This window comes from Strix uralensis, chromosome 7 (assembly GCF_047716275.1).
Source record: "Strix uralensis isolate ZFMK-TIS-50842 chromosome 7, bStrUra1, whole genome shotgun sequence".
Taxonomy (NCBI): domain Eukaryota; kingdom Metazoa; phylum Chordata; class Aves; order Strigiformes; family Strigidae; genus Strix; species Strix uralensis.
This window is the reverse complement of record NC_133978.1, coordinates 23,157,807-23,218,754: the sequence shown is the minus strand read 5'-3', so window position 1 is coordinate 23,218,754 and position 60,948 is coordinate 23,157,807. Positions and strand designations below refer to the sequence as shown.

Below are 60,948 nucleotides of genomic sequence, written 5' to 3'. Positions count from 1 at the left end.
TGCAGTGTGTGCTCAAATATATTCATGTTTTCAGCTTTCATTCCTACACACCTCAAACTTCTCAGGAAGACAGCAGTCACAGTAACACCATGGAAAACCTCAAACTATGAGGAAAGCAAGATACAAACAAGTACAAATAAATACATATACTGGTATCCATTATGTGTGTCTGTGTGTTTACCTCTTCCCCAGGTATCACCCTTATTGCCAAATAGAAATTTCAGAGGTTTTTGCTGAGTGAAACAAACACTCTGCATATGGTTTCAAAAGTATTTTATCATTAGTTCAATGATTTTCCTATACATTTTCTCAGTTGCATCAAGGCCCCAGATGAAATCAAGATGTCCCCAAGCAGGAAAATGCTCATGGTAAATGAGATTAGGAATCCGAGGAAGTAGCTCTGCCATGTCTTTTGGATCTGCAAATTTGTCCTGTCCGCCGCTCCAAACAGCAATTGGTGTGCCTATCTTCTCTACCTTGTACGCAGGAGGAGTAGACTGTAAGAAAGGGAGGAGACCTGAGTGAATGCTGTTGCATCAGAAGTTGTGTTTAGAGAAAGGATTCTGTGCAAGCATCTCTCTCTCCTTTCTGCACTCACTACAGTACCACAGTAAGGATGAAGGCCACCCTCTCACTGTCTATTTCTATTTATGGTAAATAGATTCCCAACACCAAGGTATACATTTTCACTTCTCTCTGCCCCCTGCCCCCACCCCCCCCCCCCCCCCCCCCAGTGTTTAACTGAAAGGCAGAGCTTGAGGATTTTTGGGAAGTGAAGAGCTGCATACTCATCCAGTCCTAGGAATAGGGTGTGGCTCTTAGCCTTTTGGGAATGGCAGGTAAATTGACATGTTGTTGGACACATCCCTGCATCAGTAGGGGAGGCAAAACAGACTTCTGTTAGCTGTCTGCAAGGATCTGTCTATGCCTTGTCTGTGAATAGACTTACACGTATGAGTATTAGATTCAGGTGAAACATTACCTCAGACCACTCTCCCCCTCTTTATCACTCAAGGTGCTAAAATCTGATTTTTTCTGTTCTTAGTTTTGCCAGGACCCAAGGATGAGTTCTCAGGAAACCGCATTGCCTTACCTGGTTGTATTTCTTCATGTTTTCCTTAGAGCCGTAGTCATAAGCTTGGAATCGGCCTGCACGTCTTATCTGTTAAAAGAACAGGTAAAACGTAAGTGTTGAGAGACCAAGAAACAGAGTGTGGGAGGTGTTTTCTTGCCTGTGATTGAAGCCAAGGCTCAGGCAGTGGGCTGTGAGTTACTCCCACCCCTTCCTCTGGTTGTGGGCTTCCAGGGGTACTTAGAATGGATTGTAGGGTGAGTGGTTTCATTGCCTTTCTTCTTGCTGACTTTCTCTCCTGATCCTCAGCTGCCATCCTTGGTATGTTTTGTTATTAAAAATGTGCTTGACTACCTTAGTTAGCTAAACGTGGGGTCTCTGTTCATGATGCAGAGCTGGGGTTCAGTTGTTACAATGACAGATGTGTAGAACATCTAGAATGTGTCAGGGCTATTACTAGTCCAGTGTAATGTAAGATCCCTCCTTAGACATCTTTTGTGTGTCAGTTTTGTCTGGTCTGCTCACAGTAGTGGTGACATTTCCAGAGGCTGTACTTACAAGAGTTTGGCTATACATGAGTTGTGCTCTGACAGCGGTTTTGAGGTGAAACATTAGACACAAGACATTAACATTCCTGAGCCTGTGTTGTCTAAAAGATGTGATATATGCCTTGCAGAACTGATAAGTGAAGATATAAGTACATATCTGTTTGGCATTTTTTGTTTGTTTAGGGTTTTTGTAATTTTATTTTTATTTTTTGCACAAACCTCACAAGTAATTTCATTTGTGAATGGTTCTATGTAGTACAGGGTGAGAGAAAGTCAGTGTCTGTCAGTTTAGAAAACCTTGACTTCAAGGCTTCAGCTGGCAATGTGGTAGAAATCTCCTTGCTGTATTGCCTTTGCTATTTTCTTCTATCCTGCTGTATCTGTGTTTGCTTTGTAGCCACTTGACTTTGTTAGAGGCTGGAAAAATAGGCTGTAAAGACACTGGCCATCAATGGTTTGTCCCCATTTCCTGGTTCTGGGTAGGTGTATCCTGTGAGGATTTTTGTCAGGGGTGTCCTCAGGAGCAGACCTATATTCTAGACCATATTAAGTGTTTGCAGAAATGGGAGGGTCTGCCTATAGGATGTATGCAGGTATGTCCTGGCTCAGCAGGTGCACCTAGACACATGCAGTGATGTGTTTCTTGGCTGGAGCTGTCTTGCCCTGGTCTGATTCAGACCATGAGCAGAACAAGTAGAAATCCACCTTTAGAGAACTGGAATCCAGGATCTGGACAGTTACAAAAGTGACTAAAAGGATTTTGAAAAAAACTGCCTGTTGGAAACATCCCTGTAGAGCAGTGTTTCTTGTCAGGTACTGTAGTAGTATAAGGCAGCTCCCCATTTGCTCCTTGTGCCAGCAGAAGCGTTTGTGTGGTTAACTGGCTTTGGGAAGTGATCCAAGCTGCAATTAACTCTCTGGGTGAAAAGCTTTAACCTACATTACTTCTTTGTCTGGCTCATCCCTGGGCTGCTCAAGTTTCCACTATCCTCCTACTGCCTGCCAAGTGCCTGGACCAGGCTTGGTTCACTTCTGCAGCTTTCAAGGCAAATGTCTTCATTAATAAAGATGAAGGCTGGAAGCCGTTAGAGCCCAACATGCAGAGAGGTCTGATGTGCCCTGGGGAAATCTCAGTGCCTGATACCAAAGGGGCAATTCAGGTAATGGCCTGGTGAGCCATGGGAAACAGTGCTCCCTCTGCGGCAGGTGCTCATGGCAGCACGTGAGAAGGTGTGATGGGCACTTTCCCAGATCCACTGCATGTAGACTTCCCTGTAGGCTGTTGGTTGCGTAAAAGCAGTAGTAAGAGTCTGTTTATATGTCAGTATGCAGTTATACCTGATGCCAATGAATAATGTCCTGTACTGATGTTCCAGCAGGGGAATGTCCTACGTACGTATCTATTCGACTCTGGAGAGAAAGCAGAAGTGTTATAAAGGCAGCGATCCAGTGCTGTGACAGAATAAAGCTGTGAAGGACCTGAGCAACATACTGCTGCTGTGTTAAAACCTCATTTTAATAGGATATTCTGCAAATATCAGACAGAAAACTGAGAAGCAGATTTAGGAATAGCTGGTTAATAGTATGCATCTGCATGCTTTCTCCATGAAAGCTAGTCTGTTCCATGAAGATAGTGCTACTGTGGCATCCTGTGGTTCAGCAACAGTAGAGAAAAACCTTCCAGTCCTTTCAAAGTAGATTCCTCACCTCACACCAACATGCACGTGTAAGTCTTTCGAAGATTTGTTTTTCTATTCACTTTATTCCTAGTGCTAAAGAACTCAGCTTACAAAACAGATTGCTTTCTCTTCTTTTTGCATTTTTATGGTTCTGTTAAGGAGATGTTCCAATTCCATCTCCCCAGATTCCTCCCCAGACTTGTTATCTTGTCCTGAGAACCACATTAGTGACTTAATCCAAGTCAGGAAACATCCTTAATGGTTTAGTTCTGCAATTCAAAAGGGCTGCAATGCCTTTAATTGCTTTTGGATTGAGCCTTTGATTCTCACTGCTTTCCTGTATGTGCTTTTACAAGTTGTTATAGATGGAGAAAAAAGGACCCCAGTTACACATGTTGAAGTAACAAACATTACACGGGCCAGTTTCTACACACTTTGGCCACTGTAAAGGGGATTTAAGACCACTACAGCGTCCATATGTTGGCAAGCATAGGGACAACTCTTCTGTCTCTCCTGTCCCCTCTGACTGATGCACTACTCTGTAAATCCCACTGTAGGTAATTGCACTCCTCAGACACAGTGAAAAGACTTTCTGTAGATCTACATGTTGTGGATTGAGCTGTTGACCAGTCCTAAGGACAACAAAAATGGGAAAATTCCCCTTACAGTAGTTCTTAGGGACCAAGATCTGGTGCAAGTAGTCTGAAAAATGGGAAGAGAAAAGGAACTTTTTCCTCTCTTCCAGTATTTAGAGGACGCTGGTGTCCACATACTAAGAAAGGAAACTGGGAACTGTGTTGCCAAGAAGTCTTACTCCATTATCCATTGGTTCTTTTTAAAGAGCATTTGTGTATGACCAAAATCTGGTTGGCTTAGCTCCAAAAGGGGGCATATCTATTGGCATGTGCAGTATAACTCCAGACTGAATTCAGTTCTTTGTTTTGGGGATTGGAATATTCCCAGTTGTTGGTCCCATCCATCATTAGCTTTAGTCCTGTTTGGCACTGTTCACAGCCAACAATGTCCTGGCATTCCCTTGGTCTGCTGAGAACTACATTATGGTTTACATATGTTTACATGAGTAACAGTTGCTAGATAAGGATAGAGTACACAACACAAATGTAACTTCCAAAATCACTTTAGTTTTACTCTGAGTAGGTGTTCTTGCATACACTTACCGTGTTCAGATTTTTTATGTTGCCTCCAGCTATGTAGCAGAGTACATGGCCACAAAACTTATCCAGGCTTGCACATAACTGTGTGACAGGTCCTTTCAGAAATCCGATCTGGTGCAGAGCTCCTTTGCAGCCAAATACTAACTGAGGGAAGGGAAAAGTGCAATTTTTTTTTCCTTGTTACAGGACCATTTTATGCAGGAAACTGTTGCTAATAGCCTAGCAGTCTAACTCAGTATTCAAAGATTGCTGAAACAGCTTGCCCTCCCAGTACCCCTTAAAACACCTTCTTCCCCACAGTGCATTACATATCCTTCCTTCTTCATATTACTGGCATCAGTCCTGGAGGAAGTCATCCTTCTATTTCCAGTGTAGTGACCTCAGTGGTCACTCATTTCTGAAATCCCAGAGACTGTCATGGCTGTTATTGCAGCTCTGGTTTCGTTCCTCCTTCATGAGGTCAGCAAAATACTAGTTAACAGCAAGAGTCCTATGATGAGACGGAGTTTCACAAGTCTGCTTCATTGGGACCTGCTGCTACAAGCCCTGTATCTCCAGTATTTTCCCCACAGAGTTTGGGAACAGATTTTTCAAGAGCACTTGATTCATCCCAAGTTCAGTATCAGTGTATCACCTGTTTGGGAACACTTTGTCTCAGGTTGAGTGAACCCTGTGAAGGTAAGTCAGGTATTGGGCCTCTTAGAAGGAAAAATAACATACCCTGAGCAGAGGTTCAGGAACACTTATTATCTTAACCAGAGGGCTTGTAGCATATGAACCTGTGATTACTGGGCTCAGAGCACCGAACATTTTTATCCGTTTAGCCAGCTCAGGGTATGTAGAAAATGCTATGAAGCCTGCAAACACAGAAGAGACAGCCTGAGTTAGTGAAGGCATCTTCCACAGACAAAAGAAATAAATAAGCAGTAGGTAGCAAACAAGAAGTGAGACTAGATTTGGAGTCCATTGTCTGTTGTCCATATTTGTCTGTGCTGCGTGTTTTACCTAAGGCAAGTGTTGAAGCTAAGTTCTGAAATGAATTTTATTTGTGAGGCAAAGTTCAGTCTGAGGTTTAGAGCATGTCTGGACATTGCCTTTATCAGAACAGTTTTGTGATAAAATCAATTCCCTCTAAACTTCAAAAAACTCAAAAAAAAAAGTTTTTCAGATTATAGTCTCTAAAGGTCTATGTATGTTTATGCTTCCATGAAACTGTAGAATGATTAGCTGCATATTGGGAGCTTTGAGTGTTTTCAACTGATTGTTTGCATCAAAGGCAGCTGAAGAAAGCCTAGATGGCTGGTTTGTTTTGCCATGAGGGTCTTTAAATACCCTTGTGGGAGAAAAATAAAGAAAAGGTCTGGAGCTGTGACAATATGTGATTTTCCCACATTTCTATCTCTGTTTTCTGGGTAATTTACACAATGATCTGGCAGTTGCTCAGTTATAGTCAGTGTCCATTCATGATCTTACACATAAACCATAAACATCATGAACTTTCAGCTGATGCTAAAAGAAAGTTAATTGCATTCAGAGGCCATGAAGTGAGTTAATGCTAAAAGCTGACACTAAGAGAAAATAAGTTATTAATGTTTTTCTTTCCTGATTTTCAGTCTCTGGCAATATGTTTTTAAACAGTAATGTGGCCAGTTATTTAAATTGTAAGATTGCCATTAAATCATATGACTTAGTAATGTTGAAGGTTTTTTTCCTTGTCTTCTGTTATTTGAAATTATGTATTATATGTGCTGTTTTATCTTTTTAGTTTTTCCTTCCTGTTCACAAGGAAAACAATTGTATGTCTTAATACAAAAGTTGAACTTAATGAAAATTCCTGTTGCTGAGAATTTAATACCCAGTGCAGTACCTGAGGTACTCAGTAAATAATCACTTTTATGTTTCTAATTATTTAAATTTGAACTATATTTGGGTATGCTATTAGGTTTCTTTGCTTATTAAGGGTAACCAAAGCTGGTTTTAGAAAAGTTTTGCATATTTTCCAAATCTTAACTCAGAAGGCATTTGAGTTTCTATTCTACATTTACTAGCTCTCTACACACAAGAAAAACAACTGCATCGATGGGGAGACCCACCTACTGATTGGGTAGGAACATGAATCGTTGTGAACCATGAGTGTCCTGACATTACCTGTTGTTGTGCCTTCAGAGTGACCAACATAGTATACATCCTTCTGTCCAGTCTTATTCATGATGAAGTACAGCTCTGCTGGAATATCGTATTTGCCCATTTCATCGAAGCTACATGGGAGAAACACAAAAAGCTAGCAGTCATTTTGGCTATCACAGTGTGAGTTACTGAATGGCAGTTTTGTTTATCGCAACAAGCTGGACCCATTGAAAGATGAAGTTGCACACTTTGTCTGCATTCTTGCTTGAGTTTGGGAAGGGGGTAGAGGGATGCAGCTGTACTGCCAGGCTGCCAGGTGCCTTGGGCTCTTTGCAAAGGAGGTGACAGTTTCGCTTGTCAGCTGCAGCCCTTGGGGAACTGAATTTTATCAGTGCTTTCACTAGCATGGGTTACAAAACACATTTCTCTCTTGGTTGAATTCAGCTGTGAGAGATGAGATTTCTGGACAAAGCTGCTCAGCCTGTTCCAGCTGAGGTTCTTGATCTCCCTCTCATAGTACTGTCTCCCTTTTCCTCAGCATCCCATTTCATTTCCCAGTGTCTGGTATCTCTTCCCCAGCCGATGCTCCCAACTCTGAGTAGTAGTAATCATCCTTCTTCGTCTGATTCTTTACTCTCCTTGGTTGGTGTAGACCCTGTTCTGATGCTGGTTTAGGTAAAAACCATCAGGCTGAAACTATCTAGTCCCCTTGGAGTTTCTGTCTTGAGTAATTCTCCCTCTACAGAGTACCTGAACTGCCAGAACGCTTTCTGGCTGGGATTAAGGGTCTTGTGTTTTAAAGACCAAGTGTTCCCTCGGCTGTTTCCCATCCAGACATCATAGCCAGCATCTGCGAGGAGGAAGCCCAAGCTGTTGTTGGGCAGGTTAGAAATCCAGTGGGTAGCATCTCCTAGAAAAGCATGCTGTAGGAAGACTACAGGCTTTTGCCCTGGAAAAGATGAAAGTATTCTTATATTGGAGCAGTAGTTACTGTGTATTTAAGACTGGGGTGCACAGTTTAGTCTGTGAGAGGTTTTAAATCTTTCCATCTTCAAGAAGCTCCCAGGAAAACTATGCATAGATACTGGTCTGAGAAACCTGAAGGATTTGTTCCATGCAAGCAAGAACCATTTCATGACATTTCATAACCATTTCATGACAGGTCTGGCAAATAAAGAATTTAATGAGGAGGCCTATCCCCACCTCCTATTGCACTGGAAGGCGAAACTTACAGGTCCCTATATAGAAACCATCTACCCACAGATGAAAGCTGCTGAAGGCGTAACAGTGTATGGAAGACATTAATTCATCCAAAGAAGCATATCTACCTGTAGGTCTATTCAGTAATCAACTGCGCAAGGCTGAGGGGCCCCTGATCCAACTTTGGTTAACCTTACTTTGAGAGTGAGGCTGGTCCAGATTATCTCCAAGGGAGGATCCAAATTGTAGGAGTCATCAAAAAAAAAATTATTCTTTAGAATTATCTAACAAGGAGTAATAAACAAAGCAGCAATATACAGGGTAGCTTGAATTCCAGATATAAAATTTTATTCCATTCAGAAAATGTGATGAAACACATGAAATGCATTTGCTTTTCATTGATGACCTGATTTCTTACCACTTTCCTAACAATATCACTGTCCTTCAGAAGGCTAGGAATTAATATTCATATGCCCAACCTGAGAGGCTTTGTTGCCAGGTTTCTATTTTAAATGTATATTACTTAGGGTGTTAATGCAAAACCTCACCAAATCACATCTACCTGAGAAAAAAAACTGTGACAAAATTATTAGAAAAGTCTGAAATAAGGACAGAGACATTGAATGTGTGGCCTTTAGATGGATTCAGAATTCAGGCCACATTCCTCACTAGGTGCTCTTGCTGAGATGGAAAGGTGTGGAACATGCCATTGCATGTACAAAGGGGAAAGATGGGGGACCCATGTAAGTGTTGGCTCTCAGACTTTCCTTATGTCCTGTAACTGTGTCACACCTGTATTTTGGCTGTTCCTCCCAGCAGGAATTCTGAAAACACCAAGAACGTATCCATCTTCTGTGGTAACTTGATATTCCTCACTGGGGTATCCATGATATCTGATGATTTCACTCTGTGGGAAGCCAAAGGAGAGTTTGTTAACATGCAAGTTGTTCTGTTTCAGAGGGTAATCAAGTTGAGCAGTGTGCATGTGGCTGCTCTGTGATGGCAGTGTGAGACCCCTGGCCACAGGGACCCTGGATGAGAATAAATATTACAGGTCTTGTAAAAAGATACATCAAAGTCTTTTTCAGACCTGCTTAGGTCATAGTTGTCTGGTGCTGGACCCCATATTATGGGTCAAGGCAGAACTGTATTGAGCCACTAACCCTTTGGGTGATAGTCTGTCATGTTTTGCAAGGCTGATACACGTCATACCTTTCTACAGATTAAATATGTAACAGTATCTGTAGAGGCAGTGCCAAAAGCTGTGTGTTTTGGTCCATAATGAATCCTTTCTTGCCCAAGTGTGATTAGGCAAGCCATGAAGACACGGCAAACAAGGGTGGAGCTCTTGTTAATAGGGAACTCATGAGACCACCTACACTTGATTTTGCATGTACTGTGGGGAAATCTTTGGTTATTCAGAGCAAGGTGCCTTGGATTACTTTGTGTTGTGAGAATCTTCTGTCTGGGGAAGGGGTTCAACCTCCCTTGCCACTGTACTGAGCAAATGGATTGTTACAGAAGGGGAAGACTTTGCTTCCCTTGAGACTAGAAACCAGCCTTTGCCTCCACTGCAAAGGAATTCTCTCTGGTAGCTCGGACTGTTTGGATATCAAGGTTTCTTCTAGGCCAGTACTCCCTATCATAGTGCTGGAGGGATCTTTGTTCTCTTGCCAGATTTGCACTCTTCCTGTTTTTGTATGGTACCCCAAAATACCAACATGTGTTAAGCAAGGTGACTGCAAACAAGTGTCATGAGGCATGGCCCAGCCTCGTATTCATCATATATCTGTTGGGGTTAACCCTAAATGCAGGCTGCCTGTTGTTCAGTTTGATATGGACTGGATCAGATATGTGGTCTGGCCACAGTTCAGGGCTGATTCCTGTTGCTGGGGTCAAAATTAGTAGCCTGTATCTCCAGTACCCCTCAGGAGATTCTGGGGAGTTGCCTGGCCTTAGAGCCAAAAGTAGCAGCCGACACTCTCCATTGCAGTGCTATGTGTCTGTCCTCATGCAATGTGCAAGAGTGGCATCTGTCCCTGGCACATTCAGAGCCAGGCCTCATTGCAGCAGTGACTTTAATGCAGTGGTTTTGGAAAAGGCAGGTTGGCAAAACGGAAAATGTGGAAGGGGCCATTCTTAGCCTCCTGACAGGGACTGTAGTGATGGGGTGGTAGTGGTACTGGGAGAGATGCTTTAGAAAGAAAGCGAGAGAAGGTGACCCAACTTACAACGTTCATAAAGCATTCAGGGTTGCGAGTCTTCCTGTACTCGCTTATGTCTGAATTCAGAGTGGAGGTTGTTGTGAATCCTGTTGAAAAGGCAATTCCTTGGGAGCAGAGCAGCATGAGAAGGCACCACATCTTGGGGCTGTGTGAAAGAGCACATGCAGGGATGGTTGCGTTAGGAAGAGAGTGCTGTGGAATTCCACAGGAAGACCCAATTGGGGAGTCTCCTGAAAGTTGCCCAAGATCTGTTCCCTAAGAGGCTGCCAGAATAAGTACTTGTGTGAGGAAGGACTGTCCATAGCTCATGCTGTGTAACAGGGAGGGTTGCAAAACAGGTGAGGAAAACACTTGGGGAAACCATGTGAGAATATGCCTGAGCACTCTGCAGATGGAGAGGGAGCTGTCATTGGTAGACAGGGCAAGGTCTTGGCACGAGTCAAGCAGAAGCTTGACAAAGAAGCATGAGTGCCTGAGATGACTATCACTCAGCTTGTCTGTCTTTATCTGTTTCCACTTCTCTCCCAGCGGTGGAGATGAAAGGAGAAGAAAGCACTTTTTTTGTCCTGTCTTCTCAGGAATGAGGTGAGAGAGGTTTGGGACAGTCTCTCTTTCTACCTGCCCTCTCCTTCTTTGGGATCAAATGCCATTCTTGGTGCTGGTCAGTAGTATGTTGGGGTGAGGGATCAGTCAATGAGTCTTGTGAAGGGTTGTGCAAGGGTCAGGAGTGATTCAGGGACTCTGGGAGGAGATGTAATGAGTTTAGGGGAACATGCTTGCAGCAGATCAGTACCAGCTTGTGCTTTCACCATGGGGTGATGTACCCCAGACCAGGTTCAAGTTCTGTTTGAAATTAGTTTCGCTGAGAATATGAAGCAAACAAGGTGACCGTGTGTGGCTCCCCAGAAATCACATGAGTCAGTTCCCAGTCCACCATGCCTTTCAGATTGAAACTGAGTCACCTAGGTCTCCATTTACCATCCCCTTGGGCTTCTTCACCAGCCCCTTGCTACCCACTTCTTCGAAGAACCTGCTCTCCTATCCCCAGAAAATTGCATTTTTCCTATTGCTGCTTCTGAGCCCTAAGTTTCTGTCTCACAAAACTGATAGCTGCCACCAGTCGAGAAACCATGGAATTATTTGGTTTTAGAGCAGTAAACAATGGATCCTGAAACTGTCTTCATGTTGCCAAGGGCCTGTCTCCTTTATCTCAGAAATGGTTGTCCATATTGCAAATCTTGTTTTGGTTATGGGGAGGTGAGATCTTGCCCTTTCCTGGATTGGCTGGTGGTACCACATTAGCTTTTCTGAATAGAAATTGTAGAGTGCAGTCTATCTAGCACCAGTTTATGCTGACTCCACCTACAGTAGATACGCTTCCAAGTTTTAGTCTTTATTTTCCAGAACCCAGTCAATGAGTGCAGGAGCACTGCTCTCTGTGAGCTTCCCAGACCTTTTTTTCAACATGCAAATTTTGACTCGAACGCTCCCTAGAAAAGGGAAGAGCAGGTTCTGTGTCCCAGAAGGTTACTGGGTGTGTGACTGTGAGTTAAAACTGTTCGGAGAGCAAAAGAAGTGCTGACATGTTCAGTGCTCCTTGCCTACAAGTGAGCTGCAACTAGGTAGGATAGGATTTTTCTTTTGAGTGTGAGGAACTGTACAAAAAGGATGCATCTATGAAGCTCAGGACTTGATTTACACATTCTGGAAAAGTCCTTACACATCTAATTGTTGTATGCTGTGCCTGCATGTGTAGGAAGAGAATGAAGTCTGTGAAGAGAAAAGTAGCAGCCATTCTGCATGTGGATAAAGACCATAAAAATCAGGCAGGCTACCTAAGTGTTCAACAATAGAATCCATGGGACAAAAAGGACACGTAATGCAATGTAAGGTTTCAGCTCATCAAGGAGTCTTGTAAGATTGCCTCACCAGTAATGACTGGGGACATTATTGCTCTTGTAGGCCTGGTTTCCTTAGAAAAAGAGGGCATGTTTATGTTAGCTTATCTTTCTGTCCATCCTGTAATTAACTTTTGATGTCATTGGTAAATATCTGCCAAGTTCAGCACTGAGATACAAGTCTGTAATGTAATGGGGTTCGCAGGAGCTCCTGAGGACTGTTTGCTGGGGAGGGACTGTTCACTGGGGAAGGACTGTTCAGTGGGGTTAGTGCCTTGCTGGGGAGTAGGCAGACCGAAGGCAGGTGTTGTATGTTCTTCAACCAGCTGAGCAGTCAGCAAGAGTGAACTAGCCAACTAGTCAGTATCCATGTAGTTTCAAAGTAGCCACAGCAAGCACAGGGCATCAGGGTTTGTGAGAGAATTTCATAGGAGACCTGCCTGTATTATAGTTTGCATTAAGAAGTCAAGCGGACTCAGGAAACAAGTCTTTCTGAAACAAGGCATTGCTAGGTCCACTAGACATGGAGAATCCAGTTTTTAATGAAGAGCAGAGGTTCTCATGCAGTCACATGTTTCTGGAATCTGCTTCTAGCATAAGACATCTGCTATGATGAGACATGCTGTTCTATGAAGTTTATTTGGAATTGGAAATAGAGCTACAGATCAAGAGAAAATAAGAGAGTATTCCCTGGCAAGTAATGGGGAAGATGAGCAGGATTTGTGGGACTGAGGGAGGGGTAACCAAGAGATTTTTGCACTCTCTAAATCTCCTGATAGGAGAATAAGTTTCAACCTTTTCTGATCTTCAATTTAACCTTTAAATTTGACTGAACAAATTTAAAGAAGTCAAACCCCATGAGTCATCAGACAGTTGGAATGAAGCACCATTTGGAAACACCCAAAACTTTAAACTTGGCATGAAACCACACTCTATTCAATTCCCTTTGTATATCAAATACTTCTTAATTTTTATTGTCCAAACAGGAAGCCTCACAACTACATACTCAGTCAGCATAACACTCTTTTTGCTTTCTGTTGTTTTACTCTGTTCTAATGGGAATAAAATATGCCTCCCTCTCCCTGCATGGGGAATCTCATTTGTGAAGAATAAGTTCTGCTAATGTCTCAGCTTGTTTTCAAATCTCTACCAAGACTAGTTGAGGCAATGCAGAGGCTTGATTATTCCTCTTGTTAGGGCAAATTTTTCTCAATGCACTCTATGATCACCTGGCTTTGCTGGCATGACTCATGGACTTCCAGGTATTTGTTTTTTAAATCAGATGCAGAGGGCTAAGTAATATCAATTTTGGCAGGCCACTGGTCCCTTAAGCTTCAGGAATAAAGACAGTTAGGAGATGGGAATAGCTGTTTTTATCTAGTGAGATGAAATCATAAGGAAATATTGGTCATGGTAAACTGTCATGAAAGAATGTACTTAGATGGAAAAAAGGTCAGAGAGAGAAATGCCCTTGAAAGTTCTTTAGGTACTTTTAAGATTTAGTGAAAGTAAGATACAAGCCCTTCAGAAATTCAACCATCTATTCTTGTGCTTTAAGCAGTCTAAAATTTATTTCATATAAGCTGTAAGGCATACACACATGAACCAGAGAAGCAACTGTGACTAAATGCACATGAGAATCTACTGCCTTACTCACTAACAAAACATACAGCTGCATTACACTGTGATAGCAGGAGGTCCAGTTTACACACACTGTTGTAATACTGGGACTTTCATTCCCTTGTTCTCAGACTGAAGAAAACAAGTAGAGGAAAATGAAACAGTTGCTCTTTTTCTTTCTTTTGTGCAGGTCAAACTTCTTCATTTTCTAACCTGAGCAAATACACACTTCTGTGCATAACAATTGGCTTACAGTTCAGAGAGACAAAAAGCTGTCTATTCTTAGAATCAGCTGCACAAAATCAAGACTGAACATCTTTATAGAGACAGGCAACAGAGAAAAAGATCATGAACACATACATACAAGCAACTTACCTCTGCTTTGACTGCCTTGCTTGTGTCTTCTGCTGCAGTTCCTGGTCTGTCTCCATCAGCAGACTGATTCACTGGCAGAAACCTGCGCCAATAAAAGGAAGTCAAAACATAATGAGCACTTCAGGGTAGCAGCTGTGAGTGTCATGAGTTGGCAGCATGTATTGTAGAGCGTATTTAAGTGCTGATTTGGCAGTGCTTCAGAAGTGAGGAAATCTTTGTGATGAAAAAGATCTTCTAGTTAAATTCACAAACCCAAAATGCACCATGGAGCAAGAGAGTTTAAGAAGTACCTGCAAATCAGTGGTTAGGATGATTAGCTGGGACCTGGGTGTTCCAGCTCCCTGAGGCTGTGGCAGACCTTGACCTGTGCTATTGCCCAACTGAGGGGCTGCTCTGAATGTAATCTTTTAGAATGAAGACGAGGAAGTGTCCAGCTTCTATCAACATTCTTTCTCAAGATGTCTCTACTATTGCTTTTCATTTGGTTTATGTTAACTTTAACATTACAGACTGTCCTACGTCTGTTTTTCAGTGAGCAGCGCAACTCATGAAACCCATCTTATTCTACATTAGTTGCCCAGAGTTGACATGGTTTCTGTAGGTGGTTCCAAAGAAGGCTTCACATAATCTCCCTCCCAGTGAGGGCACAAACAAGGGTTCTTGTTTCTCCCAAGCCATTTTCATCAACTCTGAAAACATAGTATTTTTGCCTAACTGCTGAATTAGTTCTAGTCAGCCCTGGGGGCTCAGTCGTCACTGAAATTGGCTTGATGACCATGGGCAGAAGGACATGTTCTGTGTTCTTAGGCATCTGGGCTACAAACAAAGTAGAATCCTCCTACGTGAGGACCAGCCTTTTCAGCCAATTAACTCATAAGTGTCTTCAGAAGAACTTGTGTTTCATCATGGTCTGATGAGCATTTAGAAGAAAACCAGATGAAAGGGCTGTGTTCTTGGGAATGCTGTTGCAAATAATATGATGTCTTTGGGTGGTGGGGGAAGGAGAGAAATAAGAACAGGATGTCAGTGAAGCCACAGTAACAGTTCTGCTTTATGTACAAAGTAGAGAACATTGTTTGGGTGAAAAAGGTAACTTCGTAATTTCTCAGTGAAAATCATTATAACTTGGCTGCTCTGATGTCTCTAAGTGACAATAACTTTCATCAAACCATAAATTAATCACTCAGAAGGACTTCTGTAACATGATGTCTAGTCCCTCCTCATGTCCCAGGGTGGGATTAACAATCCCCAGGATGTTTCCAATGCTGCGCGCCCAACCTGTTTTTACTGATTTTCCAGAAAATTCAACACCCTGCCTTCTCTATGGTCTCTCAGGTTGCAAGACAGCTGCACAGCAGCAATCTCTTTTGTAGGTGAATTTAGGGGATGTGCTGGCTTCTTTCAGGGATATTGCTGTTGCATTTCCCATTGTAAGTATTGAAAATTCATAAAGTAGGTCTCAAGTCCTCATGTGTTTCCCCTGCAAGCAGTGAGTTAGTTGAACGGCTGACTGGAGGGTATTTGTCCCCAGGAATTTGTATTGGGTGTAAGGAATGTTCTTGTCTGGAGGGGAGCTGTTTTGTTTGGATCAAGTTCTGCTTACATTCATGGAGCACAAGGAAACAGGACAGGCTTCAGCAGTGGGCTCAGGTGATCAAACATGACCGTTGTTTGTCTTGGAAGGGAAAGGGACACAAGTGGTATCAGCTATGGTTAATTTGTTCAGCTAATGAACTATTTTGCAGAGTGAGACACTGACCCTTTGGTCATATAATGTCACCAGTGAACTGTCTTAGTGTAACAGTTGTTCTCTGTCCTGGTTGTCATACCAGACTTGGCGCACGCTAACATTTGATTCAAATGGAGAATGAGGGTGTCATGCTGAAAGGAAATCCCTAAATGCACTGTGTTTCTTTTCACAGTGAAACTAATGGCATTTCATTGTGGAGGGACAGTGACCCATAATACTGTAACCTAATAACCATGGAGGCTACCCTTCAAGTGAGTGCCTTTGTGCACTAACTACCTATTTGAAACAAGATTGGTAGAACTAGACTTCCCTCAGGAACTTAAATAGGATGACAGTTTCTTCAGCACTGTTTTCAAAGCAGCCCTTCCCACTAATGGGCAAAGTGCTCTGAATACCCATGGGATGGAGATAATGGATTCTTTCTAGCAATGTTTGGGTACTTTTTGTTTTAGTGTTTAAACCCCAAAGAGGCTTCTCAGAGCCATGATAAAGGTTAGAACAGCTCAGCTTTGTGGTAGCCAGTAGCTTCCATGTGAAATAGCAGGAGATATGAGGTTCCTGCTGGGTTCAGAGTGTAACTTTGAACCAGTGTCCCACTGAAGTGCTGTCATTGCCAAGATGAAAATAGCTCCTTTCTCCCACCCTGGAGAGTTCATGTACACAGATCCTGAAAGTGTTGTCAGCAGAGGTTGAGTCTGCCAAGATTTCTCTGTCTGTCTCAAGAGGGTGCCTTGAACCCAAGTTTCCCATATTCCAGGTCCATGCTTGAACCAGGAAACTGGCTACTGTTTTCTGCTGGGTCTACCCTTTCTGTGCCCTTTGTTTTTCCTCATGAAAAAAGTGAGCAACGCTGTTTCAAATGGAGACAAACCATCTTCTTTTCAGGAGTGAGTTTCTTATGTGAACTCAGTTTTTACTTTCTGGTCATCATCTCATCTAATAATAAAATTAATCAATACCATAACTGCTAGAATTAGTCTTGGCTTACACTATGCCTTTCAGTAACTGCCAGCTCAATAAACTGAGAAATAATATGAAGAATGGAAAGCATCTTGAGATCACTGACCATATCCAGAGAAAGTCAGTGCTTTCATTACTGTTAGGGTCTAAAAAAGAGAACAAGCTTCAAGAAAACCCTGTCTTCTGTTAGCTTATTGCAGAATCTAGGCTGTATCAATTAAAAAGTGATTACTGACCCACAAGGTTGTCAGAAAATATGAAATGCACTATCAGGATGCAAAAGACATTGCAGTGACATGTGGTGTGAAAATAGCATCAGGAGGAACACTTTGACTCCAGCAGGAACCATCTGATGCCAAAGAAAGTTTTGTTCATGCCCAGTGAAAGAAAATGTTGTTGAATGAGTCAGGTACAGTTACTGGTTGTGGGTTAAGGATACTTCTGCATCAGATCAATAATTTCATTGTACATCTGCAAAGGTGCATCCAATCCCCAGATGAAATCCAGGTGTGCCCATTCATGAATCCTCTTGTGATAGATAAGCCTCTTAATTTGAGACAGTAAAATGGCTGCATCCTTTGGATCTGCAAGCAAGTCTTGTCCTCCAGTCCATGCTGCAGTAGGTACAGTCATCTCTTCTACATTGTAGAGAGGAGGAATAGCCTGGAAAACATGAAGCAGCACAGGAATGGATGTCCAGGAAAGCACAGCAAACTTTAAACATGCATTTGTCTCTTTCTTCTGTCCAGTTCAAACTAGAGATGCCTAAACCAAACAGGAAGGAAGTGCCCTTGCTTGCCTTTTCTGTCTGTGCTTACAGGGATGACACAGCTGATAGCACAGCCAAAGGAAAAACACCTCCTGAGTTGGCAAAGAGTTACTGTTGGGTCTTTGCCCTCTCAGCTAGGAACTCATCGGGTAGGAACCTGGAACAAGACAGAAAATGTCAGGATGCCTCTGGATAAAGTCCCATTTTGGTCCTTTTGGAGTACTGGTGAGCCACAGAAGACATATATGGTCTAGTCAGAAAACACATGTGACAAGGATGAAAAGTAGCATGGAGTGGCTCTACAGGAGGAGAGGGGAAGTAGCTTGGGACTCCTGAGTTTGGAAAATAGAGGCCAGAGCAGGAACAGGAGACAGGCTTATACAATCACAAATGGTATAAGAAAGAGCACAGGAAATAATTATCCCATTATTTCTCATAACACAAAACCTAGAAGGCATCCAGTGACTTTCCAGGGGCAAGCAAATTCAAGACAAACCAAAGGAAGTTGAGTTTCATACAAGGCATCATTAAAACATGTAACTTGTAATAATAGGCTGTTGTGGAGACCTAAAGGGGAGGACAGTCAAGGATGGGATTAGAATCTTGAATGGAACGGAGGTTCCTCAGGGACTGCTTGAAGACAGTCTTTTAGCCTCTGGCTGCCAGAATCTAGGGGTACCTATTAGCTCTCCAGTTGCCCCCCTCCTAATATTGTTTCCTTGAGCTCTCATACATTGGCAACTGCTTCAATCAACTAGTAGGCAAGATGCCTCTTTGGTCTTATCCACTAGATGTACTCTTCTTTTTCAAAATTAATTTTCTCTCTTTCCGCCCTTACTCTTCTTGTTCCTATTGATTTCCTATTTAATTGAAAAGTTTTGGTCTTCCTCTCTCTGTCACTCTTTCTCTTTTTTCTTTTTAAAATTTATTATTGCCATTAGTGCTTGCATTCTTTCTCTATTGACTTCCAAACTGGAAAGTAGTAATACTTCCATCTACTTGTATTCTGAAAATGTGTCTCCTACTACATCCTTGCTCTCTTCCTGTGTGCTTCTGTGTTGTTCAAGGGTGATAACATTGTTTCACCAGAATATACCTGTTGGTATTTTTCCATGTTCTTCTTTGAACTGCCCCAGTCATAAGCTTGGAACTTCCCTGAATGGGCCTCCTAAGAGGATAAACAAGAGAAGGGTAGTTACAAAGCCATAGTTCAGGAAGTTTGGGGATTCTTTCCCTGCTGAGCCTCTGACTCCAACCTAAAGCCTCAATGGAAGTTCTTCTAAGAGCTACAAAAGAGGCAACAGTAAATTAATTAAAAGTCCCAATCAGTGAAAAGGAGTCAAATGTTTTGTCAGAACCAAAAAAATCATGGCTCCTGAAGAAAGACCCAGAGATAGTCCTGCAGGCAATTTGTTCTAGTTTGTAAAATTGCTATTAACAACTGCCTCCAGCAAGTTCCCCTTGCTGCTGCTGCCCTGTCCTTTTCTGACATAGTGCCATCACTCAGCTCTGTGGATGGCTCCTTCTTATGTTTTCTCTTCTGTCTCTGGTTTGAATACAGAAGTCACCATTTCTAGTTCTTTCCCTGTGCTCCTTGGCTTTGCCTACAACATGAGTTGTTACTACCATGAGAGACACCATCAATGGGATCTTAATATTGATGGTAAGGTGTCTGTTAACTCCTTTAATAGTAATAACAGCAATGACAATGAAGGCTTAGGAGTATCCTGCATGTTTGTACTTGCCAGTCTGTGGCTAGATGCTGAATTAACCTGAGTTAATTTGCAGAGCTCCCCCCACTTTTCCTTTGTAACCTTTTTTCTTTACAGGTCTAGGCCATGGTTACAAAAGCAACTTGATCAAATCTAATATTTTATGTAAATTCATAGACCAAAATATTGTTTAATTTTGAGTAAATGCCTGTGCAGATGTCACTCAAACATATCCATGTGTTTGTTATGTTGAAAAGTGCATTAACACCTCGCAAGCTCACTGTGCTCACAGCGGCTTCCTGCTCTGCTCCAGAGCCTGCAGTGCTGCCAGGAAACCTGTGTTGTGTGCAGCAGGTTCTGTGACTGAGCCCAGGCTTCATGAATCCTGAAAGTGTGCGCCCAGAGACAGAAAGGCAGCTTCGATCAGCACTGCTGCTGAGGATGTACTGTGACAGTACCTTGTAAGGGATATAGCTAGTCTACTAAATAGTTTATTAATTACAGTTCTATTGCTGTCTGAGAGCTTTGGAAACAGAAGATGAAAATACAAGGGCTCTTACTAGTAAAATTTGATATTTTACAAAGCAACCTATGTCTTGTTCATTTCTTGACTCTACATTGGAAACATAACTAATTTCTTAAGGTAAGCTCTCTACAGAACAGTGGACATCATTTATAAAAGGTACTGGATATACAGTAAGAAGAGTGATATATACATCTGCATACACAGCTTCCAGCACGCATGTTTTTATACAAACACGGCTTTTCATTCTTTGCTTCAAATATACGTGTATCACATAGGGTATTTCTATCCTGCTGGCAAAAGAAGAATCAATGAGAAATAGTGTTTTGAATTGAGATTTCAATTGTAAACCACAAATAGCTGGTGTTTCCAAGAAGTTAGCAATGGCTTCACAGCAGGATATTGGCTATACCCACTCTATACCATTCAGCCAGAGGTGAGTACCTATTTTGCCTTCCAGTAGTTTGCTAGTACCTGACTCCAGTGGACTATGTTCTGCACAGAAGTTCCAGCAGGGGTTTGTGCAATATACACATTGATTCGGTTCTGAAAGAAAATATTCAGTAAGTATTCTCTTCCTCCCTTCTATTCAGATGTACATCAAAACAGCTGTCACAGCAGTGTCATGTATCACTAAAACCAACAGAAACTGGAGTGACATGATCAGAGACTCCCTCAGAGTTACTCCATCTGTGACGATGTGTCAGGTTTGGAGTAGCACCGAAAGAACAACTCCCAACCAGAACATTTTGCAGGATGACTGAGAATCTAAAAGACTCTACAGGTGGAAAGGACAGAATAGAAAGTTAGTAATTTAGACCCCAGACTAGGTGGTTTTCTTCAGGAGTCTGTAACAGATTCTATGTGAGAGAGAATCACTGTTGGAGAGAATAGCAAAAGGAACTGCAACTGCCTGAGGAATGCATGACTTTGAAATAAAACACACCCTAGTCCTGCCGGGGTTTCTTAACACGTTGCTCTGTGATCCTTCTTCAGAGAACATGCTCTGAGGCATTTTTTGGAAAACTCTGGAACCCAAATTTCATGCCCAGGTGGTCTGACCTACAGCTGTACATAGCTTGAGGTGTCCAAGTATGTCCTAACCCTCAGTGTCTGCCAACTCTCTCAGGTACCCCCTAGGTATTCTGTGCCTCTGAGCATATCCCTGATGGTCCAAAGCTTGGAGAAGGAGGACAAGGCGGAATATGTGTGTTCCTTTCTCCTTTGCAAAGAGCTCCTGGAAACATGAAGAAGGAAGGGGTTTTATTTCTTCTTCTGTGGTGTGCCAGCATACTGAAGATCTCTGATGAGACCAGTAGTCACAGTATGAACCAGGAGACAGTGCCCTAGGTGAGGTCTGGCAGAAGCAGACTGCAGAGATCTGGGAGGCTTTGAGCAGCTGTTGATTGTAGGGGTTGTGCCAAGTGCTCTTCTGAAGAATGAGGCAGTGGTCCCCTGCCAGTGATGGGGCAACAAGCAGATATTGCTGTCTGGTAGTGGGGACTGTTCCGTGTTCCCTGCAATGTAATGCTGACTAATAGAAATTCAGGGTTCACACCACAGGATAGAAGGTAAGTTTTGGGAGCAGAAGCTTGAACTCTCAGTAGAGCTGGTAAGAGTTATACGTACCATGTCAATGTTTTTCAGGTTAAACCCACCCAGACTGAAGAAGACACTTCTACAAAGCCTGACAAAAGCTCTGTGGCTGCAAACAGGGACTATTAGCCTTCTTAGACACTCAGTCTGGGGAAGGAATTCTCTTTTGCCGAACAAACCCTGTGAAATACAAAGGTAACATTCATTTAAGAATGTACGCTTGTACATTGTGCTGTTGGTTTTAAATGGTGTTTGTGTCCTGTTCCTCTTCTCCAGCACTTTCAGTGGTTCTCACTTGCTTTTTCTTCATTTGCCAGATGATGTTCCCACAAACAGGAGAGAAATTAGATGTTTTTCCATTGCATCAGCCTGCTCAGGCATTACTCAATTTGTGTTACATCACTTTTAATGAAGAGATATGTTAGATGTTAATTCCAATTCGTAGTTTAGCTCTAAGCTTGCACATCAGTTGTGGCTTTGTCTACAGGAATCATGGAAACCTTTGAGGATCTGCATCTCTGTATCTCTCTGCGTGACCTGTCCTAGTGCTGGACTACTGCCCTAGATAAAAAGTTTTTCTTAATGTCCAGTCTGAACTTCCAAAGGCTTCAGTCATAAGCTAAACCTACCCACATGCAAATAACTAGACTTCATAAAGCCCTATACTTTCTGTTTATCCTTTTTAAGAGCTGAACAAACAAGTATATGGTTAAACAGTTGAAACCAAGATATCACATACCCTGAACAATTTTTCTGGAAGGTAGAGGAGTTTTGTTGCTGGGCTTCTTGCATACTTAATAGTAGTGACAGGTGCCAACGCAAAATAGAGTTTGATTTTTTGAGCCAGCTCTGGCATTGTTGAAAATGCAATGAAAGCTGAGCAAATAAAAAAGAAGAGTTAAGAAAATCGTCATTTCTACATTAGACTGTTTTCAGTATTTGTAAATGTTATTCTGCAATTTCAAACATACAAGCAATGTTGTTAGTCGTTCAGAGACTATGGTTCAGCCTAGATTTGTATAAAATCCCTCTTCTCCATGTATTACACACAGAATCACACAGAATCATCTAGGCTGGAAAGGACCTTGAAATCATCTAGTCCAACCGTTAACCTAGCACTGACAGTTCCCAACTACACCATATCCCTGATATCAGCAGCTTGTAGTCTTATTTCCCTCTTCAGAGAGAAATTTCTTTCTATATTTTGCCTTTGCAGCTTTCTTCCAAACCCATTTAAACATAAAAGCACACTTCTGATGTACATTCATGAATTTCATATACTATTGGGAGGAGCAGTTGTTTTTCTTCTGGCCAATCCAATTTAATATTTCTTTTGTGTTTGTGTGTGTGTGTGTCCTGTCCAAACTGGTCAACTTCTCTTTCTGTACTCTCATCTTCCTATTTTGTTTATTTTTGTCAACTGACCATCTGCTGTTGGGCACACCCGTGCATCTTAGAAAGAAACAATTTGCATGGCCCACAATAATTTCCAGTATAATTCCAAGTCAACAGATTTACAGCAGCAGTGCATTTGGCCTATTATATTTTATTGTCTTTATAATAAATCAAAAATGCCTATATGCTGAAAACAGCTTATCTGTGTTTTTCACACCTGCAAAGAGGCAATGAAAACCCCAGGTACATTCAGTATATCAAATCACATTTTACTCCTGTTTTTCTGAAACATTGGTCTATTGTGTGTAACTTACCAATAGTAGTACCTTGTGAATAACCAATATAGTACAATTTTTCCTGTCCTGTTTTCTCCACAATGAAATTTATTGCTGCTGGAAGATCAAACTTTGCCATCTCATCAAAACTGCAGGCAGAAGATTGAGAGAGAGGCATGCATAAATTAAAAATCCATTTGAATTCACATTTTTATTACAGGCTTGTCAGCAAAGAAACAACATGAACCATTTAGTGAATCATTCAGTTACTTTAGGTTCTGTGTTTTTCTGGCACTGGATAGGGAAGATACTACTCAAGGTTTTCTGGGGTATTTTCTCCCTTGACATTAACAGAAGGACTTCAGGAAATATCAGGTTGAATTGTAATGGTCTACATAGAAGGAAAAGCTGGTGATATAGTAACAGAGCTCTGTCCATGGAATCATGCATTTTATACAATTTGGCATTAAAAAAAAAAAGGTCTATTTTCAGATGTTCATTAAAATAAGTGCCACAATTATTTAAATTTTCTCCTTCTGTGGTTTTAGTGTTATTGTAATAGACAGAGTATCGTTTCTAAATAGCCTCCAAAACTGCCCCCAGAACTGAGTGGCTTGGACATGAACTGTGCAGGTTCTTCTGAGCTGCTCTGATGCTACAAATCTAGTTTGAAGAACTTTTTCTAGCAGTAATTAGAGGAAAGTAGTCTCTACCACTATTAAAATTCACATGCATGTATAGGGGCACCTCAGCAAAAGTGAATGTAAAGAATGCTTTTTAAAATGTAGCATATGTAAATCCCTGATTTAGCCAGCTTTAATAAATATGTAAGGATGGGTAATGGAGATGTCCTTCAATGGTTCAGTCTACCTGAATGCCCAGAATTCATCTTGATCAATGGAATAATTTTGATGTTTTCTGGACCATCGATTCCCTCTGCTATTTCCCATCCAAACATCAAAGCCAGCATCAGCTAGTATGAAGCCCAAGCTGTTGTTGGGCAGGTTTGTGACCCAGTTACTAGCATCTCCCAATAATCCATGTTGGAGAAATACAGCAGGTTTCAAAGCTGAAAAACAAATCAGAAACAAAACAACAATTTATAAAATTTCTTGATTTTCTGGTAGTTCAGGGACCTTACTGTCTCATATTCAATACTGTGATTTGTTCCTGCACCAACTTAAAGGGAGACAACTAATCATAAGAATAAAACATCCCTTTCTATAAAGAGAGAACTTCTAATCTTCTGTAAGGATTTATGGAAAAATCTGCCTGACGCCAGCAAAAAATAGCTGGGCACCCTCTGGTCATTGTTTGTACAGCTCTACTGCATTATCTTGAGATTCTCAACGCTGATATATAGAATGAAGGTGTGAGATTGTTTGCAGAGATTTCCTTTACCCAAAATATGAATCAGTCACTGATATTAACCAGGTATAAGCAAAAGCAAAACAAAATTAGAAGCTGGAACTGCTTTCTCAAAAAAGGCTGACTGGGCAGATTATAACCTTTACCTTACTTATTTTTTTTTTTTAACTTTTACTCATCAACTCTTATTATGAGGATATATGCTTCGTATTATAGTGGATTTTTATTATAAATAGGTGTGCTTGACATAAATCATGTTGATCTTGTGGGCTGTTCAGGGCAACCAGAATTCTCTACTAAAATTTCAGTCATGTATAAAAACTCTGATGGTCATTTCACATATATAAGGTATCTCTTTCCAGAATGTGCCCTATCTAGGCTGGTTTAGTCTTGTATTAAAGAACTGTACCTGGGTTTCCTTGATTCTGTGTACCATAAGGGATTCTGTTAATGGTAATGATATAACCATCTTCTGTTGTCACTTCATACTCCTCACTGGGGTACCCTTTATAAGTAATGAGCTCATTCTAGACGAGAAAGTACAAATGCATTTGCTTGCAGAAGTCCATTTCATATATTATATGCATAAGATATTTACAATGAAGAAATGTTAAAGAGCAGATACAACTGTGATTTAGTCTACATATATTAAGCATCTGAATGAAGCAATATCAGATTGGATATTGTAACCATAAAGCTACAACAGATTTCCTTCATTCTTTGTGTTATATCTGGGATTTGACTATTCAGTTAAAATCTGTTGTAAAAAAACTGTGTTATGGTACTGTCATACAATCACAAACCCTTGCATTCTGGTGATGTAAGAATCACTATAAACTCATAGCTTATGATTCCCATAGCTGAGATGAGGAGCTGCCTGGATTCATGCTCCTGATCTGCTGCCTGGGTTCATGCTCTTGATCTGCTGCAAAAATGAAACCAGTTTATTTAAACTACCTTCAGAGAAATCCAGAGATCTTCACAATTGCGCTTTCGTGAATGGCATATATGCAATGAGTACCACTGAAAAACTGACTACGTTATGAAAAAAACAAGATCAGTCACTTGCATAGTCACAAGAGAAATCACTAGCACAGCCAGTCTTAAACTCTGAAATAAATATTATTTTTGACCTGTAATATTCAACCTGTTTTGCTACAAAAGAGCACTGGTTTTTATAACTTGTACTCAGAGAATTGCTCAATGTAATTTGTCATGCAGGACAGAAACCCCAAGATTTTAACAAGTAACTAAAGATCTAAACAAGCTTGCTTTGCAAAGAGGTGCTCTTCTGTAAAGCTGGCCATTTCTGATCTATGCTGGTCATTCAAAAAGGAGAAAACATAAGCCACTAGTTACTTAGAATCTTTGGCGACAAAATGCTGACATTCCAGATGGCCATTCTTTCAGACAGGTGGATAGTGCTAGCAACAGCAAACTGATTATTTAAAAGGAAATTAACTCTGAAGATTTGCTAAATAAAGGTGTTTGCCTTAATTTCTATCAGACATAAGATGTTCTGTTACACATGCAGAAAGAATAGAAGCGAAAGCAGTAGTATATAGAGTGATTAGAGAGGATGAATTAAAGGTATCTTATCTAGTTTGTTATTTCTAACACCTAGAAACCCCTCTGCTGTGACACATGCATTCCTTCCATCCCCAGGTCACTCTACAGAGCAACTTACAATATTCATAAACGCTTCAGGATCCACAGCTCTCTTCATTCTTCTGAGTTCTTCTAAATAAGTAATTCCCTGAAACAAATATGTCACAGCAACAAACAGCCATATCTTCTCCCTGGATAAAACAATATATTCATCTGTCAGCAGTCCTGCTCTGCGCTTGTAATCCAGACAGGTTCTGTGCTTTTCTGATGAGGGAAGTGCTGCCCAATACTGAATGGAGTTAGGCTGGTACTCCCTACGTGTCAATTAAATGGAACGAAGCTGACTTTAAACACCTAACTGAGGGAGTTTGGCAGCAATCTGGATTCTCTGCTAAGATTTAGTCCAGGATGTTGCTCTCAATCAGGGCAAAATTATCTGTGAATCCAAGGAAAGGAGCAAAGGTTTCAGAGAAATGTATTTCACTTGTTCTTCTGAGAAGAAGTCACCTGCATTACCATGCCACACATTTGTTCTCTAGATTAATTAGGAAACATTTCTGGCTAACTCTGGGGAACACTGGAGTTATTGGGCAACTTGCAACTAAAACAATCACTGTCACAGTGAACTTTTCAAAGTGGAAACAACCAAGCTGTTGGATAGTTAATTGAGAAAACAAAGACAATTGAAAATAAACAAATTAAAATATTTATAATTTAATTAAGAACTTAGGAACTGAAATAAAGCACTTATTTATTTATTTATTACACTTATTTATTACACTTATTTATTTATTTATTACACTTATTTATAGTTGCCTAGAATAATTTATACAAAACTGATCAATGGCAAAATTTATTTAATGGAGAAAGGAAAAGAAAGCTTTGCTAAATGTAATGCTAGGTAGAGACTGAGTGCAGGGATGCCCAGTTTTGTTCTGGAAATAAAGAACAAAAAACCCAGAGAGGAAACTAGCCTGCTTGGATGCATGCATAGCAGCTCCACAGTCTGTCAACACCTACGTACTCTTAGCTCAAATAAAATGCAGTGTTTGAATTAGCATTCTCTCTACACCATACAAACCCCTAGAGGCCATGTCTAAACCTCTGTTGTCCCTCTGATAGATCTCTAAACTAGACTGAATCAGCCAAAAACCTCCATTGCATATATTGTTTTCCCAATCAAGAAGACTTCCTAACTTTTTTCCCAAATAATATAAATAGTTTATTTTTTTCTTATCACTGAATAATTTATGTTCTAACTTTCTAACACTACATTCTGATATAATGTGTACCTTGAAAATACTTGTCTCCTTTTGTAGAAAAAGGAGCAGACATTTTAAAACCTTTTTTTTACTGAACTATCCTCCTTTCTTTTGGTTGAAAGCCACTGTTATCTTATTCCCACACTTGCCATTTTCTCATGCCTCTCCAGTTATCCCAGAACTACCTAAATTCCGGCTAGGTGAGTCATGTTACTCCTCTTTAGCTGAAAGGAATCTTGCAAGAAACAGGCATCCTTTCACCAATGTGAGTTACAAACAAAACAACACAACAAAATATATTTGTTTTTAAATAATAAAGAAATTTCCTCAAGCCCAGGTTTGATACCATCTTTTGCAGGTCCCACAAAGCCTTCACCAGTTTTGGGTCAGAGATAAATTAAAGCTTTACCGACCTTGTGCCAGAAATCATGTATTCAGTCAAGTGACTGAGGCAACAGAAGATGGAAACTCAATCCCCAGCTGTTTGGAAGCAGTGCTGGGTAAAGATGGCAGCGAAATGATGGTCATGCACTGTTTTTTCCTCAATCATGCATGCAGCACCTTGACAATAAGCAGTTATTTCTTTCCCACTCCTCATTCCTTCTGCTATTACTTCAGCTTTGCTCTAGGGTAACACCAGAGAGAGGTGACTCCTTTTATTCTCAGACTTCGTGCTTTTCATCTCCTTAGCCACCACAGCTATAACAAGGCTTTTTATTATCACAGATTGCTGGATTTTTAAGGAGAATACCAGCCTCTGTGGAGTGGCAGAGCAGGATCAGGAATTTTGAGAACAAGTATGTTCATAGATATACCTTATCATACCTAGTGAAATTGTCAATAAACTTGCAACAATTTTCTTTTACTAAAAACCTGCCAATTCCAGCTTCTCATGTTATGTGGAAAGGATGGAAGGAACTCTGACTCTTTGATACTTCTATTGATGTTGTTGCACATACTTTTCTTTCATTGTTTTAATACTCATGTTTCTGTTCCATAATTTTACATTGTTGCAGGAGTGGTTTCAGGAGATTTTCCTTTATTCATATTTCACAGCTAAAATGACCATAAAATAAAATGGATATTCTATAAATGAATAGTTACAAAGCTGCAATGCTTTTCCATAATCTGTATGGACTCAGGAAACATTACCATATTGGCCACTTGTCTCAGTGGTCTCAAGCATACTGGGAGTGGGCCAGTGTTGCCCAGCAGTAGAAATTAGGTAGGTCTGAGTAGATTGTTAAGTCTTCAGGACTTCTGAACCTCTGTGAGGGTCTTCTTTTTGTGGAGTACAAGCATGATGCAGCCATGTTCCCTAACTGGTGTCCTAGCTATTACTATAATACAGACTTTGCAGAAGTATGATTGAGGCTTTTTTTTTTTTTTCTTTTCCCACCTGCATATTCTGCTATAAAGCTGGTGGACTTCACATTCTGCCTGTTCCAGCTTTGTATTTTTAAACCTTGAAGCTAATTATTCTTTCTTGTTCAGTTTCCCACACTTGTTCTTCCAAATATTCATTCTGTCTCACAGATACCATTCATCCACAGAGAACAGATGAGTTTATACACTGAGATGAACATCTACCAAGGTTTTGAACAGGCTTTGATATTTCTATTTATATCATAGCTTGCATACTTTCTCCTTGCAATCCTGGCTCTGGTTAGGACCAGAATTATTTATTATATCCTCAGAACTTTTTTAATACTTACAGACCAGAAAGAAATATGAAATAAAATCTCAGGAGAAGACCTGTTCCTACAAGATTTGCTAGCAGGCCTTCAAAGAGAACTATAATAGTCCGAGTTCAGGTTCTAGCAGGGAATTAGGAGAGGAAATTCTTTTCAAAGAGCTTGTTTAGAACATGGACTGTTTCCAAATATTGACTCTACACATTAGGTGGTTTTTGTTTTGGAATCTTCTCTTTATTTCCTTTCATATACTTTAAGATCTTTCATCTTCCCTGTAAGAAAACCTGGTTTTCTCCTTTTTAAAGCCTGAGTATCTTTTGAGGCTCAACATGAATTCCACAAGTGAACTGTTTAAATATGCATTTGCCTTCAACTACCTCATGCTATTTTAACTCATTAAGATGTGCTACTAACTCGCTATGAACAAAGCCAGCTTCATTCTTCAGTGTAAAACAATGCTTCTTTGACAGAATGAACTCAATAAAACAATATTGAGTAAAACGACAATGTCTAAATGGCATAATACCATAAATAGGAAATTAGTGGAGAAAGTCATCACTGCTGGTTATTGGCAGCATGTGTTTGAAGTGAGTATTTGAGATGGGAAAAGAAGATGAACAAGGGTGAGTGTTAGGCTGATTTTTTTAAACACAGACATGCACACTCTGTTGTAAGTTTACAGGTTTCAGGGGAAGTTACTCACACTATAAACAGGTGTATAATGCAGTGGAAATGCTTAAAGGTTGAAATGTTGCTGTCAGAGGTGTGGCTGCAGCTTCACTAATGTGGTCATATGCAAATGAACTTTAAACTGGTCAGTCTAGGCGTGCTTATATAAATGTCTTTGTATAAACTGTTGACTACGTGCTTGGTTTATGAAACCTCAGCTCCTTCCAGTGCTCTTTCTGGATAAAAACCCCAGTAATGCACAGGATATAATCCCTAGCATTTTGGTGTTTTCTGCAAACTCTTTGCTCTCCCCATTCCCTCCTGCTTCAGGAATTAGACCTGGCTCTGAAAGTGACCTAAGAAGAAGATATTTGAAAGCAGCTGAGTATAGCAGTTCTTCATGGATCAAATATATCCTTTTGTCTTCTTCATCCAGCTAGTGTACATAGTTATCAGAAATATTTGGCTATTCTGACTATGTTGAGGAGGGCCTTTAGAGGAAGGTATGCTTTACTGAGAGGCAGACTTGTTTTTGTGCAAATTGCCATGCAGGAGTCTCCAAGGGAACACACAGCAACAAAACAAAAGGAACCCCTCCATGCACTCATATGGCTTTAAAAGTATTTCATACCATAACAGTGTAAGCATTTGTTTCTTGAGAGTGAGAAAAACACTGAGAACTAAGAACGGGGTCTAACAGTAAGCTTTCCATGGCATCACTGGGACAATACCTGGTTTCTGGCAGTGTGGGTGCAACGCCTGTCCTCAGCCACCCCATCCCGTGCTATTGCCTTGTCTGGAGCGCTGTTGGGCCCCAGCACAGGCATGTCTCAGGGATGAAGGCAGAGCTCCCCTGTCCAGCAACGGCCCTTACACTTCCAAACAGCAAAGGGAGTCCTTCCAATGGAGTCCACACACAAAGAGACACAAGTGCAAAAGCATAAAGCATTAGTGAGAACAGGTGCTTCTTGGGTGAGAGTCTCTCCTCAGCTCTGGCAGGCCTGCAAAAATATTCCCTTGTGCTCATCATCACAGTAAATGACGTGGGCTTGCCTGGAGGATTTCCAGCAACTAGGCTGAGCAGCATAGTATTCTTAAGTGATGAGTAAGATAGTCCTGAGTTGGCACTTTCATAATTATGAATCTTTCACGTGACAAAGGTAAAGTAAAAAGTGTCAAAAGGAAGGGCTCAGAAGGGACAGAGAGGGCTGTATGCCTGTCTCTTCTGCTCACACTGCTGACATCTTGTCTGGGAATGTTCTAGGCAGGTCTGCCCTCCCACCCAAGCCTCACTCACCTGTAGAAGGGCAAGCTTGCAAACAAAAAGCTCAGCCCAGCCCCTCTGTTGACTTATCCAAAGGAAACATGACTTCTGAAAACACAAATAATTTCCACAGTACCTTTTGGCTGATGTTGAATTTTGTGAAATGTATGCAAGCCAGAATATCTTCACCTCTGAGGGTGGATGAAGTCTCTGTTGCAATTCATGAGCTTTGCATAACTGTTCAAATTGTTTTGCCCCACAATCTACATGTAATTCTTTTTATCCTTCTGCTAATTTTGTAGTAATGTATACAGCAATATCTCCTCACCCCCATATGTATCAACTGTAATTAGAAAATAAAGAAATTCACATATCTGCATACACATTCATGGAAAGCTGAATCAAAGTACAGCTTATTTCTCTTGCACTTGTTGCTAAATGAAAGCCTTGGGAGTGTGAACTCAAATCCTCTGGCAGAAGAACTGGAACCAGTACAAGTGCTAAGCATGAGTTACACTGTGTGTTCCCCAGTCAGCACTAGTCAGTGTGCCCCGGTCAGTCCTGGTGAGCATGTGCCATTAAGCACTGCTAAGCATGGACTAACGAATGAGGCTGGGGTTGGGTCAGACAATTTTCTCTGTCTAGTTGGCACTTCCAGCTCTGAGGATTTTGTGCATGAACTGTCCCTAATACCTTGACAGAACAGTGTCTAAGGGACATTTCAGTGCAAGCAGCATTCCTGTTAATCTGAATGAATATTCAAGTAAATTAATGAAAATCATGGCCGAAAACCTTACTTTTGTGCCCTAAGGGATGTCAGATTTTATTTATATAAACCATAAAGACAGGCATGTCCTTATTACAAGTTGTATTGACAGAGACTTAAGAGAATGGACTACTGGAGATAAAGAAAGTCACTGATGAGATTTGCTTTGAAAAAAGAAAGGAATATTTGAGAAAAAGATTTAAATGCGTTATTAACAGATTCTTGACACTAGCAATGATGTCAAAATTTGCATTCAATCCTATCAGAATTCTTCTGTGTTTAAAAAATCATTCCCTGAGCACTAGATATAGCAACATTGGTTTCTTGTCAGTTTGTACCTTACCTTGATTTCAAGCTCCAGTTAAATATTTCCAATGATTAGGGTATCTCTCTTGCTCTTCTTTGTCTCCTAATCTCCTAGTCATGATGAAGTCTTTACTGGTCAGAACACCTGTAGTCTTTCTCTTCTACTCGGTCATCTTTTTTTCATGAAACACACGAAGCCTTGATTATTTTGCAGAGGACTATGCTGCTATGAGTGAAAACTGGCCACAGGGCTCAAAATTTACCAGGAAACATACAGACAGATACACAGACAGCATAACCTCCTGAACATTGTTCCCTTAGGAAGGCAGCTAAGCCATCCTCCCTTAAGCCTTTGAATAAAATCAGTGTATGGTTCTATACTGTTGCTGGATTGCTTGTCTTCATATTTTGAAAAGGGATTGTGCCATTGCAAAACAAAATGAATTTTTAGAATTGTATAATTTTCAGATTATAAAGGCAGCTACAAATATTTTGCATAAAGGAGTTATTCTGATATTATAGACCCTCTGATGTTAGAGACTCGCCCTTAGCCTCACGGGCAATGTGCAGTGTAAAACTTGTATGTGGTACATATACTGGGTACCCCTGTCTTTTTAATTTCATAAGAAAGCATTTGTTTTCCACAGAAGGCAACATCTTAGGAAGCATCCTGAAGTTAGTGCCATTGCTTTCTGCATGGCTGTGCATGGTTCAGTTTCAACAAGGGAGGAACTGAAATTAGACCCGTTCAGAGAAAAACCTTGTAAGACTTACCTAAAAATGGGTGGGAGATCCCAGTCTCCAAAGGTTTTGGCATGTACACAGAAAGATATTTTACCATTTTGTGTTGTGTGACTTCTCACCTGGCATGTTCAATACCCTGGAGGTTGTTCCAGATTATACATAAGTGAACCATGTCACCATGTCACGTCCTTGTTACACCTTATGTCCTAGCAAGGGACATTGAGGAAGGCCATTGGGATGATCTGTGGAAGGAGCCAGTCTTCCCTTCCACACTGCGGGATTGCCTAGGTCAGCAGCTCTCCCACATGATGCCTTCCCCACACGTGATGACTTTCCCACGTGTGATGCCTTCCCCATGCTGATTGCTGCCACTGGCGCCAGGAAGGGAGAGCAGCATCACGAGCAGGTCAGCTCTGAGATGGCTTCTGTGACCACTAGTCTGTAATTTTCATTTGGGACTGCAGAGAATTACAGACTTGGAGTTTATTTATTAGAAATTAAAATCAAAGCCAGAGCTAGATAATGGCTTACGGCAAACTGACTTCTCTACGTGGTACACCAGCTGTCAACTAGTAGTGAGTGAAATCATAAATACAGGGTGTACATGCATACAGGGTGTGCACATGCAACCCTCTACTAACAATGGCTATTTTTTCCCTTAGATGACAACTCACCTCAGAGAGAATTTTGGGGACAATTTTGTTACAGAATCACAGAATTTCAGCCACTAACCTTTCTGCTTGCTTTTTTTTTTTTTTTAAATCTTTGATCTCTGCTGCCTATGGGACATTAGACAAAGTAAAGGACTCTAACAAAATAAGGGGCTACTCAAAACCACCAGTAATTAGTCCCTGGATCCATCAACAATAAGGAACCAACCATGGGTTTTCGTGCCATTTGAGATGCCTTTGGGTACCCTGCTTGCCTCTGGGATTTGTCCTAGGCTTTGTGTATATTCATTTTGGCAAAACCTGTTTCTTGCTGGATCATGTCTGGAGGTTGTGAGGTGATTTATCCTTATCTGTTAAAGATAGCTTTATTTACAAAAATATTAGTAAATAATGAAGACTGGATTTGCCGGTATCCTTCACTTGATTTATGCAAAGCAGCAGCCAGATTTTCAGATGTAGAAGAAGCTTTCCATCTGTGATGACTAATGGGCACTGGTTGGTTAAACTTGCGAACATCTGTTGTCTGCAAAATGTTCACTATTGGTAGCTGAACTTTATAGGAAAAAATAGGATGAATGAAAAGTGGGAGGACATTTATGAGAGGAATTCTAAACAGGCCTTTCACAGGCAATGCAGACTAGCCAGTTGTCTGCATTCAAAGCCATGAACAAGCTCTCCAGGATCAGCAGGAGCTCCCAGTTTTCAAGACTCTTCTCTGTGACCGAGGCATTTCTTTGAATAGGAGCTGAGTGTCTGATATCCTCACATGACTCCAGGAGCAGCAATTTTAGTGGAAATGCCAACCAACCTTTCAATAAAATCTTAGTAAATTTGTTAGTTTATAACACCATCATAATTTAAATTAAGGCTTTTCATAGCTATTGCAAGCATAGCAAGTATTAGCATGAGCTTATAGGGTTTGATATTATCCTTGGACTTCAGAATACTTGATAGGTAATTTCATAGTTTTTTATTCACTTTTTTGATGTTGTGCAGGTTAGAGGGGGTTTTTTGTTTGTTTTTTGTTTTGGTGGGTTTTTTCCCATATATATGATATATTTGGTTTTGGTATTAATTCTGGTGGTGAGGCTACTTTTTGCCCAGACTTTTCTAGTCATGATATGTTTCCTTACATGCAACAGACCATGGTGCTTACACACACACAGAATGGGTGTGTGTGTAACTGAAAAGCATGTGCTGCAGAGATTAGCCCTGTTAGCATGCTAGTCCCAGAGGGTTTGCTGTCTTCGAAACATCAAATGCACTATGTGTCAGCTACCCAGCATGCACACATGCATTTCTGTCTGGGAAATCACCATCAGAAATAGTGTAACTGCACCTAATTGGAGGCAATCATCCTGATATTTCCCATCAAAACAATGTGGATTTATCAGAGTGACACAAAATGAAATAGCAGGCTCTTACTATGCAATGTACATTTGTCTTGTTTATTAGTAATAGATAGGGGAGGTCATTTAGGATGAGCCTGTTTTGCTAAACACAATTGTAGCATGAAAAGATGTGGTATCACCCATAAGGGCTGAGGAAAAGCTGGTTAGCTGCAATTGTGGTGCTATAAGAACGTGCCATTCCCATACACACCCTGGTGCGCCATCCAGTCATGTCCATCTGCACTGTGGTGCACATTGTCCCGCTGTTTACACCACAAAACCACACAGCTATGCTGCAAGAAGCAGCATATTACACAATATGTTCAAATCATCGCAGAATTAAAAAGCTGATGGAGAAGTTATACAGGGTAATTAATTATCATGTATCCACATGTTTGCTTATGTTTGCTATATGTTTGCTTTCTCTAGTCTGTCTTCTGGTCCTTGAAGGGGAAGGAACCACTCCTAATATACGTGACAATTTCAGATCTAAATTCGACTATACTTTGCCATACTTCAACTCAGGATGAATGAAACAAATCTTTATTTACCCTCTCCTTGTTCATGATGTGAGGCCAGCTCCTAACCTAGCTGGTGTCCTGTCCCTTGTCTACTCTTCTGTACTTCAGTCTTCTTTGCAGTCCTGTCAATGTCTTCTACTCCCACTGTTTTCTTGCATGTCCCTCAGCACCTTCTGTCCCTTTTGTTTGCTTTTCATTTCAGTGTCTTGTCCTGTTTTCTTACCTACCTGTCCTTTTTCAGCTCTTCAGCCTTTCATAAATTCCTCCTGTTTCTCAGCTTTCCCACTCACCCTTTTCTATTATGTCTTCATGATCCTCATATGTATCTTCTTGCTTCACAACTGTTTCTCTTCTGTCCACTATACGTCTTTACATCTCATCAAGTGTTCAGGTATATCAATACCCCAAGTGAAATTCCAGTGTTTCTAGTTACTGAATTTCTTCTACTAAATCAGATTACTGATCTGAAGAAGTAACATATCAATGTCATACCACTGGTCTCTTTCTCCAGACTATACAGCAGTTGGCATGGCCTTTTTTAATTTGCAGAGGGGACAAGCAGATATGGGGAAAATGTACATTTGAGAAATTATCCTAATTTTAAAACAGAATCACTAACTTACCTTTGGGCTTCAGTCTTGGTCCATCAATGAACAGCCCTCAGCAATTTCACCTACATCAGAATTATATTTATATTAACTGAAGCTATTCCCTTCCTTTCCATTCCTGTTCAGTTCAGTCTAGTCTAGTTTAGCCCATTCCATCTACTCTATTCTCTGACCCATGTATCCTCCTGAAACTCAATATATTCTTTCTTATATAAGAGACTATAATGCAACCTGTTGTCTCAGGTCTTGTTCTGAATATCAGACATGTATAGTAGATGTGATTTCTGAGATGTTGCCCGTAAAACTATTCCCTGACTGCTTTTTGTACACGTCCATTTGTGAGCGGTTTATCCAAGGCAGAGTAAATTTATAGACTTGTGAACTCAGAGGTCTGTTAAAGTTTCTCATGACTATTTTGAATAAATAAGATTTTAAACATGATTAGATAGATCAAATGAAATATAAACCACAGTCTAATAAAACAGAAATTCTACTTGGCTTCAGTGCAACTTCTTTCTAGCATCTATCCTATGCAGGTATTGAGCCATATACACAGTTCCTCAGCTTCATAAGAAAACTTTTCAAAGTTGTCAAACTTTCTTAAAAGGATAGAACAAAGACAAAATGCTCTGAATAAAAATACCTTCTATCTTAGTAACTACATCATTAAAAAACATTGAGACTGCGAAAAGAAATTAATGTTTTTAGAAATGTGATTTACCTTGTAATTTCTAATTACTGTTACGTGAAAGCTCTGCAAAAATTGATTACAAATTATCATTAATGATTTTCTACTTGAGACTAGCTTTGGCTCCATCCCACTCAACTTGTAATTTTCACTGTGCTTGCCTGAGATGTACAATCTTTTTAGCAAGTAAAACAATATGTTTGAATGGTTCATCTGAATGCCAGTAACATGGGAGTTACAGTCTTATAAAAAAGGTTTAAGACATTGCCTAAGCTGATTTTTCTTACACTTTTATTGTTTTACTGACTTAGCTGCTTGTGGGGCAATAACTCAAATAATTACTTTTTTGATAAAACTATTGAGTAACAAAACTAAGCTTTTACATGATAGCTCCATGCAGTCCTGGGTGGCTGTAGGAGCATTTCACAGTGTCAGCCACACAAGAGTGGAAACCACAGAAAATACTAGGGCAGACAGGCAGCTGGAACTGAACTCTGGGTATTTCCCTTCTGTCATTTACAGCTCTGAGCAAGTAACAAGGAAGAATGGAGTCTGTCCAGAATGGCACACAGGAGGCTGTTTCAGAGCAGAACCAGCATAGTGATGCAATGACATTTCCATGGCAATATAAATTCTGTGTGGTATGTTTGCCTTTGTCTTGTGTGGTAGTTTGTATCACATGATCGGTCATGGTACCTTTTCTGAAAACGCAGTGTTCACTATTCACGAAGTAACTCATACATGTGGTCTATTTCAGGAAAGACCAGTGATGTAATTAATGTGTTTGGGGCATTCTCAATTGTAGCTGCAAGACACAAAGCAAAAAATATTAAATATTTTGCCATTTTGTGCCAGGTTTTCCATGTTTGAAAGTGTTATGTAAATGGAAAACAAAGACATACAGTAACAGCAACCTTATGAATAATATCAGGATACAAAAATTAAAGATCATTTGTATTTATAACTATCTGATAAATACATTAGCAGAGGGATTATGTTGTGCTTTCATTTGGAATTTTGATTTAGAAGGAATCAGCTTGAATGAGGGAATGTTTGTGCCTGTGACTACTAGTTGGAAGTGAAGAAATCATAAAACAAGTTAGCATCAGGTTGATAAAATAATTATAGCTTAAATGTGATAATTTAGTACTGGATAAAAGCCAGGAGAAGTAATGATAACAGCAGAGCCTTCTCCATTTCCAAACCAGACAGCAGGAATTTGCAACATCCTTCTTATGGCACTTCCACATGAGAGATGTTGACAATAAGTTAGTCATATTTTTACACTGTGACCACATGCAGTCTCGATGTGAAACATAAAACATGTCTGTTGCTGGAGAAGACACTTTGATTTCCATTTATGCAACTGATGATTTCTTCTGAGCTTGCAGATGCTTGCACAAGAAATAGATGTTGAGAAGGAATAATAATTAATTTGAGAGGAATAAGATGGAGTTCACTTTCATGTCTGGGCCTGGGTTTTTGAGGGGAAGGTGTGGCTAAAAGGTCTAATTCCCTTCCCAAACCCTTCCCTTCAAGAGCCTCCCAGATCAGCTTCCCTGCCATGCTGCCACAAATGTATATGCCCAGGGAAGAGCTTCAGGTTGTCTGGCCCATGCAACTTCACCCCCCAGATCTGGGAGCATGGAGAGGATCCAAATGTTGTAATACACCTGCACCTTCATTGACAGCCTCAGTCTTCCTGAGCTCATGGTATGAGCTCTGCAGTGTGAGATAAAATGGGATGTGGTCCCTTCATCTGACTGGGCTGGGAGGCAGGCTTTTTCCCATGCTGGGGGTTGTCTCCTCAGTAGGCACAAGAGTGAAAGAGGTAATAAAGAACACGGACAAAGCCTCCCCACCTTGAAAAGAAGAAATGTAGTGCTACTATATCAAATTCAGAAGTACTGTCACTATACCAAATTCCCCCAGAGAATTCTTCTTGAGCATGGCTGAGAGAGTAGCCAATGTAGAAGAGCTTCTTCAGGTCAGTTCTGTGCACAGTAAAACTCTTTTTGTGTACTTCTGTTTTCTCATGTTATTGAAGGAAGTAATAGTCTAGCAAAAAATGTTACTGAAAAAAACCCTCATTTTTTTTATGATCCAAAATTGGTAGCAACCAGCAGGCATCAGGAGTTAGAAGGTGAGGTTTGCCTAAAAACAACAGAAAAACTTAACAAGTTAGTTAGGGCTGCCATATAGTCTCCTTTCGCTGGACACGTCCCCTGTGGCTGACACCTTCTTTCCTTCTAGGCACAATTTAGTAGGTGTTACGTTCTTTGCAGTGTTGGAAGCCTCACCCAAAACTGCAGCTGCAAATGTGGCTCTCCAGGGAGAGCAACTGTAGGTGCAGTGGGTGATGCACCAGCTGGGGAGCAGGGTGCCAGCAGGGAGCTGGGGGTTGACAAGCAAGATTGGGTATCTGGGCAAGTACCAAACGCAGCCCCTCTTACAGGGGAGTTTTGGAGAAGGAGTCAGTGAAAGGAGGGTTAAGGCAGGGAGGAATTGTGCAATAACGGCACAGTATGTATAATTTTGTATAGCATTGGTTGATCAAGATATTTCTTTTTAAATAGCTCTTCTGAATGAGGCCAGCTCTGGGGTAGACAAGGTTGGGGTGAAGGAGAGGCTGGGCGGAAAGTGTTAAGATGCTGTTCACATCTTCCTTCTGTGCTGTACGAAGTCCCCTTTAGGTACAGGCTAGAATGAGGAGGAACTGTCAGAAAACATTACTCTTCTGTTTTTTTTTTTTCTTTTCCTCTTTTTTTTTTTTTTTTTTTGGTCTGAAATATGGATTCCCTCTTTAGTCTGTGATCCAAACACCTGGGTTGGAAAATCAGGTTCCTGGTGTTTTGCATAAAGCCTCAAAACAAGATTCAATAAAGTCACATGCTGAGTGAATAGCTGCCTAGAATTAGTTTCCTAAAGGTACCTTAATCATTCACTAAGTTATAACCTAAGTGCAGTCATTTCACCAGTGGTATGCAAGCTGATATATGGCAGCTGAAAGCCAGATTCCTGCTTTTGCCCACCCCATGTCAAGCAGAGAAGGGAGTTGACAGCTCCGAGAAATCCCAGGCAGGTTTGGACCTGGTTTCTCGTTCCTGTAACTTCCTGCACAGCACAAAATGCAGGAGTCCAGTCAAAACAGAACCTGCATTTCTGGCCAAGCACATGGGAGAATCTCCTGAATGGGATGGGAGAAGGTGCAGGGCTGAGGAGTGGTAGGGTTGCAGATGTGTGAGCATGCAGCATTTGGAATTGAGTGGAGACAGGTCCTCTCCTTCATGTGGACATGACTCAATATTGAATTAGGAGCCACCCATGCCACTAATGCCAGTATCAGTGCTTGCTGTCATGAGCGTTGCACATGCAGATATGAGCAGCACATATCTGATTTTGAGTACTGACACTACAGAAACTGAACACTTTTCTCTCCAAATGTACCTTATTTTCATGGGTAAACCATTCATACCCCTGTTTCAAATACAGAGTAGTGCTGGGGGCCAAAGTCCCTGGTGGGGAAGGTAGGGAGTTTGGAGGGTGACCATCTAAGCACCTGATGTGAGGTGGGAACACTGTGGCGGGGCAGGTAGCGTACCTGCCTTTGGGGCTGTGCAACAACTACTTGTACTAGTGTGCAGTGGAGGCAGAGAAGAATTGTAGTCAAAGCCTGCACTGAAATCTGGTTTTAGTTCACTAAATCGTGATGGGGGCTGTCAAGTAGCATTGTCGTGTTTTCACTGCACATGTACATGCAAAGGAAGGAAATTTTTCCTCATGCAGGGAAATCTTTGGAGGAAATTTTGAAGGAAACAATTTCTGCCAGGATTACCTCACAGAGTTTTACCTTACACATGTATTTCTTGTGGATGATTCATCTTGTTTCCTTTCAGTATGTGAATCCATAGGAGTTTATAGCTTTATACACGCTTAACTCAGTGGATTAATCTCAATGGATTAGCTGTATCATGACTAAACTGTAATGCAGGCAAAAATTTTAAAGCAGTGTTCATGTGGTGCTGTGTGGACTCAGAGCTCAGGCAGCTCAAATTCAGATATCACTGCACTGCACAGTTAATAGCGTCAAGTTCTTCCTCTTTTTCTTTTCCTGCAATTACCCTGCATATTTCGTATACAGACCCCCCAACAGCTCTCTACAGCATCTCTGGTGCTTTCAATAGCCCCTGGGGTGACCCTCACAGCTAGAGGTAGGGAGAGGGGCCAACAGAGTAGTGCACACTTGAGTGAATAATCTCTGAGCCCTCTACAAAGTCATCTGACACCCCCTGAGGCTGAACATTTCCTCTGCACTGGGATTTTAAAGAAAGCCTGAGGCGGCATTTCTTTAAGCAGTTGAGCTGCTCTAACAGCCTGCTGCCTCTGAAAGAGGTGCTTTTATCCCCCATCCCCTTCATTTTGTGGCTGGCCCTTCCTTCCATTAATTTATTTGGCTCATTACCCAAGAAGATAGTCACCCACTTTCTTTTTCCTAATTATTTTATCTCTGGGCTAACAAGCTCTGTATGCTGATGAAGCTGGAAGATAGCACCAGGGATGGGATGGGTGGTGAGGAGCAGAGTAGGGATGTACAAATGGACTCCTTGGCAGGGGCTACCCATGGAGCAGCTCAGCCCCTGTGGTGGGATCACACCCATCTGGTGCTGTTTGGGGCACAATCCAGCTGTCTCTGGAGGAACATCTACTTCCCTGGCACTGGTGCAGGCTCTTGGCAGACTCTAGGGTGAGCCAGCCATGGACCTTAACTGAACAGGCAATTAAATACCACAGAAAAGATGACCAGCTTTTTTCCAGTGTTCATATCCTGAGCCAGCTAGCTGTGGGGCTGGAGAATAGCCAGGCCGACACAAAGGAGCAGTCAAGAAAGCAACCAGGTCCAGTGCTGTCTCCAGGAACCACCTCACCTGTAGCTTCCCCCAGTCTTGCTTCCCAAGGAAAACCTACAACAGCTTTCAAAAGATGGGCCTAAAAACTGAAATACCTAGTTCTGCAAACTCTAATGATTGCAAGCTCATTTTACGCTTTTCACAGAGCAATGGAATTTGCTCCCCACACACTTCAGGGTGCCACAGGTGCTCTCACTGCATTGCTTCTCCCCTTGCCAGCTGACCCTGATGCTCCACCAGAACGAAGCATGGGGCTGACTCAGTAAGGGTTGAAGGAATGAAATTTGTCACAGCACAGCTGTCCCCACCCGGGCTGCCCTGGAGCTTTGCTTGGGGCTAGAGAGGAGGCTGCAGAAATGTGGTCTTTCTCTTGTCAGCAGATTGCTTGATCTATTGGGAGCAATGCCTCTTCAACAAACCTTATCTCTGTGCATATAATTAGTTATGCAATGTTCAAAGAAGAGCCTTGGATGATACAGAAAGTTGAGTTTGCTAATGAGAGTGAGTCTAATTGCAGATCAGATGTGTGATTGTGCTGGGGAGCCAGCTCTGAGCACGGCCTCTTGGGACAGAGTTGGCAAAGGTGGGTACCCTGTTAGTATGGCTGGGTCAAGACCTTTGTTGGTGCAGGTATGCTGTTTGGCCACCAGCTTTAGAGGAGAATAGCTTTATTTTTATTTCTTAATGTGATTAATACATTAGTTTAAGGGTGGAGCTGTGTTTGGATACTGGGCTTGCTGTTATCAGTTGTGCAGCGTTAGTCTATAAACAGGCACAATTTTCTGAAGACATTTTTGCAGGTGCAAAACCTCCCTAAAGGCAGATGTGTACGTGACTCTTCCCCAGCATGCAATTGCAGGGTGGAGAGTTAATTTGTGCAGCCAGAAGGAGGAGGGCTCTAATCCATGTATCATGTTTAGAATAGATTGATACCAGCTATCATTTTAAATGTTGGTGATGCAACAAGAAGCTTGTTGTTTATGTCTGATTGTAGGAATGACAAGTGTGTGCAACCATTCATAAGCTGCTCCTGTGGACAGAGTTTCATTATCAAGCACAGGCAGTCAAATATTGTGAGTCACTATCTTCCACCTTCTTCCTTATCCATCTCCCAAATTAGGAGTCACTTAAAAAGAGTTTATTAAAAAGTAGCACTGGGTTCTTATCTCAATTGCCTTCTGATTTTTGAACACTTACACTTTACATTTTCACACTTCAAACTACACTGCTTTCCTAAATGAACATGGTGATTGTGACTCAGAGAGCTGAGATTTTAAAAAGAAGAAATAATGTATTTCCAAGAAAAACAGCCAGCCCCACTGGCTTCTACCTTATAAATAGTCTAGCAGGTCTCAAGGATCTTCTCTCCTTACCACCACTTCACCCCAATGCTGTGTGACTGGGCTTAGAGCAGTTACAGCTCTTCATCCCAGCAGTGGTGACAGTGTGGTCTCATGTCCCATGTCTGAGAAAAACTAGCCACCTAAGCTCTTTCCCATGTGCACCCAAAAGAATTGCCTGATGTTGATGAGAGGTCTAGGTGATGGTATCTGCAGGCACAGACAGCATTTGCCATCTGGCAGCAGAAAGTCTTAGTCCTCAGGTGGAAGAGAGCCAAGGGGATGAGTTAAATAGGAGAGAAATAACTGATTATAGGCGAACGGTCCTCAAAGGGCAGAAAATATGGTAGGATTAAGACAGAGGTGAAGGGTTCAGGGAAGATCTGGCATGGAGAGGACTGGTGGGACAACGTTGTAACTTTATTATTGCCTTTGCCCTCTGGGACACATAATTAACGCACCTTGGGAGTTACACACAGCCCACTGTGCCAGTGCAGTGCTGAATCTCATGACCTGAGCTGCCACATCATCCCAAAGTTCTTCTAACTCAAGAGGGCTGTCAGGGCAGGGGACACCAGGAAGCCCCAGGGTCCTCCCTACTTCTGTGTAGGTGTCCCCAAGGCCAGAGTTGATTTCCCTGCTGAGCTCAGTGTGTCTCAGGAGAGGGCACTTAGCCGGTGCTAGCCCCCAGGGGTGTGCTTGGTCTCTCAGCCCACCTCTGAAATGATGTTCTGGGTGCCCTGGGCCTGCTGCAGCTGGTGCAGGTGCTGTGAGGGAACGTGCAGGCTGTGGTGCCCTATGCTGAATGTGTCCCAGCCCTGAGCTCTTCAACACACAGCGAGAGTAGGAGGGAGACCACTGCCCCCAGCGGAGGCTGCTCTGGGGGCATGGTGGTCTCACCTCCTCCTGCCTGCTGCTGCCTCATGGGAAGCATACGCCATGGCTGTGATGTTAGGCTGGAGCAGCTGCTGTGATGTGTAGTGCCGTAGCAGAGGGGTGACCCACGTGTGAGGCTATGGGACCAGAAACTTTACTGTCCTGGCACTACAATGGCTGAACCACTGCCTTTCCCCTGGGCACGGCACTGCCACTGGCCCTGTCACAAGGTGTGGGACCATGCAGTGTGGGCAGCCCCTTGAAGAAGGAGAGACATAGTTGTCACCCTGGAGGCAGGGAGGGCAAGGAGGGCCACCTCTTAGGGCCCTTTGGCTGCTGCAACGGCAGGGAGAGATGCCAGTGCCAGGGATAGCAGGTCTGTCCCATCCTTGTTCCTGCTGAGGGCTCAAAAGAGTCCTGTGGAGCTGAGGGGAGCGAGGATGACGGGGGCATCAGGCGGAGTGAGGATGGGTGTTGTGTCTGATGTGGTCTCTTCGGCCTCGCTCTCCAGGTCCTCCAAGCTCTCACTGACAGAGGGGATGATCTGCACCACCTTCTCCTGGAAGTGCACTTGCTTGCGTGGGGCTGGTGGAGCTGCTGGTTGGGCAGGGGGTGCTGGACCTGGGCCCCTGTCCTTACTGCCCTTCAGGATGCTCTTCATGTGGCCCAGCAGCGAGCGGTGCTGGTCCCTCTGGGCCCCATGGAAGGTGTAGGTCTGCTCAGTGTCACCAGCAATTGTTGGGGCTGCCACGGTAGCTGAAGGGTCCACATACTGGCCTGCCTGGGGTTGCGTCTCTTTGTGCCCTGGGCTCTTGCTCCTCTTGCTCAACAGGAAGTAGGCCAGGGCAGTAAGCACCAGCATGGACCCTGGGGAGAAAGTCACGTTGGCTGAGGCCTGGGGCAAGGTGAAGAGCTCACCAAGCAGTCCTTAGTCTAGCTATCTCAGCACCATCTGCAACCAGCCCATCACCCCGCACATCCCCACCCTCTCTGACCCTTGACAGACCATGTTCCTGTTCCACCTGCACCACTCCCCACCCCAGCACGGACTCCTCACCAGGGATGGTAACATGCCAGACGAGGACAGGATGCAGGAAACAAGCCACTGAGAGCAGCGTGTACCCCAGGAATTTCTGGAAGCTCCCTGGGCGTCTAGCTCGCTTCCAGCAGGCCTGTGCCAAGGAGTCAGGCTCATATCTGGGGAGAGAAACAGAGATCCTTGTGGGATGGGGCACCAAGTACGTGGCAAGAAGATTTGGGCCTAACCATCACCCATCTAGATGTGCAGATCCTCACTCTGGATTTCCAGGAAACCAGTGTGTTTGTCATGGAAGGTAAGCAAAGCCTGAGCCTCTCTCATGGGGAGAAGAGGCCAGGGGCTACATCTGCCAGAGGTCAGCATCTCAGGCCATCTCTCCTTGGTGTGTTTGCCCACTTGGCCACTAGCTGAGTGCCTATTAGCTGGAGTAAGATGTTGCCTCTAAGCTATCAGGGCTTTTGAATTTATGCTAAAAGAGCAGAAGTGCTTAGCCTCTGAGAAGTACATAAGGATTTTCTACATTTTAACTTAAATTTCTGCGCTGTCTTTGGGAGGGAGCTGCAGCTCACCCTTGGGATCTGGCTCCTTCCTCAACTCCAGTCCCTTGTAGGGCTTCATAAGCAGATGCTGCAGACCAGGGTTTGTCGTGCTCAGCAACTTATGGTGCAAGCTTGGGTTAAAACACATATTTAATTGGCTGTGGACGTGGCCCCACTTACCTCCCCCCTTCCTAAGTGCACTTGCCACGGCATTAGGGGCAGGACATTTGGTCTGGTGTTTGCAGCTCAGCTAGGTCTGGTGTTGCCTGTAAGGGGCAAGTTGCCTTAGGGAGGTCCCACCACGTCTGGAGAAGACTGGACAGGGTCTACTCACGTGAAGCACATCTCCAGGAACAAACTGACAAAGAAGAAGCCTTCACAGACAGTAACTGCAACCCCTGAAAAACTGAAAGGTGGAGCTGTCAGGGGAGCAGGGCTGGGCTTGAGTATGCTCTCCAGGTGGCAGAAGAGGCATAGAGGGCCAGGATTTACTATCCAGTTCATAACAGTCAGTGTGCTGAGGTCTGAACACCCTCCACTCAGCTGGTTTGTGGAAGAGACTTCAAAGCCCTTCAGTCCCCAGGGGACCAACTTGCAGCCAGTGTCACCTCTGGCCTGCCTGAATCTGCAATAGAATGGGTGATGCAGTAGCATCACTTTCTCTAACAGAAATAGCTTACTTTTCTGAAACTTAAATATGGAGATCTGAAATCCTGAAAGCCTCAGACACTGCTCCCTGCTGTTGTTGCAGTCTAGTCTGGTGCTACATATAGTGGAGGGGTCGAATGTGTCACCCCCGCCAGCTCTGACTTCAAGGGCAAAAATACTCACAGCAGATAGAAAGCCAGGCTTTTGAACTGTCCTCGCTGCAGAGTTTCTACGCCCACACCGATCAGCACTAGAAAGAGAAGGTAGGAAAGATGCTGACTGCAGGGTTGGTTCCCAACGCTCTGGTGCCCTACCAGCTTCCACGATCGATGCCCCGGTTTCCCCAGGGGCAGGCAAGGCTGCTCCTCCCATGCTAACGTTAGGACTGCCAGCACCAGTGATTCATGCTGACGCACCAGCCCGGGCGGTCAGAGCTGAATGCTGGCCTTGACATACAGCCCAGAAACCCATCCCAGCTGCATCCCTATCACGGCAGCCTTGCCACTGTGTGGGCTGGGAGAGGTGCTTTGTGGATACCAGCTGGCCTTGGACAGCTGTGGGAGGTGAGCAGCAGTGTCCTGTGTCCCTTCCACCCCTGCCATGCTGCTCCATCATGGCTGCCACAGGGACTTCCCTCCCACTGCCCCATCCACCACTTCCCTGTCCTGGTCTGGGAACTTCTCTGCCCAGGTACCCCCAGTGCCTGCCAGCCTCACTCCCCTGCCCGCTCTGCTCGCCCAGGACTGCTGCACCCAACACGTGGCTGCAGGGCAGCAGCAGGACAGGGGAACCATGCCAGCTGCCTTCACAAAAAGCTGTAGCCATGGCATCAAGAACCTTTGCTAGCCAAACAGAAGAACATATAACGGGAGCAGGCAGATTAAAACCAGGGAATGAACGTCCCCTCAGTGCCCCGGCCAGCACAGCACACTGGGGAGTCAGTTTAAAGGGGATTAAGAGTATTAGTGAGGCTAAAATCTTCTCTGGACTGGTTGTTGTGGGACAATAGCTTCAGGGGATGGAAAATTTCCTTCAACATCCTTCAATTCCCTACAAGACTATTTCCAAAATGGAACACAAACCACTGCCTCGCACCAGCTGCAGCAAGTTGGTCAGTACATGACCGGCTGGTCACAGTGCAGAAGTGCCAGTGGCATGAAGCTGAGTGGAGCCCAGGTCTCATGGCCAGGGCATCACTCTAGGCAGTCACTGCACTCCTGTCTGCATTTCATATCTCTGTATCTCACTGAGCAGTCCCTGCCCATCCACTGGTGCTCAGGAATTTCAGCACTCGTCCTGCTCAATGCACACTGGCCAAGGCTTGAGGTGCCAGTTGGCTACATTTCTCTGAGCCCCAGCTGGAGAAGGGTAGCAGGCTCCCAAACAGGGATGCAGACCAGTGTCCATCAAGCCCACACGGTGGGTCAACAGTGAGGGTCTGTGCCTGAGCACACAGCTCTCCTGTCCTGGCCAAGCAAAGTCCCATCAGGGTGCTGCAGTCTTTCTTTGGTTGCCTCTGTGTCACCTGCAGCTGCTGGCCTCTGTCAGCCAGGGGCATGCTCGGGGCCCACACACCACCCTCCTCCACAGACGCTGCCTCTCCAGCCCTGAGCAGAGGCTCGGGGAAATCAGCCTCATCAGAAGGCTGTGAAGCTGTGTGAGCTGTGTAATTCTACACGCAAAGTATTGTCCTTTGCTATCTCATGACTGAGAACCCTTCTTTATAATCTTCCCTACAAATGTGGAGTTCATTCATTCATTCATTCATTCATTCCCTGTGGATGAATGCAGAATTCAACAGCTTGGCTGTTACGCTTGAGTCTCTGCTCTGGATGGGGAGGTTTCCTCATTTTGCACAGCTTCTGCTTTATCCACAAAGCTATTTGGATGAAGAATCTGCAAGAAGCAAAGAGCTGTTTCTGAGGTGTTTGTTTGGACTAGTTGCTGCCTTGATTTGGATCTTGTCCAAACCATGTGGCTAAAGGCACATGATTAGGAATTAAGTGGTTGAAAGCATGAGAATTAATAAGTAAGGACTCTCTCCTAGATGCAGAAATCATAAGGCCTAAAATCTCTGAACTACAGAGATGCCCCAAACACTGCAGCAAATTGCAGGGCTGTTTGATCAGTCTTCACTGACTTGTCATGAGGCTCTGCCAACAGCAGGGCTGTCCGATTTCTCACACACAAGAAACCCTGTAGCCCCACCATTGCAGACAGCCATTACACTCCAGGACCCTTGGGGAAGGGGAGGTTTTTATTATGAGGGTAACCTTCTGTGTTTGCAAGCAGGGGATGGAGCTGGCCAGGCCTTCTCAGAATCAATTAGTGAGGCTGATGCACTCTCCTCTCTGTTTCATAGGGTTTTTTTTAAACAAATCCCGTGGGATCCCCTTCTGCATGGTTTCCATTTCATGCAGAAACCTCACACACCTCATCAGGCACTAAACACTGCATCAAGCTGTTTTCTTACTCCATTGAGAGACATACAGGAATAAAGCACAGGCACCTCTCATTCTTCACTGGCCTTTTCGAAAAGTCAGGTGATACTGGGAATGCATCAGAGCTATGGAAAAGCACAGAGATCAGTAGTACAGCTGTCTATGCTCTGTGATGCTCAGCAGAGAGACAACTGCACTACTCATTTCAGGAACAACTGCACTGCTCATTTCAGGAACTACAGAAAGAGGTGCAGATGACGCAAAACGATGAAAAGAAAACAAGCAGGAGAGAGAGAAATATTATATCCCACTAAAACACTTCAAAATTGTAAGCTACTTTCAATTTTGCTGTTCTAGCTCTAGTTTTCCCATGGCAACAAGCTCATGTTTTCTCCCAGGAAGGTCTCTATGAGTTTCCCTGGAGCTTTAAGAGAGAATATGACCAGCATGGGCTCATGTGAGCCCAAGGGGGATGGGAATGGAGAAAGGAAGAGATTTGCTTTTGCTGGTTAAAGCTGTGTCCCAGCTCCTATCTGTTGTAGTCTCATCATGATGTGCACTTATCTACTGGGAGTTTATAAACCCAAAGACTCCAATCTCTGCCCATTATCAGTCATTTAAAGCACATTCCAGAGCACAGCCTGCAGCATTCCAGCTGGGCTTTGGGTGTCCTTGGGGACCTGTGCTCTCTTCAGCTGACCTGTGTGCCTTCTACTTTGCCCCTAACTTGAGCAAAGTGTCTGTCATGGCTGTCTGCAGTTTAGAAAGGAAATGCAAAGGTAGGAGGGCCTGCTGTGACCTACTCTGCAATGTCTGAATCTGAAATTCCTGGGGGTCTGACACAGGAATCACAGGCACCACCTCAGGTTGCCTCTCACCAGTAACCTCTGGTTCACACCTCCAGCCTTTAGGCAAATCAGGCACTTTGATCTCTGCTTTACTGATGAGGAAACTGAGGCAGAGAGCACAGCCTGTCCTGTCCCGTAACAGTGAGTCAGCAGCAGTGCCAGAATGAACTCCTGAGCCCTCTGTGTTAGTTGTTTCCCAACATCCCATCCAGAGATGCCCCATGTGAGAGTTCTTCTGGGTGAGATGCTGTGCCTGAGACAGCTGGCTCAAAACATTTGCATTTCACCTGAAACCAAGTGCTTGGATGTGTCACCAAACCCAGAGGACACTGGTCCCAAGCAGCCCCTGGTAGCGGGTGAGAGGATGCAACTAGCCAGATGGGTAAATTTATAATGTTTGTACTGCAGCTATAACCTGAACTGCTTCCTGAGCCTGCTCCCTAATGGGTTGCTAGTGAGGCAGAGCAGCGCTTAGGCAGCAACTGTGCTGTGATGGCTGGGACCTCTCCATCCCGCCTGGCACAGAACATCTCTCTGTGCACAGCACAAGGAGCTCCACCTTCATTTTCACAGAGAAGCTTGGCAGTTTTGCACAGCCATGAATACTTTGCTTTTCAGTCTCATTCACATCTTGCCTGTATCCATGTCTGTTTTACAGGAATATAATTCAGTTTTCCATTTGTGCTTTAGATTGTTCTCTGCCATACTGAGTGCTGTCTTTTCCTTTCTGATGTCTCACTGTGCCTCCCACAGCATTTGGAAAGAACCTGGCCAGGCACCCAGCACTCTTCCCTCCCTGGGTCCCAAAGCAAAAGTGAGCAAGTCTCCTTGTCCCCCTCGTAGAATGGGGCAGTGGTTGCACCTGGCCAAAGTCAGGGAGACTGCTCTGGGGTCCCAACACCCACTCAAGTGCCTTTTAATGCCAAAGAAAAAGAGAGCTCACTCTTACCTGCTGCCGTGGAGATGCCCAGCAATCGGCAGGTGTACTCCAGGGCACTCCAAAATGCCTTGTGCCGCATGGTGAAGAGATGAAGACTGTGGTGCCAACAAGACAGAAGCTCCTCTTCAGAGCTCCTGCCTCATGTGTAGCCCAACAGCTCCCAGCCGCAGGCAGAGCCTCCCGCACCCAGGACCCAGTGACCTTCCTGAAGGAAAGGGCACTGCTGTGGGACTGGCCACCTTCACCAGGGCTTCCCGGGGGAGGGTGGTCGAAGAATGAGCTGCCACCACAGGGGACCGGTCAGCACTGCTTCCCGCTGCTCCCGTGGGGGCTGTGGAGACTTGGCCTTTTCCTGCTTGCTTGCTGCTTGCTTGTGCAGTGATTAATGATTGGTAAGGGGGGGGGTGCGGCTTTGGGAGCATTTGCACCCCGGGTGCACGGCCTTTCCTGCTCCCGAGGAGGAGGCTCTGGAAGCCCAAGCTGATTAAATGCATGTGAAGTCATTAGTGCTGTGCAGCTCCCGGCAGGTTAACCATTTGTGAGGATGGAGATGTTTGTTCTTGGTGAGAGAGCAGCACATCTCTGGCAAGTTGCGAGGCTCCCAGGACACCCCAGCCCTGCTGCCTCCTGCAGCTGAGACCCTGCCACAGCTGCCGCTCACCATGCAGGTTTTTCCAGACTCTGACTAGTGCGGCTCAGGCAGTGTCCGGGCTGATGTGCAACCACAGAAACAAGGACATCAGCTCTATTCCCAAGGGTCCTACAGACCCAGTCTGACCATAGCAGGGGAGACGTGTATTTCTCTTCTTGAGGAACCTCAGTGAAACATATTTCTGTGTTGTAGTCACCAGAGCCATTTGAACGGCACCAGGGTTGCACAAGTGTCCTGATAGGTGGAGTGGGGTGCATAGGTACTCTGACCTCTTTGCATTGGATTTGGTAGACAGCTTGGGGGTCCTTGGCTTGTCACTGCAGGACACACCACCTCTAGGGGCAGCCCTAGGCATGTCTGAAGGCCAAGACAGAACAGCACTGGCCTGCTCTGGACCCCAGCTCCACATTCCTCTGTGCTTGAACATGCTGCATCTCACTGGGGGTCACTGTCGATCCCCTCCTGCTGCTGCCGGGGGAAGAGGCGGTGTCGGCGGCAGCATCTGGTCATTGCAGTCCCGGCAGAAGGGGCATGTGAGCAACAGCACAGCACACTCCTGGAGGGCAGCGCTGTTGTCTGGTGCCTGCGGGGCCATAGGTTCACAGGTCAGTGGGATCACCTCGTTCTGTGACCAGTGTCAGGTGAGTCACTGCAGCCCCTGCCCCTCACTGCTTGCTGCAAAGCCAGCAGCGGTGCAGTCAAGGGGCTGGGTGAATCATGCTCAATTCATGCACAGGCAGCCCTGCAAGGAGGCGGCAACCACCAGAGCCTGTCTCCTGTGATCTCTTCTCATCTGCCTGAGATCACAAAGCTGAACCTCGCCAGTATGTGTTGTACTGGCGTGTCCTGGGGTAGAGATGACTTGGTCCAAGGGCACAGCAACAGCTTTTCTTTCACAGGATCTTGGTCTGTATTTCAGACTGGGATCTTGCCAGGACAGCCAAATGCCTGAGCTCATGAAATGAGTCTCAAATTCCTGTAAATAACTGCAGATAGTGTTTTTCTGAACACATACAAGGTGGTGGGTGTCAAGGATTTTGCAGCAGGCAATGCTGACAAGGTTTTGGAGCAGAGCACATTTTCCATGGAGAAGGGCTTCCAGAGCATCCCGAGGGGCAGTGCTGAATGGGGCAGACTCAAAATGTGGCACTGCCTTTGGGTGTTCCTGTTTCCTCTTGTCCTCCTGCACCACCGTGGGTGTTTGAAGGAGCTACCTGTTTTCCACAACTGGTGACTCAGCAGTGTGTCAAAACTTGCTTTTCAACAGAGACACAAAGAGTGAAACAGAGGCACACCAGCGAGGAAGGTCACACAAAGGCTGGGGAAGAGCCAGGGCCGCCCTGCCGTCCTGCCCTCTGCAGCTGGGCACCGCCTGGGTGATCCCCGTGCCCTCTGACGGTGCATGGCTGCAGGCTCCAGAAGCACCCTGGCTTCCAGAAACCACCAAACCTGTTTAAGAGCCCCGAGGTTGTATAAACAGTCTGGATGCTTTTTTTTTCTTGCCTTTTTTTTTTTAATAACATTGATGTATTGAATTTCAGGTGTTTCTTTACAAACATGAAAGCTAGAAAACTACTTAAAAAGCAAATAGATGAAAGGAAGCCATAAGAGGCAGTCAGAAACACTGGGAGCCATGAGCTTAGATTTGAAGAAAAGCAGCAAACACTACAGTGCAATCCTAAGCACTGTCAGCACCCACCCTTCAGCAGCACCCAGAACCTCTCAACGCAGCAAGCCACTGCCTCCTCCTGTGGCGGGGGTCCCCGTTGCCAACATGGGCTGTGCAGCATGCTAGGCTGTTACTCTGGAGCTCTTATTAAACTGCTCTGAGCTCTCACCCAGAAACTGAATGACTTTGTCTAAGTGCCCTTGACAGCAATGTTTCCTTTATGGAGAGCAACATGCCTCAGGGTTTAAAATAAATGTAAATTTATGGGTGGTGGTGGTGGTAATGGAGGAATAGAATCTGTTTGGGAAAAACAGATTAATACGTTAACTATTTACATCTCCTGTCTTCCTCCCATGTTCCCTTAGCTATTGGCTAACCTCCATCCTCTGAGTGGGCCTACATCAGCCTTCCTGAGGGTCCTTGTCCCCCACCTTTAGCCTGGGGTAACTTACAGTCTTCTCCACTCACTATTCATCAGTGCACTACTGCTTCTCTCACTCCAGTGCCCAGGAGCATGGAGTGAGCAGGACAGGTATGCTCAGATCTGCTTTCTACCAACACTTCTTTAGCAGCTCCTTCCTTCCATTTGAGAATTTTTTGGCTAGTGCTCCTAAAAAGCAACCCCACAGGGACCTGATTTTTCTTGGTAGAGGGGTTGCTTCTTGTTCTGCCTCTATTCAAGTGGGGAGATGATACCCTCAATGAAACTGTGAGCCATTTGAGTGTGTTTTGGTGAGGTTTTTAGGAATAAGTTTATGCAGTCAGAAGAGGACTGAGAACTTATGACCTTAGAGGGTTTAATAGCCTGTAACCAACACTGCCAAACCTATGCACCAGCACAGTCTGTTCTGGGACACATAATAGCAGTGGTCCCCACTGCACATTAAGCCACTTTTTCTGCACAGTCTTGCCATTTGCACTTTGGCTGACAGCCAGGATTCACATTTACAGGCTGCCTCCAGTGGTATATGGGTTGATTTGAGAGGATTTTATTTCAGTGTTAGGGTTTTGTTAGTCCTCTTCATCTCTCCCTCCTCACACTTTACTCAAGTAATTTTGCTGTGGCATGGCCACTGTGGCCATTCTTCTTTGACCAAGGGCACAGTGCAGTGTCTGTGCTGAGCAGCTGCCCTTGGAGGGCTGTGGGGCAGCAGCATGTACCTCGTGCCTTGCGTCTGCAAAATGGTGATGCTGCAAGAGCGCTGCGGTGAGTGGAGATTCCCGTCATGGGATGTAGGGCACCACAAGCTGTGCTCTGTCAGAAACCTATAGGAACATACTCAACTTAGATATTCTCACTCCCTGCCCATCATGTAAAAACAGTTCCCAAACTGCCTTGTACAATGGTTTAGAAATTTGTTTCTGCTATTTCCTCCGCTCCTTTCTCTAAGCCCTCAGCTATAACCACCACTTCAAGCAGCCTTGCTTGGCAGCCTCAGGCCCCTCTCTGAGCAGTAGCAGTGGAGGTGGGATCCCCTTCCACCACTGTGTCTGTCTGATACAGACTGACACCAACGCTCACCCTTATCTGCCAAAGGACAGGCAGACAGCAGGCACCTGCCCAGAGTCTTTTCAGTGGTGCCATGTGCTGCCTCCCTGTGCCCTCCTTCCGCCAGGTCACCTGTCATGGAGAGGCCTGTCATGGAGAGGAAATGGATTTTCATGATAGGTGGCCGATGGTAGATGGACCCAGTTGATTGGAAGCACCAATGAATTGTAGCTATGGGTTCACTGTGTGCAAACATCTCCTTGCAGTCACCAGGTGTTCCACTCTGCTTTGTATCACCAGTGGTCCACAGCTTTCCAAACCAGTCTGAATGAACTGACAGCATCCTGATGTGAGCTTGGCTGACCTCTCTCCTCTCCTGGGGCAGGAAGAAAACATGGCACTAGGGTGCCTGAAGCCACATAAAGAGCAGAGCTGGAGAGAAAATCTTAAGTGTGCCCCTTCTTCCTTTGCTGTAACCACTAAATCATGCCCTCTGGAGTCTTCAAGCCTGGGGCAGAGGTGCAAGCTGTGCTGGGGATGCCCGGCAGGGGACAGCAGGATTCCACCTCTGCTCCACCAGCACAGCTGCTCCCTGCAAAAAGCAGGCTGTAGCCAGCCCTCTGCAAGCAGTGATGAAAGGGCACCATAAAGTTTTACTGTCTGAACAAGAAAAGCATGATAGACACCACATGGATCTGAAGGGGGCTGGGGAGAGCCCAGAGCTGCAGTGAACACGAATCAATAACTAGCCTGTTTTGCTTTATGCTCTGCGATCAAAGGGTGTCCAACATGCTGTCGAACAGTCGCCCCTACTCTGGGAATTTCCCACCCCCCCAAGGATGGGGTCAAGGCTCAGCTTATACTGCCCTGATTGTCCCCCACTCAGGACAGCCAGCCCCAGAGGCCTTTGGCAGCACAGCCCCAGTGCCGCAGGCTGAGCCAGCGGACAGGCTGAGCTGGAGGGACTCATGAAGAGCCTTTGTGCTCACAGCCTCTCCTGGGGACTTTCTCACTTCTGGCATGGATGGAGAGGCACAGTGTTTCTCCTGGGGCCAGGCCTGGCATTTACACAGGCTGTGCCTTGTGCCTGTCAATGGCTGGGGAGCAAGCTCTTATCCAGGCATCTGGCATTAATAAAGCTCATCACACTGTGGTGCAGGATGGTGTAGGGGTGCTGCCAGGGAAAGGGGACAGTGGTTGGTGCCTCTGTGGCAGAGGCACTCTTAAGCGGAAACTGGATGTGGGAACACATATGATATACTTGTGGGGATCTCACAGAACTCTACAGCACCTATATCACCCTCCAGTCAATGAGCGCCAAGAATCTAAGTAGACTAAGTGTCTCTGATTTGCTGGTGATTCCTGCCTTCCCTGTGAAACTTGAAAGCCTCCTCCCCCCAGTCCTAGGCTAACTTCCCTCCCTCAGAAGGGGACCTCCCAGTCTGCCAGCATAAAAATCCCCATCTCTTATTTGATCACCTGTTTGACACCAACCTTAGAGGCTTTCCAAAAAGTGGACTAACACTGGCCCCCTGCAGCAGCATGTGGGAGGCTTCTAGCTGGCCATCCCCCAGGGCTCTATTCTGCTCAGGACAGCTGGGATCAATCCTCATCCCAGTGTCACCCTGCTCACCAAGACTGGGTGGGCTGGGCACTGTGTGCTGAGCTTGTGGTGTTTTACATAGTATGTAGCAGAGAGATACATGATCAGGATGTATGCGTACATGTGTGTATGTATGTATGTATGCACTAAAAACCCATGTGTGTTCTTAAACCAAGAACTATCAAAAGTAGATTTATTTACTATGCATCTGATCTCCAGTTCAATAGCACGGCTCCCAGAGGTTGGTGCCCAGCTCCCAGGACCATGTAATTATACAAGACTCTCCATTCTAGCTCACAAAATTGCAGAGAAAAGCTGCAAATAAAGAACATTCCCAAGTGAAAAAATCTTCGTTTGCTATTATTAGTAGTATTACTTCTAATTGCATGATTTAAAGTCATGATCTTTGGGGGATGACAGTAAACCTAAATCAGGAATGCCACAGTGGAACAAAGGAGAGGAGAAGTCAGGAGAGATGAAACTAAGTTCAAGGCACTAAGTTCAAGGTAAGCCTCAAGAAAATGAATGGCTCCAGTCTTGCCACTTCTCAGCTGCCTGTGAAGTTTCTCTGCTGACAGCAATGTCAGTGGTTAGGAGGGCTGAGATAGGAGTGGGGCTGGGACCTTCAAAGCTCTGTGGAGGTGGCAAAGTCCTGACAGTGACAGTGATGGTCCTGCAGATTAATGAGGGAGAGGGGATGCCAGTCAGTGGGATGCAGGAGCCTCCTGTCCAGGGACCTGGCTGCTCCTGCCATCAGGGATGTGCCCCGTGCACCAAGCAGTGGGCTGCTCCGTGTAACAGGCATGACCCCTCTCCAGTGGGACCGTCTCCACTGTGCTGATGGGCAACACAGCAAAGGAGGTGGTTACCAGGGTCTGCTCAGTCTTTGCCTCCACTGAGAGGGAGTGGAGCAAAGGGGAAGCCTCAGCATGATGGGGTGGCTTTGCCATGCCTAGGGCAGAGGAAACAGAGCTCAGTACTTGGCTTGGTGGTGGGGACTTGGGGGCCTCGTCCCTCTTCTTTGGGAATCTCTGGCCTTCAGGAGCGTGATCTTGGCTCTCAGGTAGATGACAGGAGATCTTGACTTGGCATGTAAAGCGGGAAGGAAGACATGAAGGGAGCTGTGTATGTGATCTTGAGGCATGGCTACACCTTGCACAAGTCCCTGCATGTCCTCTATATGCCTGCTGCCCCTCAGTTCTCATCCTTTCTTGCAGTACTGTGGGCTTGGTCAGACTCCCTTGCTGTGAGCTGCTCCCATATGATGGATGCAGGGACTCCAGATGTGTTCAAAGATGAGCTGACATGTCACATAGACCATGTTGTTCACACATGCAGGACTTCCCCACCCTGAAGCAGTCAGTCTGCTGCAGAACTTGGGAGAGACTTGCCATGCTGAAGCTGCCATCAGTGCCTCTCAGTGGACTACCACACTAAAAAAAGATCCGTCTCCTTTTTCCACAGAGTCTGCACATCACGGCTGAAGTCTAAAAGTCTCCCAGAGTATATTGAGTTTGATATGACAAAGCCCCCCTAGCAGGTGGGTATGGCAGCTAGGGGGCAGCTAGAAGTGACCAGTAAGACAGACATGGGCAGGCAGAGCAGATGGAAAAGGCTATGCTTAGTGTCACTTACTACAATATGGACATAGCTTGTGATCTGGATGTGAAGGCCATGGATTTCAACCCCATGGGAAGATATGATCCATATGAGCACACATACACTTTTCCCACTGGCACTGAGAAATTCCTCACCCCACAAGAAGTCCCATGAGACTGGACTGATCAAATAGGGAGGTGATTAAGTGGCTTGAAAGACCTCTCCCCACCTTTAATAATAGCATTTTGTTTCTCGGAGTAGCTCTGGTAAAAGAAGTCCAGCCCCATACCACAGGTCACAAGAAAGAACAGAGCCCAGGGGGAATCAAAGATAACCACACAGCAGCAGCGCTGAGGCAGAAAAATTACCCATGAGATACTCCAGAGCAGCCTCAGCCTATTTGTACATAGCTGAAGATGGGATTAAATCAATCACATATTCCATCTGAATCAGCAATTCAGCTGCTGTTGGGAAACCCTGAATAAAGATTGTAGCCTGCTCTCAAAGCCAGCCAATTCCTTCCTCAGTAGCTGTCAGTGGGCTGTCACTAGATGTTTGAACTGCTGGCCAAGCTGTCTAAGGCTCCATCTCCCCTCTTCCAACTTCTCCATTCCTTCAGCCCCGCCTCTACAAAAACATTGCTAATATGAGCTTTCACCGTGGGAGACAGCAACTTGTAGCAGCAGTGCAGGAGCCATGTGCAGGAGTGAGAGGGTGTTCACAAGGGGTTGCTTTCCCTGGAGAAGCATGACATGTTGTAGTGTATTGTATATGCAGGCGGACTATCCTCACTGAGACCCAACAACATGGCCAATGAGTGCTGTGTCAGCATAAAGTAAATGCTCTCAGTTTTCTTATTGCACTGACTCATTTTCATTTTGAATGGGGCAACTGAGGCAGAGTGATGCCTTAATCCAGACAGTATCACACAGCATGTCAGCAGCACAGCTCACTCGAGGATGATGAATCTTGCCTGCCTGTCAATGAGTCTGCACATCCCTTGTGAAATCCGATGGTAGCTCTCAATCAAAAAAGTTACTCATATAAACTCTAACGTAAAAAACATGATTCATTCCCAGGACTCAGAATAAATACTAGAAGTTGTGCTGTGATGATGAAGAGTGAGATCCACCTCTGCGCGGAGTGGGTGTGTAACAAGACCTTAACACCACAGAATAAGACTGATGTTTTATTTATTCCTGTACAGAGAGGAAGTGCCACCACAGGAGGAAATGCAGTAGTGTAAAATGAGCTCACAAAGAGATCAAACATTCATGTGCAGGCTCTTGGTCTGGAGTATATTTCATAAGGATGGATGGAGGAGGAGTATTTTATCAGCTAGTGGGAGGAGAGAGTGCTAGTAACTCTCAGTATAAACAAGCTCTGTGCATGAGGTTTAGCCCACAGACATTTATCCATACGTGAAAACCATCTGACTTTTTGCCCTCTTTTCTTGCAAAGGGGACTGGTAACTTCTCCCTGCGTGGGAGAAAACAAGGTGTGCACAGCAGTGATTGATGCACCTGGTGATTGTGAAATACATCAAAGAGCCTGCTTGCTGCATTTCAAGGCCCAGTAAGCAATTTATAGAAGAGTTTATGCAGATAAATAGCCAGAGAGATTTATATGAAGCAACACAAAACACATGTTTTTGGCTGCAGAGATGTAGAAATGCTTAAGGAATTGCAAGCTATGTAGCTGAGGTTATTTGTGAAAGTGTTCCTGTTCAGTAGGATTTATTCTGGGGCTTCACTTTATTTGGCATTTCCACCAAAAGGTTGCAAAGCAAACAAGCACAGCAGGATCACCTCTTTTACTATGTTGTCTAAAAGGGTTTCAAGTGTATAGGTTTAAAACCAGGAGGTTTGTCATGCCACTCCTAGCTGTGGCTGGGAATAGGAAGAGTCTGAGAGCAAGGAGAAACAGCAACAAAGGAGACAGACCTCCTGGAGATGGGGGTCAGATGAGGTTAGATGAGTCCCTGGAGGGACCCCAAATGCCAACTCTCTGTCCTCCAGCCTAGGCATTGGGCACTGGGTCAGAAAAGAGGAGGCTTCCCCTGCAAACCCTGTAACTCTGCCATGGCTAGTGTGATTTGGAGGGAGAGGAGGAGGTTGTCCTGGCCTCAGCTGGAAAGCTGGGGTGTAAACTTGAGTTTGTCCATCACATCAGATCTCCAGGTGTGAGTCTGATCCCCTGCTGCCAGGGGACATTGCACAGGAGATGGAGGGGCAGCAGTCTGGCAGTCTTCTCCTGAACTGCCTCATGACCTATTTTGCCAGTCTGAGTTGCCTTCCTTTTTCAGGAAGGAACAAGGTAGTCACTCAGACAAACGATTTCCAACAGCCCCAGAGCTGTCCCCATACAGTGTGCACCCTGTAGATGGGTGGACGGGAGGAACCCTTCCCCTTCTAGTTGCATACCACTCATACATAAAAATTCCTGCCTACATGTCCTCCTGTCCCCTGACCCTCTTTCCTCCAGGTCTCCACCTCCTGGTGCTGGAGGCAGATCTTAGCACTGACAGTAACTGACATTTCCCACTCTAGGTAGAGAAAAAGAACAGCCGTTATAAGAGAGTTGTGACTGCTCCTAAATCTTAGGCTCCCTTTCTTCGTGCAGGAGTGCAGGGCTTGGGATTTGCTTGGCAATCAGCCTTCCTATCCATGGGAAAGACCCCCTGCCCTCATCTATGCTCATCGCATGGGCCATTTTATTTACATAGCTGGGTCCACACATTTATATTTAGTATGTTTGAGAGGCCACCAAAGACTTAAGCTAAAAAAGAGGATGGGAGAAGATACATGAAGGTTAGGGAAGGGGGGATATGAGTGAAAACTGAGGAGGCTGGAGGTAACTCCAGGGATTGCTTGGTTGTGTGGCCATGAATGTTGTTGTCTCCTATGTGGGAAAAAGGGCCAGAAGTTGAGGTTGCCTTTGGATGTGAACTTGGGTCAGATTCAGGCCCTTCTTTAAACTGTCTCTCAGGGGAAACTGCACTTGAATACGACTTGGCTTGCCCTGCCCAGCAGTTGCAAAAACAACTGTTTTCATCCACTCAGTCACCCAGTCTTATAAGATTTCTATATACATGTGTGTATATATATATATATATACATTCTTATACTGATTTTATCATTTTTGGTTATCACGTAAATCTGACCAGACTCGGGCCTGAGGTTTCTAGATGCAGCACCTGATGTCAGGCCTTTCCTCATGTGAGCCCCCAGGAGATTTGCCGCTGTTCCCTCGGTGCAGGCCCCCCTAGAAGGAGGAACCATGTGATGACAGTTGGGAGCTGATTATGCATTCCTCCTCCTCCCACATCCCTGTGTCTGGTATGCATTTGTCTTCTTTCGTTTACTAGAAGCACGCTGTGGGGCAGCATTCTCTTTTCAGCTGGGAATACTTAATAACAATTAAACATTAGACAGGACTGTTGCTCAATTGTTCTGGGCATGGTGCAGATGCTGGATTGCCCTCTCCCCTTGCCAGCATAGTGATGCCCATTGAGGGTGGCAGGGGAAAGATCTAGTCAGCTTGTGGGCAACAGGGTTGAGTTTGAGGAATGGCTTCAGACCAGATTTTGGTGCCAAATAACAAGTAACTTGTCTCAGATTTGCGTTTGTCTTCTTCACAGGAAATGTTTGTGTAAAGTTGGTCAAAACAAACATTCCTCAGAAGTTCTCAGTTAAGATCAGTGAGAGGTAGACAGACTTCAGCAGAGGATTTTCTGTGAACATGGTCTTGCTGAGCTTGTACTACAGCTCATGGTATATTTTTGAGTCAGAATTGCAGCAAAAACCAGATTAAAATCTCCAAAGATGCATGAAATTTTCTTACCTCTTTCTCCAACTCTACCTCATGAAAAAATCAGATGGCTTTCAGCCTGTGTATTG

General features: G+C 44.1%; 3 protein-coding genes across 4 annotated transcripts; all 3 read right to left on the bottom strand.

The window, feature by feature from the left end:
* Positions 1-263: 263 nt before the first annotated feature.
* LOC141945638 (lysosomal acid lipase/cholesteryl ester hydrolase-like) lies at positions 264-10,164 on the bottom strand. The gene is made up of 9 exons (XM_074874014.1): positions 10,033-10,164; positions 8,594-8,708; positions 7,352-7,550; positions 6,623-6,732; positions 5,191-5,331; positions 4,478-4,614; positions 2,959-3,030; positions 1,094-1,162; positions 264-497 (listed from the first exon to the last, which is right to left on the bottom strand). Exons 1-9 carry the CDS (start codon positions 10,162-10,164, stop codon positions 264-266), a joined length of 1,209 nt encoding a protein of 402 aa, XP_074730115.1.
* A 6,894-nt stretch (positions 10,165-17,058) lies between these two features.
* LOC141945637 (lipase member M-like) lies at positions 17,059-27,567 on the bottom strand. Its single transcript, XM_074874013.1, has 10 exons — positions 27,551-27,567; positions 25,955-26,066; positions 24,677-24,794; positions 23,770-23,968; positions 22,939-23,048; positions 21,969-22,105; positions 21,263-21,409; positions 20,108-20,179; positions 18,495-18,566; positions 17,059-17,292 (listed from the first exon to the last, which is right to left on the bottom strand). The coding sequence occupies exons 1-10, from the start codon at positions 27,565-27,567 to the stop codon at positions 17,059-17,061; spliced, it is 1,218 nt and encodes a 405-aa protein (XP_074730114.1).
* A 14,915-nt stretch (positions 27,568-42,482) lies between these two features.
* Positions 42,483-50,417, bottom strand: TMEM72 (transmembrane protein 72). 2 transcript variants are annotated; one of them, XM_074874872.1, is made up of 5 exons: positions 50,047-50,414; positions 45,992-46,058; positions 45,495-45,566; positions 44,640-44,779; positions 42,483-44,449 (listed from the first exon to the last, which is right to left on the bottom strand). In XM_074874872.1, exons 1-5 carry the CDS (start codon positions 50,114-50,116, stop codon positions 43,989-43,991), a joined length of 810 nt encoding a protein of 269 aa, XP_074730973.1. In that variant the 5' UTR covers positions 50,117-50,414; the 3' UTR covers positions 42,483-43,988. The 2 variants fall into 2 exon arrangements, with proteins under 2 accessions (XP_074730973.1, XP_074730974.1); XM_074874873.1 differs by lacking the exon at positions 45,495-45,566 and having other exon boundaries at positions 50,047-50,417.
* Between the last annotated feature and the right edge of the window lie 10,531 nt (positions 50,418-60,948).

Excerpts from the sequence above, each read along its gene's own strand:
- LOC141945638 (XM_074874014.1), bottom strand. The coding sequence starts at position 10,164 with ATGTGGTGCCTTCTCATGCTGCTCTGCTCCCAAGGAATTGCCTTTTCA. Across the intron at positions 4,615-5,190 it reads TGAACCTCTGCTCAGGGTAT|TATTTGGCTGCAAAGGAGCT; the intron begins GTTATTTTTCCT and ends TCCCTCAGTTAG. Across the intron at positions 1,163-2,958 it reads ACATTATTCATTGGCATCAG|ATAAGACGTGCAGGCCGATT; the intron begins GTATAACTGCAT and ends TTCTTTTAACAG.
- LOC141945637 (XM_074874013.1), bottom strand. Across the intron at positions 23,049-23,769 it reads GATGAATTCTGGGCATTCAG|TTTTGATGAGATGGCAAAGT; the intron begins GTAGACTGAACC and ends TTCTGCCTGCAG. Across the intron at positions 21,410-21,968 it reads TTCCAGAAAAATTGTTCAGG|GGTTTGTTCGGCAAAAGAGA; the intron begins GTATGTGATATC and ends TGTATTTCACAG.
- TMEM72 (XM_074874872.1), bottom strand. The coding sequence starts at position 50,116 with ATGCGGCACAAGGCATTTTGGAGTGCCCTGGAGTACACCTGCCGATTG. Across the intron at positions 46,059-50,046 it reads GGGCATCTCCACGGCAGCAG|TGCTGATCGGTGTGGGCGTA; the intron begins GTAAGAGTGAGC and ends TTCTCTTTCTAG. Across the intron at positions 45,567-45,991 it reads AGCCTGGCTTTCTATCTGCT|TTTTTCAGGGGTTGCAGTTA; the intron begins GTGAGTATTTTT and ends TCCACCTTTCAG.